The 72,089-nt window shown below is 39.0% G+C and overlaps 1 protein-coding gene across 4 annotated transcripts; it reads left to right on the forward strand.

Moving 5' to 3' along the window:
• Positions 1-4,690: 4,690 nt before the first annotated feature.
• gabrg2 (gamma-aminobutyric acid type A receptor subunit gamma2) lies at positions 4,691-55,431 on the forward strand. 4 transcript variants are annotated; one of them, XM_023281367.3, is made up of 10 exons: positions 4,691-5,188; positions 13,766-13,905; positions 19,660-19,727; positions 22,513-22,733; positions 24,803-24,885; positions 27,245-27,382; positions 43,689-43,841; positions 46,827-47,032; positions 48,585-48,608; positions 51,237-55,431. In XM_023281367.3, exons 1-10 carry the CDS (start codon positions 5,079-5,081, stop codon positions 51,516-51,518), a joined length of 1,425 nt encoding a protein of 474 aa, XP_023137135.1. In that variant the 5' UTR covers positions 4,691-5,078; the 3' UTR covers positions 51,519-55,431. The 4 variants fall into 4 exon arrangements, with proteins under 4 accessions (XP_023137135.1, XP_023137136.1, XP_035809290.1 ...); XM_023281368.3 differs by having other exon boundaries at positions 51,240-55,431; XM_035953397.2 differs by lacking the exon at positions 48,585-48,608.
• The last annotated feature ends 16,658 nt before the right edge of the window (positions 55,432-72,089 follow it).

Consider the following 72,089-nt stretch of genomic DNA (forward strand, 5'->3'; position numbering starts at 1 on the left):
AAGGGCAGTGTCAGTTGACCTGAATATAATTATAGGGACAAGGTGGTTTCCAGTGTGGCCGCTTTGAAGATGTGGTTTAAAACTTTTAGTAATGTCAGACCACAGAGTGCTTTCTCATGTTCATGTCCAAAAGCTCTCAGGAAGAATGTGTTTGCACATTTGGAAAGTTTAATAAAACAGGCCACCTGGACTTCTGGACTTAATAGTGGTTCTTCCCTTTTTAACTTTCAAAGTTTTTTTTTCTTTTTTTCTGTCATGGCTGCTGCATAATCTACAGTGATACCTGCATATAAACAAGCTTTAAAATTTGTCGTGTATGCTTTTCTCCTACTTTGATTTTTGTTTCTGACGTTACATCAGTTCGATCCGAGTACCAGACTGCTTCTCATATCCAATAGTGCATACAGTGGATCATTCTGCTCCCACAGCTTGATGCTAACCCAGTGGGGCTGTGACAGCATATGTGTGGGTTGTAAAACTGGAATGATAGTGAAACTGGGCATCTGTGTGTTCAGTGTTGCCATTATAGAAGGCTATACCTCCCCCAGCTCTTATCTAAAGATGACACAACACATTATCACAGCCAGACTCACACATGCCACTCTGTCTGGAGAGAGAATGGGCGGCATTAAAGATGAAATCATTATTGAAGTTTTTTAAGCAGACAAGTCACTAAACTAAGCCTTCACATGCCAGCCCTGTCAATGCCCATAATGTACCCTATCTGTTTGATTACAAAAAAAAAATATGAAAAGCCTGGATGCATTTTAACAGACTGCTGTTATTCATATTGTGCCGTCTTGTAAAAACAGTCAATAAATTTCATACTTGCACCATTTAACTACAGTCAGATGCTCATTTTTGCTCATCATAATCTTGGGATTGTGTTTTTCTAATACAGCTGTGTAACATTAATTTTCTGTGTCAGTGAGGGGCCCTATAAGAAATGTATGTCAGCAACGACAACTACCGGCATGCATATTCATAAGGGTAGAAACACACAAAGATAAATAGGTTTCTGGAGGTAGGTCAGTGCATGAGAGCTCAGGTGCCTCCATGATATGGGGGATGCGCCAATTTGGCGCAAATTTCTGCTGTGACTACTGAACCAAATGGATCCAACCTGATATCTCTGTCTGTGTGCGAGACAGTATGAAAAAGAGAGTCAAGGATATTACTGGCTGCCTTGTATCATGATAAATGCTCATCATAACAGAAAATAGATATTATGACGGAAAACCGCAAAACAACAGTTCATCCCTTTATTCTTACACCCTTTTTTTAAATTATGCATCTTATCATCAACCAAGGGTGTTTGTCTTCCATTAGTAAAATAAATCCATCTCCTTTTGAGTTAATTAGTCGGTAAACCTTAGAGGCCATTTAGCACAATAGCATTTATCTAAATGACCTCTTCCATCTTAGTTAGATCAATACCTCCGACTGCTAACTAGTACCTTTGATGTTGATGCTTGGGTCAAGGCCTGCATGACCAGAGTCTCTGGCCACCCTCATTGCAGAGAGTGATATGTGTCCCTGGGGACCAAATATTATGGGCTGTGTAAATGTGTGTGCATGCTAAACCAGCTTAATTTATAGTCTGTGACAACTTCGGCCTGCGTGACTACATTTATAAAATGATATGAAGAAAAAACTACCAAAAAGGCACTAAAACCATGAAATAAACACAGCCAATCATATTCAAGACTTTCATGTTTAACTTGTGAAATAGGTGGGACAGTGTGGCCAGGGAAGTGCACTGCAAACTGGTTTTAGGAGTGTGTATTAAACATGGCAAGAGATTTCCTCTCCAAACTTTAATCAGCGGAGGGTGCTGGTTCACTCAGCTTGGAGAGGTACTGCATGGCTGATGAAGCATCTGTCAATTTTCTTAAGATGATTAACCTACATGGAGCCTCACTTGCCACAAATAAACACATGATGGCGTTTTCAAATCAGATACACCTCATCTTCCATGCATGCCACACTTAGGTGGTACCAGCTGCAATCAGTGTTGATTGCCACAGTCAAATTTTAATAAGTGATGTTTAAGAACTGGAACCAGACAATGGATTATTATCATTCTGAATGAATGAGTTTATAAGCCACGAACATGTGAAAAATACAGCACCACAGCCCAGTATGGATAAAGCCTCGTGGGACTGTAAAAAGGATAGTGCAACATGTTCATTGCCTGTAGGTCTGTGGAATAAATGTTCAGGAGGGAATTTGGACTAATGTGCCATGACAAGACAATGACTCTGCAAGCACCTGCTTGTTTCAACTGCACCTGCCACTCTTCCTGGCACTTATTTATTTTTAAATTCAGCTTTAACATTCACTTTCATGCTGGAAGGTATTCATTTCAAATAAACTTAATTGTTTTTCTGAATTGGGACAAAAATAATGCCAAAAAGAAAACATCCTGTACATCCAGTGAGGAAGAAGAAATATACTAATATATTCTACATTGTCTTGTTTAAGCAATACTGTATCATCGTGCTGCTTTCCAACTTTCACTGCAAACAGCATACAGTAAAGAAAGAGAAATGTAAGTCAGATGAAAGATTTCTTCAGCATATGTGCAGGAGAACACTGAAACTTGCCAGATGAAAGTGTCATGTCAGTCAAAGCAGCAGACAAAACAACGCTGATGAGAACACATGACCTACTTTGATCACGTCATTTCCATCACAAACACAGCCGAAGCAGGCACCAGTTTTACCCTGTGTGCTCGTGTTTTATTTATCCATTTACCTTTCTATATCTCTGCTCCACCTGAAGGAAAATCTTACAGAAAATTGAGACTTGTCATCCAAGCAATGTGTGTGGGAGTGTCTGTGTCTGAATAGATGGGGAAAGCTTGACAAGAAGAGAACACAGAGAGAGATACTGCAAACTGTAACAGCAGTATCAAAATAATTTATGAGGCAGTTGGGGACAGGCTACCATTTGTATTTTAGCGCATGAACACTTTTTTTCCCCTCAAACTTCCGTTCAAGGAGTCCTTGAGAAGAAGTTACGCCCCACCAAAGCAGGGGCATTAGCATACTTACATAAGGATGTTGAAATGGGTACCAGTACACCTCACGAATGGCAATGAAAACCACAGAATACTTCCTGGAAAGGGTTCAAAATATGACAAAAGCCTTGGAAAACCAAATATATCATAGAAGAATTGTGTATGCTTCCTAAATATAAACATATCATCTGGCATGGGCTGAGTTCCTACTTAACCTCATTCAATCAATCAATCAATTAACATATAAAAGAAGCAGTGCAGTAAAGTATTCAGACTTCTGGGCTCCATTTTGGAAAAGACTGCATTTATTCATTTTCTTTCTCTGCTAAATCCACTGGGCCATGCGAGTCAGTATTTCTCAGAGTTAAGCAGCAAACAGCTGAGTGGAGCTGTCCTTGGTGCTGATTGGTGGTTTGTAATGCAGCTGGAACTAATGGCGCTGTCCATGGTGCTGGAAGAGTGATTGGCATAGACATGCCTGTGGCTCCTTCGAAAGAAGTAGATTTGCAGGCATCAGGGAGCTCACACACATACACACCAACACTTCACCGGTAATTATTTGTGTATTTACTTAGAAATTGACTTTTTTTCTGTCTGCTCTGTCAGTGAAGGATGATGAGAAGTTACAGTCATATAGCCTTCCTTTTGGTTAGTAACACCAGAGGATTGTGTATTTGTGCCACATTTCCTATTATCCTCTGAGGGACCCCACCTTCACCTCATTTGTTTAATGATACTTTGGGAGATAATGACAATTTTAAAAATGTAAATACTGTATATTATTTTCAAAAAATATATATAATTTGAATCCATCCATTTATCCATCCCTCCCCCTCTCTCTCCCTCTGAACAAAAAATACTAACACAGCATCCAAATGATCTTGTTTTCAGACTAATTTCTACTGCTCTAGTTAGAAAATAATGAAATTTAGCCTGTAGAGCACATAAAGTTTTTGAACTAATTACTTATTGACACATTCTCATCCAGTCAGTTATTCACACCCTGGTCAGATATGGCTTTAAAAGACAATGATCAGATAACAAAACCCAAACATAGATGATAGGTAGACCAGTAGAGACGTTGACATATTTGCTTATTCCCCCATGTTAAAGAGAATGGATACAATTTAATAATACATAAATATTATGGCATTTCTCAGACATCTATGATGTGCAAGTGAAGCAGAAATGTCCACTGACACCACCTTTTTATATAATAATAACTTTATTACAAAGAAGACATCTGATCAGGCAGCATAGATTGCCCGATGGAGAATTCTCAGCCAATATTACTCTTCTAAAATAACATTATGAGCTCACTTATATAGGTTTGTGGTTGTTTATGAAAATGTAACATATGATGTCTATTATTATTAGAGCCCCAATGATCCATCAACCCTCTAGTCATAGGGACCCCTTCTAAATCAACAGCATCAAGTTACCTTAAACATTCCAGAACTTACAAAAACAAATTCCAATCTATGGATTATATATATAAGTAACACGTGATACTGCAATTACATTTTGTGATATCAATACATGTGTACTTTTAGGGGGTAAAGCAATTTAGATATAAATGACTCTACAGAATAGTGTAGAAAGGCTCGGTGCTTCCGCTTGGTGAAACCACGCATGTGTTGATCCGTGCTGCAGCAACGTGCATCAGTTCCTCTCTGACCCCAGTGTTAATCTGCATTCAGACTGAGGCTCCGCTGCTTTTCTCGGCTGCTCGCTATTGGAGTAGCTTATTACCTGGGGCTGCGTTGTTTTGTGGCAGCTTTGTAGGCCCCTGCTAGGCTGTCGAATCGGCAGCAGGCACGCCAAAAAGACAGAGAGAGAGAAAAAACAGACGGGCGATACGAAACCGAGCTTTCTCATTCGCTTCCATTCGGCTTTTATTTTATTTTGTTGGAGCCCGATTTCGCTTCAGCGCGCGTCCGCCTCGCGTCGACATTCGCCGAACCGCTCCTGCTAACGCGCGTAATGTATCGTAGAGAGGAAACACAGTAAATAGACGGACACGTCCATCTGCAAGAAAGAGGAAACGAAGACGGTGATGACGGCTTCGCCAAAATCAGCCTTCAAATGCTCGATAGCAATGGCGAAGCCTTCCCTCCCCATGAAGCTGTTTCTCTGGGTGTTTATTGTCGTTAATCTCTCCACAAGGTAAGATTTTTACGCGTTATTTCATCGCCAAAACCGTGATTGTGTGTGTGTGGGGAGCGAATTTTTGGTTTTAGCAGCACATAATATTGCGGGGTCTCCCTTTCTGAAGCCAGCCTGCTATTAGTGGGATCCTGAGCGGTGAGAGGGGGACGTTGAAAACCTGGATAGACACATCATATGTAGAATTCTGATCAGAAGTGGGATATTATTCTATTAAAAAATCCACAGCGACACATGCATCGCTTGGATTTATCGTGCCATCACTATTATTTTTCCACAAAACGACGGTCAGCTCCGTAAATATCCCACTGTGGGTTGTGTACTGTTTATTTATTTAGTATTTTTTTGCTGATAAATATTCCCAAAACAAGACGATTTGCTCAGAATCTGTTCCAATCTGTCCCACGTTAGAAATAGCATAGGGGGCAGGCTAAGTTGAGTGAAGCTAAGGCTACATCTAGTCTCTGCTAAGCTGTCTTCAAGGATCAAGTCTATTCTAAGAAGAGTCAAAGCCTCGTTAATGAACGCGTGTGTCGGATGAGGGCCGAGCAGGAAATCTATATAAAAAAAAACAAACAAACAACAGTCGTTTGTGCTAACTTAGAGGATGCATGCGTGAGAAAATCCCACGTATTTGAAAAATATAGATAAAAAAAGCTTTTCAAAATGGCAGACAAACACAGAGGATACAAGTGTAAGGCACAATACGGATGAGGACAGCACATATGGACTCTTTTTTCATTTTTAGTGCTGAACACACACACACACACACACACACACACACACACACACACACAGAGAGAGAGAGAGAGAGAAAAAAAGGATTTCTGTTAAAAGTGAAGCGCAGATGTGTTTAAAGCTCCCCGTGAAGACTTCATTCCAGTGTGGGGAGATAAGAACAGTAGAGGACGGTTCGGGCTCCTCGCACCGTTTTGTGCTGCTGGAGGGTGAAAAATGGAGGCAGACAAATCAGCCGACGTTCAATCACCGTCATGCTGATCGCAAAAACCCTCAGGGCTCCTCTGTCCAAGCCCCTACATTGTTGTCAGGCCTTCCTAATCGTATGCACAAGCAACGTTTGCAATATGCTTGAGTAAACACTGCTCCCCCTCTTTTGCCACGCAGAAATAAAGAGATCTGCTTATGGAAGTTGTGTGTGAGGGAACATGAAGTGAGGCAAGGGGCATTTGGGCTCAATTTGAAGAAACACAACACAAACAAATGATGTAAACACACGTGTAAAGGTCACATTAAAGGCCTCCCAGTGTTTTACAAGCAAGTTTATGGTAGAATAATAAACATGCAGCCGCTGATCACTGGGAGTCCTTTACGATTCATGTATGAAAACTCTTGCGTAAGATATTCTCTCAAGGTCTCTGCATGCTTTCAGTAATCTATGCTACTTTGTGACTCATTGGAATTAAATACGTGGAGTGATGTCAAACCGCATCGCAATAAGTTAACCCCCAGTGCACAGTCAATGTACAGATCAAAGGAACCACAGCATCCAGGCTTTGGCACAAATGGAGAGAATTTTGTTGGAAATGTTTTGGCATATTTTTTCCCATCAGGTGGTAATTAGGTTGTAGGTCCTTGATCCCCCAGAAAAGCTGTGCATGATGGGAACAGGGCCTTGACAGGAGGAAGTGATGTCATAGTGAGCAAGGTGTGGTGGATTGGTGCTGTTCCAGCATTTTAGATGGTGGATGGAATTTATTACCACTATGCTACGACATTTTAACACTAATTTATTCTTATAACTATTCCAGAATACTTTCATATTGGTTTGATAAACATGGAGTAAGATTTTTCCTTCATTTAACCATAATTTAGACCTCAAAGAATTATTGAAGGCATTTACAGTGGTGTTGAGAGTGCAGTCAACAGAATAATTAGCCATCAATCAACGAAAAAACTAAACAGTATAACACTGTTAGAAACAGTTTAAATTCAAAGCAGTGTAGTCTGTGGCCACAGATTTACACTGACCAGTTGTGGCAAGCTTTGATTTTTGGTGCAAAATGTTCCAATTGTGTGCAGCAGAAAAGCTGAAAGCAGTTTTCCTAAGTTTAAGGATGTGCAAGATGTAATTTGAGCATTAGCCAATTGCTTTAATGAGTTGAGTTACAATTTCGTGACCAGTTGCTATCCAGGTCCTCATAAATGAATAGAAACCAATGTATGGACTCTGGATGTTACAATAAATTACATTTGAATATTGCTGTCAAGTTTTTCCCACTAATTTGTATTATTTTTAAAATCAAAATCACTAAAAGCTTCAAATCTGATGATATCAAACAATGAATAGATTTCTCTTGCTATGTCAGCCGAATAACAACATATTTCTTACTTTCTTACAGAATAAATTGAAACCACACCACTTTTAGGTGCAGCGGGGTAGTAGAAAGTCCTCAGTGCAGGGTGTTTTCTTTAAATCTTTCAGAGTCTTGAGACCTCACACCTTGGAATTGCTGGAGATTTGGAATTGTAAATATATGGGGCTTGAACATGAAAAAAGCTAATGCTATGTATTCAGCAGTGCAGGATTTTTCAGATAACAAAAGCAATACAATGCTACCTGTAGCTGCGGCTTAAGAGAAATACAATACAACAGCTACAGGAGCAAATAAACAAGTAACAAACAAGCAGGATACCTTGCCAACAGTAAATACTCCTACACAGTTATCTGCAGTTGTCATGTAAATATTTGACATGAAACAGATGATACCAAAGTGACTGAAGTTACTTATGAAAACAGTTTCCATTTGATGTTATTGGTGGATTTTCTGACTTAAACTATCCAGATATGCTATGGGCACGACAAAACGGTTTTATAAATTAGCTATGGGGTCTAACCTGCCATTTTTTGCATTCCAGTTTTCCCCAAACATCGTTTCTCATCAGTTTGCTAATTTGAACAAGTGCAGTAAATCTCCAGCACATTTGACTCCATCAAGCTGTCACACACTATCTGCCTCTTGTCAACTGGAACAAGCTGTGACTTTTGACAAACTGTCATGTATCCTATAATGACAATCATATGTATTTGTATGTCAGAATTCTTAAAAATGCAGTGGATAGCATACAGAGCGTCCTTTTCCCTCTGGTGAAGACGGTTTGACAAGGACATGACAGACAAAGCTCAACGCTCCCTCTTGCTTTTAACTGAGATGCTCTGTCATATTCATCACCCAGGGAGTATTAAGGTCAGAGCAGTTTCCAATAGGAGAGTTTAAATTAACAACAGCAGTGATTATTCCCATTTACTCAGCCGAGGAAGTATCACAATGAACCTGTCATGGCGACTGGAACGCAGCATGCCTTGTTTCTCAGCTCGTTCTTTTCATGATGGTCATTCCTGCTGTCTCTCCAAGAGTTCTGTCTTTATTCTAAGGGATTCTGTGGGTGAATATAGATCTTTTGGGCTGTTCTAAATCCAGAAGGGTTTGTGCATTTCTATTTTAAGGATAGAAATATACCCTAATAAACAGAGGATATTTCTAAAAGTAGTGTGCAGTAGTAGTGTGTTCATTCCATCCGTGGTAATATTTATGACCTGCTTTTAGAGATGCATGGAGTAATTTATTACTAGACAATTAATGTGTTCAATTTGGACTGACAGCCACATCCCTGTTGACATACAGCTTCAAAGAGTTTAAAAAAATACTAATTTTAGACCCTGGTATCGCTCTCTTACTCACTGACATGCCTTGTAATCCACAAATTTCAGTATTCATTAATAATGTATTTTGCATTTAAGGGTTTGTTTACACCACATATAAGGCAGTATTTCAGTTGTGATATATGTCATTACAAGCTCACTCTTAAGTTGTAGAAAAAGCCTCCGACTGAGTGTTTAACTAGGTACTGGCACTATTACACACTGGCCTGATGTCTCATTGTATTTACCTGCTGACAGAACCAAGTCAGCCTTGCATGCCAATAGGAGCTAATCTATGTGATCTGGTTTTCACTGGACTGAGTTAAGCTTGCAAATGGACTGGTTTGCCTGTGCTAGAAGTCTGTTAAGTAGAGCAGGCTGACAGAGTCCTACTAATTGGCTGTTAACATCCCTGTATGCGACTACCATAACTTGCATTCATTTTGTGCAAATTGGCAGCCTGACTAATTAAGCAGAAGTACAATTTAGGTTCACTTCAAATAATCGCATTTTTGCTCATTAGTACAAAGGGCGACATTGTATTGTGTTATTTGCTTTTATGAAAAGTGGAGTTGAAGGAAGGAGGATTGGAGCAACAACGTGATGTGCAAAAGTGGTTTGTTGTGTTGTTGCCAAAGGTGCAAGACCAATCTAATACTGAGCAATAATGAGCATGAAGGTTCATTAGATTTGGCTCCTTTATTAGCTACAGTTTGAAACAGACAAAAATCATAGCTCAAAGGAACTCCATGCGGTGGGCTCATGGCTGTTTCCATAGCTGATATTGCAATCATCACCCTCCTCAGACCTTCTTATGAATTTGTGAAACTGCAGAGGCCAAAGAGGGCAGTTCTCTGGTGCCCAAACCTGAGATTTTAATTGAGATCCAACTCCAGTATTCTCATTATTACCATCGCTCCATGCGCAGCCACAGACTTCCATATGCATACATCTAAACACAAATACACACACATTCAGAACACATGTGCACGCACTGGCGCAGGACTCTCTGTGGACCTTCAGGTACCGAATTAGTAGGCAAACCCTCAGATCTGCCTGCAGTGGAGAACACATGGCTCTTCCTTTGATCTGCTCGTGTTTGGAACATTTCCATATACACAGAGATACTCTGCGAGATGAATATAGATGATAAAATTGCAGCAAAATGAAAAACTGCAGATTTTCAGCCTTGTTATCTCTCTATGTATCTCTCTATGTATCTATCTATCTATCTTAATAAGGCCTATCTAAAAGGTCTCCCCTAAGTAGAATAATTAAGAGTTAATGCTTTAGGTACCAGTGTTAGGGCAGAGATGGATGGCACTTAATGGCAGTCTAAAGAAGACTGCTGGTCAAAACATTATTTGTCACACCCAGCATAAGAACAAGAGAAAGCTATCAGGGCTTCTATCCTTGAGTTTTACCATGGAAACAGTGTTTTTTTCCTCCTCCATCTCTGATGCTTTATTATTTCATTCAGAAGTGTCTTTTCTTCTCTTTGCTCTAAAGCCTTGCTGAAAGCCCACAACTATTTCAAGGTTGCTCTTTTGTGCTGCTGGCTCGGTTGTTGGCCGGGTCTCCGATGGCTTGAGGATTAAACACAACTGAAACTCCAAACACTTATTTGTTGGAATCTGTCACCCTATCTGCATCTATCTATTCATCTACTTTCCAAATCTATCACTATCTGCAAATACAAATGGGTATTTTATTCTTATTTTTTTAACCAAACAGCCAAAAGTGCAAGCTCTCTGTCATCTCAGGCACAGCTTGCATGTGGTTCTTAGAAAATGCCTTGTGTTAAAGGTGAAGTATTCTAATCCAAGACACTTTTTTGTCACATTCAGTGAATATCTCCTCGTGGTGTGCTAGCTGTCCGTTCACTGTGTGCAAAATCTGGTGTTTATACACAGTTCTGGCTCTGTAATTGGGAAACAAAGTGGCTCGGACTGATTCCAGCATGTCCTGTACACGTTTGTGCACAATGTATCAACAATCTCTCTCTAGAACTGCAGACTTCATCTTTAATTCATATGCATGTAAGAGACCTAATAGATAAAAGCAGATATGGATTATAGGGTTGATTTCACATTGGTTATTACTCTGCCCTTTTCTTTTTCACAAATCCTAATAACTTGCTCTAAAACAAGAAGTATTTTTAAAACACGAAAATGCACAAATCAAATTTTCAACTTCAATTGCAATTAACAATGCACTGCCAGTTTCACTTAAAATGTTATGAAAAGGACTCAAACCAAAATGTGAAGAATATACTGAATAAACTGAAGGTTTAAATTCAATTAAATGCATTTACACTGTAGTGGAAGGTATACATGAAGAATTCCACATTTATTTTAATACAATTTGATGTGTATATGCATATGTGATGTACAGTTGTTACATCAAGATAAATTTGTAGAAAATTCTCTCTTGAATCATTATTATCACCCCATAAGTTTTCCAATTCTTTAGGCATTTGTATGGTTGTTTTGCAGTAATTCCACAAACCTTCTTTAACCTTCTTACAAGGTCGCTAATCTCAGGAATATCCAGTCACTAAACCATACTTTTCTAAACTCTCCCCTTGTGCACAAAACATCTGGAGGGCAGTAGGAGACGCTGACTGCATAATAAATGGCTGCTTTACTGACTCACACACTATTTATGTACAGATTATATGAGCACAAACTTAATAAAAAGATTGAGCATGCAGGTTAATGTGGCCCACAGTACTTTTCACTACCATAAATACTTCATGTGTGTGCTTTCGTCATGTTCTTCTACTTCTGTCACGCACACACCACCCTGCCCGCGAGCAGTACAGACCCAGTCTTTCATTGCAGACAGCTTTATGTTGTCTTCTGACAAAGTCCTGCTCCACTGCAGGAAGTTGTCAACATATTAATTGCCCAAAATACATTATTACTGGAGATCACATGCTTCCATCTGCTATTCATGTGTCAAAACTGAGAAAAAAAACTAATATAACAATGAATAAGCCTTCCTTTTAGACAGATAATTTACCAATATCATACTTTTCTGTGGGAGAGCAGAAGAAAAATTTACAGCTTGGCGGTGGTGGTAGTTGTGGTCGGGGGGCTCCTGAGATATCATTATCCTTTCAGTTTGAGACATCTGAGGCGAGGAAGTAAACTGAAAATTGGCTTGTCTTCTCCTGTTTTCACAGAAGCTTGAGGGCCATAAAACCCTCTTTTTTTAATACAACAAACATGTCTGCCATCAAGTTCCTTAACTCTGCCATCTTGGATTTTATTCATTATTTTCGTAAAGTCGCCGAATTGAAAATTGAAGGAGAGCTTTAGCGTTTTTATTAAATGTGATTGCTGGGGCTGTATTTCAAACTCTGGGTCTGGCAGTGAGAATGGATGCGTTTCTTACACTTGCTTATTTGATTATTATGTGGTTGGAGTTGGGGTTGGGGGTGTGGGAAGGAAGGGAAGAGTCTGAAATTTCATTTGTGTGTCCCTCTGATAGTTAACTATTACTTTTTGCAGTATTGAAAGCTGGTACTTTGAGTTCAGGTCTTATTTTGTTATTGAGAAAACCAGTGTGCTCAATCAGCACTTAGTCACGAAGAAAGTGGCATGTGGCTTTTGAGTGACGTAGGTGCTGGGACAAAGCTGTGAAATGAACAAAGAGTTTGTCAGAATTTTTAATGAAATGTAAATTTGTGATTGTGTATCCATTGTTTTGATATACCTCACATTAAACAGGTTTATTGGAGGTTACTGTGATTGACTTGATGGCATTTTGTCAGATTTTCACTTTCTCTCCCCCGAGAAGCTCCATCGCACAGATTTTTGGGCAAGCTGGCAAGCTGGCCATCTGGACGGAAGAAAACAAAAGACTAAACATCACCTCACTTTGAATGAGTGGTCATGACTTAACTTATTTTTATCCTCATTAAAGGAGAAATTCATGTGTTCTTAGGATTAATTATTACAGCTGTCTAAGCTACGGTGAGTTTACATTTACTGGTGAGGTTGCTGACTTTCTAACCACATTACTTCAAACATTAGCATCATCTCTCAATGGTTAGACCATGTGTACAAGGCTTCCAGGAGGAGAAAATTAATGATTAAAGCCATGTGCCACATGAATGATACTATCTGTCATATACTATACACTTTCATGTTAGATGTGTGTATGCGTGGGAGCCTTGTGTCATTCTGAGGCTGTGATTGCTTTGTGCTATTGTTGGTTTTGAATCAAGTGGCACCAGCATGACTGAGAACCGCAGGATTCTGAATAAAAAAAACCTAGACATCATCTTCATAAAGGGAATGCAAAGATCTGAAGCAAATAAGTTCAGCCCTTTCATCTAATTTTCACATCAAACATCAGAAAACATGCAGTTTGTTTGTACTCTGATGTGACCTCAATGCATGGTGGTCTTGAAATGCTGGTGTTTTTTTTTTTGTTTTTTTTAAAATCAAAACACTGTGCCCTTCAATATCCAAGATGTGGATTAAGTTCAAAATATGTGATTAGAATATGAATCTAACTCAAACAAGGAAGATATGTTTTGTGAATTACAATATAGCTCTGCACAATGCCTTTCTCTGTGAAGTTAGACATCTCACAGTAAAAATTACAATTTCTGCACTGAATGTGTACCACAGTTGATTTCACTCTTTTCTGTCTCTCACATTAGCATTTTTCTGGTGATGCAACAGCATTGTTCCGCAAGAAATAACCGAAATGACACAGAAAAGGAAGATTTCAATCCTAACCTTGGATTGAGATCTTAAAAAGCCTTTTCCCCTGCTGTCTCTCTCATCTCCAAATATTTCTGTGTAAAAAACACAGAGCACACTGGGGAAGAAACTGCTTGCTCTCCTTTCAAGAGAAATTATTGATTGCATGCCTTTTTTTCTCCTCTCTGCTCCCTGCAGCTCCCTCCAGACTGATGATGATGACGAGGCGTCTAACAAGACGTGGGTGCTGACTCCCAAAGTGTACGAGAGTGACGTCACGCACATCTTAAACAGCCTACTAGATGGATATGACAACAAACTCAGGCCTGACATCGGAGGTGGGCACTGTTTTTTTTCTCCAAAGATGATCTGTTTAGTCACAGAAATGCATACACACCAGTGAGCCAAAACATTATGACTACTCACAGATGATTGGTTATCTCATAACAATGGCACCTATCAAGGTCTGGGATATGTCAGACGGTAAGAGAACAGTTGGCTGCCTTACTTAACATGTTGAAAGTGGCAGAAAAAGGCAGGTGTGAAGACCAAAGCGATTTCGATGAAGGCAAAACTGCTGGATATAGAAATGGCTCTGAAAATTATGACTAAGAAACACATTAGTTGAAGTGAATAGTCCTTTTCTGTACAGCTCTGGCTCCTTTTTGGGATACAAAAACATGCGGCAGTTTGACAGATTGCATTGTAAGGCACTTGTGCAAACAGAGAGGAGACACTTTGAGTACATACTTCAAAAATACATCCACTGATATCTTTATGTGCTCATACTTAGCGGAACCATTTTTTAAAATGCCTAAAAAACCCATCAGTTTTTCAAGAGCTGACAACAGAGCCTTGTGTTTAGTTGATGACATAGCTCTATAGTCAATATACTGGTCAATTTTTATTTTTTATACTTTATTCAATCAGCTGATTGAGAATAAAATCTTTCTTGTCTCTCTTTCTCAAGAAAGTCTTGACCAAAAAAGGCAGCAAAAATGATAAATACAAATCACCAAGTCAGATGTGTCCTTCAACAACTAAAGAGATGCAAGTCTGCAGTTTCGGTGAATAAAAGTCAAAATTACCATTATTGGAGTACATTTTCATACAACAACAGTGTTATACTGCAGCAACCAGACGTAGAAATCAAGTAAAGTTTCTGTCATGCAATAGATGACTTGCTTTGAATCCTTCGATATTGTTCCCAAGTACAAACATAAAGCAAAAAAAAAAAATCTATTGAAGTCATAACTTTCCTGACAATAGACTTCAAATCAAACGTCAGTTACATCCCACAAAAAACAAAAAAATGGATTGCTAAGGTTCTCATATCCCATTAGCAGACAGTGACTGTTTCTTTCTTCATGTTAAACAACACACACTGTAGCAGAACACCTCTTTAGCTAGTTAACATTGATGATGTTTGCTTCTTGCTGAAAGATTAGAATGAAACTTGGCTATTGGGAGGTTAATGTGTCCATTGAGACTTAATAAAATGCTGCCAAACCCCAATCCTAATCAAAGGAATGACATACCAATGAAGACATTTTCAGTTAGTTTGCTTTTAAAATATGAAAAAGTTATTTGGAAGTAACAAATCCATGCTTTGAAAAGCTTATGTTATTTCACTGAATCCACTATAATACTAATAAAATTATTCTAAATGGGCACCGAACAGTTCCGTTCTTGGACTTGACTTGGGATTGAACATCTAAGATGAAAGAGCAGCTTGTGATTTGTTTTACCAGTGGTGGTAGCTCGTATTAATACTTATGTCACCTGATGCATATTTGAATGTGTCTCTTGCATAGTTTATGATGATGATGAAAATAATGACTTTTTAATGGCATGAGATGATAAAGTAGGCCAGCTGAAACCAAATGACATGGCATAACAAAAAGAGTATATAAAATACACAGCATACAGGGTATAAGAGGCTGAGGGTGAAGTATGTGTGCCTGTGTATATGCACATGCATGTATTTTGGTCAGGGGAGCCGTCTGTCACGGTTCCATAAACCTGCAGACAAGTAGCTTGCTCCCATCACTTTGACAGACAGCTGGGCAGCACTCTCTTGTCTGCATAAGCCTATCACGTCAATCTGTAAGAGCAGAGCAGGGAGATGCTCAGCACCCTTAAATATTTGATTCATGGGTCAGCATTTTTAGGAAACTGGCTAAAGTCAGAATCTGTCACACACTGTCACATAATGATAAAACTGTATAGGCTAGCAGTGGACTGCTTGCCAACCCACTATAGCACTCGTGCTTGTCAATTCATGTAGCAGGGATCTGGCCAAAGAATCAAGTATGATGATCTTTTGGAGAGGACTCACTATCATCGATGTACATCACAATTCTTCCCACAGATGTAGGTGAACTTGTCAGTTGATAAGTTATGCATATGACTGCCTAGAGACAAAGACCATCATTTCAGCTTGAGGCCCAACTCACAAATCTCCGCATCCTGTTATTGCTGTGATTTTTTTTTTTTCAGAGAGTCAGACCAGAAGTGATGATTCGCATCTGTGCTGCTTTGACGCGTTTTTAGGTTGCTGGTCGGCTCACCACAATTCCTGGTCTGCCACACTGTATTCCGTTTCCAAAATGGGTTATACCTCCAAGATATGTGGTGTGTCCAGTGAGCGTTGTCCTAATTGTGTCACTACTGTTCACACTTTTGCTTAGTTCATGCAGAATACGGCATTTTGACAGCCCTGGTTTTTATTTAATGGTGTGATCCGTACACTTCCTTCGAAAAACAGATCATATGTCATATTCAAATCATCCTTGTTTTTAGATTACCCAACACTGTGGTGTGGGAGAGAGTAAGAGAGCGCACTGGTTACATGCCTGGTCATTTTTGGTATCTGGTGGTAGCTAGCTAGCTGAAGGCTATGGATTTAAGAAGTATTTTCAAAAAGAAAGAAGGATGAAGGCAGCGAGGTGCAGGCGAGACTAGAGGAGGTGGATGAAGAGTTAGCTCCTGCTGCTGTAGAAGCAGATGAGTCAGGACGTGAGAATGCCATTGTCTCATCTACAAGCTCAGGTTGGGGAAAGAGAGGAATGTATCGGATAGACAGATAGGATACAGTGTTAACACAGTTTTTCACAGTTCGTATTTGTCACACAACAGGAATAAAATCTATGAGATGAGGATTGGTCAGTTTTGAAAGAAAATCTAGCATACGACTGCTTCATCAATGTTGGGGCTCATTTTGATTTCATGTTGTGAAAGCTAGTCTACGTACCTGAGCAGGATCTTTGGTAAAGCTCAGCATCCCATATTATACATTCATTTAACTCTGAAATAACTTGACAGTTCTGCAATGATCAAGGGAAAATCTACAGATTTCTGGGCTGGGCTAAGCCCTCAAAGATCCTGCCTCTGATGCCATTCGTCCTTAATTCTATCCCCTCTCTTGCAGGAGCTCAGACAACCATTTGATGATGACAGTGCTAAAAAAAAAAAAAAAAAAAAAAAAAAAAAGGACACAACTGGCCTCCTAACTGAAAACATGGTCAAGTGTGCTAGCTGGGAAGATGATTTGATGCACAACTCAAAGCTTTTAAACATGACTAATGAATTCACTGAAATGGTGGCACAAGATAAAAGCAGATGATGTATAGCAAATCCTTGACACTAGTCAGGATTCATGGCTTTTCCATATACTGCACAATGAGCACTCTGCCGCATATGATGAGACACATTTCACGAAGGGCATCATCTATATTCTTGAGACGATGGAAGTGGGTCTGTGTGAGAAAATTGAAGAGCAGCTCAGATCTGCTTTGAGTTGCAGCTTCAGCCAAGGGAGCAGCTCCGTAGCCGGGCGGCTGGCTGCCACTGTCTCAACCATCATCTTCAAATGCGCTATGATCTCGCTCTCTCAGTGTTGGTCTCCCAGCTGCTACCAAGCTACACATCTACACGGGGGTTATAATTAGCTGGATATACTGTCATGTGAGCCACCAACCAACCAACCATGCCAAAGCAAAGCGAAGTTTCTCCTCCACTCCTCAGAGCGCTGCAATGCTGTGGATTTAGATTAATCGCTGATTGTGCCACAGCTTCCCTTTGAAGTGCATTGTGCTGCTCATTTAATTTTAATGGGCCCGGAGTCTAGTGTACATATGAAAACTGAAGCAAATTGGACAGAGAAACGCTGAGAAAAGATACATCCACGGCACTGATCAAGCTCATTTTTTAGTTTAAAAAAAATCAATGCATTCACAAACATGGAGAGCAGGAGCACATGCATGGTGATGATCAGAATCTGTGAGCTAATTTGATCAGCCTTTTACCACAATGCCTGTAGTGGGTGTATTGGCATGTATTATGTTGTTTCAAACAGCAAGTTTGAAATTTTTGCGTAGTCACTTTATGTTTACTGGCATGTTGGAATAAGGTTTCTTTGGCACCTTGTTTTGTATCTATGAGAGAGATCCACTCTCCAGCTGGCTGCATGAAATAAGAAAATTAAATTTGCTATTAGATTGTATTCATGCAAGTCCCACAACTTCATGGTTTTGCTTATAATCTAGTCCAGGATTCTATTTGTCTTGCAAATTTTCAACAAATTGTCATCTACCACAGTTACTTGCTGAGAACAATATGTGAGCCCGACTATTAAGAGCATTGCATCGGTGTGCACCACCCTGCATGTGTGAGTGCTGTCTGGAGGGATGGGAGTGGAATGCACATTCATGTTTGCCTGTCGGTGACATGAAAAATGGATGCAAACCTGCACTCACTCCCTCAGTCTATCTCTCACACTCACTACAGCTCCCGCATCAAGCCTTGGGGCCAGCTGAGTCTTAACCTGACTCTCCTCTCAGACGTAGTGTCCAGCCATCCATAAACATTAGATAGCAAAGTGTAGAAGCTGATCCAGGCTAACTCAAGAAGCTCCGACAGAGCATGGATGTCCATTTGACACCAAGCTGTCGAATTTCCTCAGCTACGCTTTGTCTGATGCCTCCCTCTCTATCTCACTAGAGCAGCCAAGGCAGTAGACAGCGAGCGGTGTATTGCACAGTGGTGGACAGATGGCGCACAAGCAGGTGCACAAACAACCATAATTTATTTACTTACTTATTTACATACATGAAAAGCGTATAGTACATGCAATTAATTGTGCATGCACTAGTTTCCTTAGAAAAAGAATTATCCTCAATTAAAGATCAGGCATTTAACAGTTGCTCTAGTGCAATGTGGCATATTTGTTTGTTGAAAAATGACCACTTATAGAGGGGAGCAGAGTCAAAAGGATAGATGGGATTTTTTCAGAGGGCAAAAAGACATTGTGGCAGGAGTTTAGCTGTGGCATTGGCAGGAAACCTGTTTGGCAAGGAAGTTAGGCCTGTAGGCTCTGATGTAGCCTCCTCAACAGCAAAGGTACATTTGACCCAGAGTTTCTATTTCAGTAGTACTATCTGGTATATCTTAGAACTAGTAAAATACTGGTAATTTGTTATTGTGGTCAAAAATGGTGGGATTACTTAATGCCACAAAATTACTGTGTGGTTGAATGGAGTGAATTGAATGCCGTATTAGGTAACATCTCTTTTACTTAGAATTTCCTCAACAGTGACTGAGTCTGTCTCCTCTAAAACATTGAATTCTTCAAAGATTTTTTTTGTTCTGTTTTCTCTGTTTAAGATTTTGAAAAAAAATCCAGTTGATAGGAGACTTGGGTTGCTCATTGCCAGGTCTTTCTCCACAGCCACTTTCTATTTGCATTTTTGTGTTCCAAATAAATTATTTTTTAAAATGAATTGTTACAGCCTACGACTTCATTTTAAAGAGAATATTGCAAATTTGATACATGACAAGCATCTATGGCAAAATTAGCATGAATCTGTTTACACGGTATGCATTGGACAACATGCACTGCAAGTTAACTGAACAGTGATGTGTTCCATCAGCTTTATAGTCACACATTCACTTACATTCACTACAGGGTGCTTATTTTCGATCTTTTTCTTCAGTTACTTGTGCTACAACTACACCTGCCTGAAAATTGTCATGCAAGTGCAAAGACAATTATTTCTTCTCTTTAAAATGTATTTTTCTGTGCTCCTTTGCAGTCAAGCCAACAGTGATCCACACAGACATGTTTGTCAACAGCATCGGTCCAGTAAATGCCATCAATATGGTAAGTGACATTAAAATATAATGTCAATGTGTCAACAGTGTTATTAATAATAGACTGAAACTGAATACTTGACGAAGAGCGAGAGGCAAATTTGTGTTTGTCTTTATCCAGAGAGTGGCTTTGGCCAGGATTTAGTGACTTGCTAAAGAAAGTAGAGGCATAGTGTATGTTTGATGCCAGGCACGGTTGGTTGGTTCAATCACGACTCTGTTCCACTGCCCCTGTACTGTAGCAACACAATGCCACTGTCAGTCAGCTTCTTAACAACTGCTCTGGCCTTTGGATAAATGGATGAATGTGCTCCATTTAGTTCAGCTCATATTCTTGAATAAGGAATACTGACTAACAGGTACCCATGTTGTGTTTCAACACACAGGCCAGAACTCAAAACAGCATATTTGCAAATGGCTGCGTGCACTGGCAAATCCTAAGATCTTCTCACTTTATATTTGCCAAGAAATGCATCAGCAACAATCTGAGGTGTCACCTGTTCCAGCTTTTTGTGGTTTGTTCAAATAAATAGAACAATTTGTGATTTTCCTTGGGTCTGGTTTGAAGGCAAGATTTTCTTTGGGCTTTAGATCATCTGTCTGTCATTATAGTAGGAGGCAAACATTGTGCTGGTGAAAGCACAGAACTGGCTGCATGAAATGTATTTCTTCTCACCGTCTGCAGCACTGTTGTTTTTCTATGAATGTTACTTTAATGCAAGTTTATTTATTTTGTTTTTTTTTTCCCCATAATCTCTACGAGGCTCTTGTATTTCTGAGACAGCGCAGTTGGTGGCAACATAGAATAAACACAACAAAATCATGTTATTTTTTAACCACCTTGTTATTTGCCAAGTCAAGTCAGTCCAACATTACACAACTGCACATTTCTGTTTGCCAATATGTGTGGGAGAGCTGGTTATTTGTATCATCTTCCAAAAATCCTGTCAGTGTATTCCTATTAGTGAGTCACAGCTTTAGAATTGAAAATGTTGGAAGTGCAACATTTTGGCTGATTCATCTGGGAAGACCCTACTCCATGTCCTGATTACCTCTTGTAATGTGAAATTAGGAAATATACAGCTGTAATGCACAAGTGACAACCAAAATAGGGTAGAACGGGTATGGGTAGAGGAGAGAAAATAGAAATAAAAAGGGGAGGAAAGAACTGGAAATTGAGAGTCTCTTGCCGATTTTAAATCAGCATTGTTTTGGTGTCATTGTCAGTGTTGCATGTCCTTGCTGAGAGCCAACCTCTATTGTAATTCTGCAGAGCAGTCTGTTCTACATGGCGATGGCGTTCCATTTCACTCAGTCTTAGCTAAAACACCCACTCTCAATAACTGCAGTCACAGTGATGCTGGGAGAGAAGCTTTGATGGAATCAGTTCGAAAGTCTGTGTTTGTGCTCACATTAGCGAGTCTGCGTGCATGCACGGCTGCGTGTGTGATGAGGGCATTCTGCTGACATGAAAGGTTGACTGATTGCCTCACATTCATATGTAATACGTGTGGTCGGGCCAGTGCATTCACACTCTGACATGACAAATGTGGTGAGGTTGGCCGTTTTTTTTCTGGAGAGTAGAGAATAGACTGATGGTGCGGGGGCGTGCATCTTAGCATGAGCACAATTTTGATTTCTCAATTATGTGTTGGAAATCTTTGATATATGGCAAAGTTGCAACTCGTGTGAGAGAGAGGGAGGAGTGGGACAGACAAACAGAGAGAAAGGTCAAAATTTGAAGAAGAAAAGGAATCAGAAATTTATGCCTTGTAGCCATGAGAGCTGAACAGTTACTTAGCTGCTCTTAGATATGTGCAGCAGTTTGAACTGGAAGTGCGATTCATCCGAGACTATATGTAGGTTAACACAAAAAAGTAAATGCTTCTCAGTGGGGCCCAGATGAAGATCCTAAGGCATTCAACTTTTCTCTCCTTATTGGATTTGAACTGTCTATCTGCCTCTTGCAGGGGTGGGAAAAAAAGGATAGGAATGTTGCCTGGTGGAAATATTTTTCAAATCTCGTTTAGAACTCTTTGGCATGGATTTAGACTTTATTGTCGAGCTAAGCTTTGTCAGGAAGTTAATGCTTCTATGCCCTCTTGCACACAAATCCCCATTTTTTGCCCTATCCTGCTGTACTTCACTTTGAACCTGAAGGCTCACCAATCCAAATAACAAAATAAATAACACTGAGAGCTCCCTCTCTTTGACTGCCTCACTTTTCCCTTTCACATCAGATCACATCTCACCTTTGCTCTTAGCTCTTCAACCCTGGCCATGTCTCCATTTCCTAGGTTTCCCTCCTTCATATATATGTTCTAACACCGTTCTTACAAGGCCTGAATAGGAGACGCAAGTTTTGTCAAAGCTCAGGACAAACTGCTGCCAAGGCAGCAAGTTATGAGGTTGGGTAATACTTCAGTCTAACAATGGGAGTTATTAATTGCCCCGGTGAACATTTAATTTTCAGGTTGAGGGCGTCAAGATGGTCTTTTACAACAGTGCTCTTTAGTAGGGACAAAAGGACTTCTTGGCCTGAATTATACACCGTCTTGTCGAAAGAAAAAGTGCTTGCAAATCTAAATTCCAGCATTAAGTTTCTGTAGAAAAGTTCCCCTCAAGCAGAGAAACAGACGAGTGCTTTTTGAGCTGACATTGTCGACAGTGCTGGATACAAGCGATACAGTTTGCAGGGTTTTCTTTCCCTGACAGAGATTTTTATCTCATGTGTAGAGTATGTTCAGCTTTTAAACTGAGGTTAATTCACATAAAACTGTGCTTTGTGCCATCAGGAATACACCATCGACATATTCTTTGCTCAGACCTGGTACGACAGAAGGTTAAAATTCAACAGCACAATGAAGGTCCTGCGTCTCAACAGCAACATGGTCGGGAAGATCTGGATCCCAGACACTTTCTTTCGCAACTCTAAGAAGGCCGATGCCCACTGGATTACCACACCCAATCGCATGCTGAGGATCTGGAATGATGGACGAATACTCTACACCCTCAGGTAAAACGGTGTCTGAGATGAGATATGAGTAATGGATCTTCTGCTTCACCTATTTCACCTGCAACTGTGTGACAGTTTGATTCAAGAGACAATTGAAGGCTTAGAATTACTTGACTTACCAGCTATTGCTACCATTTTTCATAGTGAAAAATTACATTGTCAGTTATTATTGTGTACATAGATTGTGGCTAAATGATAAGAGAAAGTTCTTCTAATTACAGCTCAAATCTAACATGCAGGATTTGTACATATGAATGAACATCTGTTACTTTCAAGCCTTGGAGTTTATACTATGTAGAATAAGCCTATCAGTGCCAGTTAAATCTGTCTGTCTTGTGCAATATAACAAAGTTTTAAACCTGGTTTATGCGGTGATGTTTCCATGTATTGTCGATCTGGCTGGTTATTGGATCCAATATTCAGCATTTTTCTGATCATCAGTATTGTTGTTCTTTTTTTTTTTTAACCAGTTCCCAGTAAAATGATTTTACATGATTAGTAGTCATCAATTTATGGTCTCAAACGATGCCTTACCTGCAGCACTATTTCACTGGTTACACATCTCACAAACACTAAAAGTTAAGTCAACATATTTCTTCCAATTATTGTTTATCTGACTCCTTGACAGCTAATGTTCCTTTTTTATACATCGGCAGTGAAAAACCAGGAGGAAGGCGTTTTACGTTGACTGGCAGTGATTGGTTTTGTTGCTCCAGATAAACAAGAAACTCTGCATTCAGATGAGGATTTTAGTCTAAAAAAGAAAACGCATGAGGGTGAGGCACACATGGTAACATATCAACAGTGCCTGCGTAGTTAGTCTCATTTCCAGTAGGGGGAGACAAAAGTTCCACACAGCAGGTTTAAACTAAATTTTTTTTTTTTTCCTATCTTGGAAAGAAAGCTGAACAATTAATTCTAGTTTTGTCAGAAAGAAAGAAAAACTTACACATAACAGTGAAAAAATATGGCAACTCACCCCGTTTAATTCCAAGTTTGAATAAGAAACAACTGTAGCTTTTTTTTTTTTTTCCAACATTTTTATTATTTCTTATATTTTGACATTCATTTATGGCCAATAAGGGGCTTCCTACTCTTCCAAGAGTCCATCACAAGCAACAAATAATACTGTAGAAGTACTCTGAAGTACCCAACCATTTAAAGCCAGAACAGGCTGTGTAAAATATTAATTTTAGCATTTTAAGTTTGACGTTAATTTGCATGCAAGAAAAACTATGTGTTTGGGTGCTGTGGAATGAAGTATATAGTTTATAGTTTGTTCTAAGGTATTATTTCAGTAGTAAACTTGAAATTAACAGTGTGGTTAGTGTTAGCGAAGAAAACCTGCATATACCTGTATCCTACATGTCGGGAGTCAGAGTACTAGTTGCCTAGCGATAAGTCTGACCACATGCCTGCCAATAGACCGTTATTGACTGTAATACCCTTGGAACTAACAAAGAACGATGTGACGCATGTAAAACAGGTTGGTTGGTTGATTAAAAGGGAGATATTAATTGTGCTTATTACTATGTTTGTGTGCCATCATAAATAAAGCAGACATTTGCACTGACACCGCAATATATCATTTGTGATAATAGGAGAGAAAGTGAAGTCTTCTGGACTCAATCAAGCTGTGATGGATGTTCTCCTATGCAGAACACTACCCCTCCACTTCATTAATTTGTTAAGGAACTCGGAACTTAACCATTGGTTAATTAGGATGACCGCTGTGATTCAGAGCACAATGATACATGACAATAGCAAGTGCAAGGATGGGTAAAGTCATTTAAGGTCATTCTCTCATTAAGAGGAAGTTTAATGACTTTGCCTTCAAACTCCCTCAAGTGTGAAAAAAAAAGAGACAAGTGTGTTGCTGTGAAAAACATCAATTTTGTTTTTAAAAAAATTTTAATGAATAATCCCTCGTGTCATTAGTGATAAGGTTTGGTCGTTAATTCTGAGTTTTTCACCACGCAGTGTTTTGTGACAGGCTGGTAAATATGTAATGCGAGTGTGTCCAAATATACATATAATTAATGCTTTTTTTTTTTTTTTTGTCTCTGCAGGTTGACCATCGATGCTGAGTGCCAGCTTAAACTGAACAACTTCCCAATGGATGAGCACTCATGTCCCCTGGAGTTTTCAAGCTGTAAGTTTGGCCATATGCTGATATCGTACTGTTTACTCCTCCCTGACTTCCTCCGTCTCATCTAAAATGCACACACACATGGAATGTGGCCATAAACAAGCGACATATGAGCACTGTTTAAGGAATAATTATCCAATAGGCCAAAGGAAATGAATTTAAGCTGCAGCAATTTCATGACTTCTTTCGGAGCACTCTAACCACTTGAAAAATAGTGAAATGAGTCACATGTGAATTTATGCACTGATGAAAATAGGTTTGCATGTGCAGTAGATACAATGTATGGTATTAGTAAAACACAATACTTCTGAAAAAAACTATCCAAATCAAAGCTTAAACTCTTCATATTTCATCAAAAACATTTGAATCCGTCTTTAAAATGTCAAATTTAAAATTGGCCACAACGAAACTGTAATCAGATTCTGTTAAAAAATATATAAATAAATAAATCTATGCTCCTCAGCTCAACTGTGAAGTCCTTAGTGACTCAGCTGTGACAGTCACAGGGACTTTTTGGCTAATCATTTATCAAAGAAATTCAGGTTCCCTTTTCTCATTTTTTATGATTCATGACAACTGTGTCATACTACACAAAAGACAATTCTGAATTCTTCCACCCATGGTTATGTCGTGTCCATACAACCAGCATGACTTTGGCTCTATACCGCAGTGAAAAATGAATCCACAGTGAGTAACAATTTGACAGAAGCAAAAAAAAAAAAAGCACCCAGAAACTGCCTGGAGTTCAGAGGGTTATATAGTTCATTCATTCGTTCTTTCATTCACAGTATGTGCTGGCATTCAGGAAAGGGATTTAATGATGGATTTATCATTGCCAACTCGACCAAAGGCACTTCTGAGTGATTTTTCTGCACTTTGTCAATACTGTTCTACAAGGCATTTCAAAAAATGACACAAGTCCAGATGAGTCAGTCCCTCTATGCGAGGAGTGGATGGGGGGTAAGTTATGCTAATGAGGCCGCTATGGATCTACAGAGAGAGGCACCATGGGATATTCTCCAGAGAAAAGGCTTCCTAAATAGCTGCAGAGCACAAGAAAGAGAAAGCGAGGGGGTAGCAGGCCTAAAAATGGAACAGAGGCATTCATTTAAATTTGATGAAAGCCATGGATGTTTTGAGAACTTTGAAAATTGCTTGATGTACAGTACATGAGCTCGATCTCAGAAGTAGCGGGCAGAGCAGTGTGCAGCAATTTATCACGCGGCATATTTTCACACAACACGTGCCACAAAGCAACAAAGCATGGTAGATGTTTCAGTGAAGCCACTGTAGCAGTGGTTTTGAATACAATTAGATCAGATCTGACCACATTATATTTGATTGGATAATTTACAGAAACACAGGATACACTTTTTTTTTTTACAACAATACTATTAGGTTCAAGGTAAATTCATGGCATACAGCTGGAGCAGCATTGTTCTAGTTTCCAAAAAAAGATGCTGAATCAATGATGTCTCGTGAATGCATTACCAGTGAAGGAGCCTTTCATCCCCTGCTCCTTTGAGGTCGAGCATTCCTGGATGTCTGAGAGCACTTTAGTCATAAAAATCATTTAAAGTTTAGACTGAGGAAAGTTTTATGTGCATTATTCAAGATACTCCTCCATCAGCTGCTCTGAAGACTGCACTAGATTGAAATCTAAAGAGGATTGGCTGAAGATGGCGACAGGCAGATTTTGACACCTGCACTGAGGAAGTTGTTTAGTCAAGTTGTTGCAATTAGATTAAAACATGATCAGCTATGCCTTTTTTATTCTAAATTCGGATGCCAGACAAACATTCAATACTCATAAACATGATTGGATTATGACATTGCATCTGCTCGTCTAAGCGAACCACTTGTAGAAAAGATTGCTATCGTGCAGCCGTAGTATGCAGTGGAGGTAATAAAATTACTGCATTCCCACTCATCTGTGGCCATAGATCAATGGTGTAATTTTTGTTTTTAAGTCAGCTCAGTATTCAAGTGAGAAAGAAGCCTTCTCCTTACAGATGGAAATAGTATATCATCAACAGGTTGTGCAGGAGTCCGTTACATAATGGTTCTTTCATGAAAAGGTTTATTTGCAAGCTGACTTTGTGGGTATGGATTACTCTAAAATAAAACAGACTGTGTTGTGTTTTTGTTTTCTATTGAACAGTGTTGCACCGCATTGTTTTTTCCTTCTTGTTCTTTTTTGTAACAGCGAGCATATCTAAGCAGTCAAGTCTTAAGATATTTTCCTTAAAGGGATGTATGTTAAAGTCTTTGAAAAACATTTTGTTGTTTTTGCACTGAGCTTTACTCTTCTCAGAGTTTCAAACTAAGCTCTGCATCATTTGTACTGTTCTGTCTTCTTCAGATGGCTACCCCAGGGAGGAGATTGTGTATAAGTGGAAGAGGAGCTCAGTGGAGGTTGGGGACATTCGCTCCTGGAGGCTCTACCAGTTCTCCTTCGTGGGCCTGAGGAACACTTCTGAGATCGTCAGGACTGTCTCCGGTAAGAAAACAATTCGTTCTTTTTTTCTAACACCAGCAAACTAGTGTTATTTAGTAAGGAAAGGCTTGTTCTCTGACACCCTGCATTTGTCACTGGACAGTTGTAATTTCTACAGCATGTGAGAGCTGCAACAAAATAAGGCTCCCTGTTCCTGCTGCTTTATCCAACATCCAAGTTGGGCATGATATATTTAATCTGAAGAAAAAGCAAGCAGTAAAGGAATTTCATGCATACAAATTCTAAATGCATCACATCAGGTTTATCTATACATGAACATGGATGCAACACATTGATTAATAAAGTTAATTTCTCTGTGATTGCATCAACCCTGCCACACCTCTTCCAAGTCTATGTACAGCTACCCACTGCTGATCTGTATACCGATCCAGTTTCTATTTGTGAGTTACAACATAAACCTTTAGAGAAACTGAGACGCGATCCATCATTTTTTTTATCCACTTTTAGCTTCCACTGCCTCAGGTAAAATCTATAAGGACTACCTATATCTCACTTCTCCCACAGGACAGACAGCTAGATTTTCATTAGAACTATTTTCTGGTAGAGTGGGATGGCGCATTTGAAGAAGCGATGGGTGTACTGAAGGAAATGGATTGGAACAGTGTTTCACAATGGCATCCCATTCATGCCAATGGATATTGCCCACTTGAGTTATTTACAGTCCTCTGCATTATGACCCATACAATTTTCACAATGTTCCTCTATTAACATCTTACTTCAACAGATGAATTATAAGATTATTAGACTCTTGGTGCCTCTAATCATATTTGTAATTTTTCAAACAGTTTCTTGGTGTTTTTCTTTTTCTTCTGTCACATTCTTACTTGCTGTGGGTTTCAAGCCCTGCACCTCTATAGAAACAGTATAACCAGGGCTAGAAGTAGAGATAAATGTATTCATTTTTACTATTTGCCCACACGTGTTGCTAACACTGCAAAATAGGTCACGCTACATGCTATACATATTTTACTACCACATGTTTTGTTGTTTTCCATACTTGACCCAGTCTGCTCTGTGTAAGCACAGCCTGCAGTTCAGCCCAGTTCAGCCGTGACTGTTGGCCGCAGCTGAGTCACTAATGGCTTCACAGTTCTGCTGAGGACAACTGAATTTTTAAAATTTGATGAAATGTCACGATTTTAAGCTCAGATCTTAGAATTTTTTTTGACAGAATGTCATGTCTAGTCACAGAGGATTTTGTGAAGGATTGCTATTTTTACAGTTTTCGACCAATTATGGAAAACGTGTCATTGGAATGTTATTTTATGGTATACTAGCTGGATTCTATTCAGAAATGAAGCAGGAATATTGGTGTTTGCTGGAAGCTACTTTCCCTTGATAGTGCTTATGTTTAAGAAAAGGACCAAAATGTGTTTGCATGTACATCCTTATTTGTTTGTATTTGTATTCATGATATGTTGGTGAGTAATGTATGTAATGCCCTGCATGAAAATGTATACATTCTTTACACTGATGTGAATTGAAAAAGGCCAGCCAGAGATTAACTCTGGCCAGAGGAGTGTTCATTCCCATGAGATCAGCTACATTATCCAGATGGACTGAACATTTAAATAAATGTATATTATTCATAAAAGCCCCTTTTATTGAAAAAAAAACATCTGTCATATAACAACATCATGAAGCAGTGTTTTCTGTTTTCCCTCAGTGTCCTTTTATAAGAGATTCAATTCATTCATGTGTATCTGCACATCTATCAAATTTGTATTTTTATTCTTGCCACCATCTGCACATTAGGATGTCTAGTCATTTGGCACACTACACCCTTTTTAAGATAACAACCCTGCCTGTGTTTTTGAGATGCAGCTGGCAGGTTCAATAATAAAGTAAAATCACTACTGTATAGTTTTAATGCCTTTAAAACTGACTTTGCTCTATGTAAGTGTGCTGTATCTATATTGTAGACACGTCCAATGGTAGTTTTTTAGTATTGCGGTTGTATTTTTGTAGTGATCTATCTATGGACATGCACATGAATATACAGCTAACTTTACAGCAGTTTATCATGCCAGGTGGAAGAGGTGAAGCACTCTCCTCTGATGAACAGTTAACTCAGAGGTTATATATTGTTTTGTTTATTTGAAGTGTTTTCTGGGGGTGTAGAAGCTGTTTTTCCTGTTAGATAATGCATTCTTCTCTGAATGTGACAGATAACAACTGACAAACCACCACTAACTGTCTGCTTTCACTGCTTTGCTTTCGGTCACATTTCAACTCTGATTTAGATACATACAGTAAAACAAATTTACAGACCTCTTACAATATTGTTTCTTATTTTATATATTTAAGTGCTTATTTTAAAAATGGCATCAGATACACACAATCCAATTTCTGTCAGGGTGAAATACTAATTTTTCAGTTCAAGGGCTGTAAAAAACACACAGAGACATGCATGCATGCACTCCTACACCAAGCAGTCATAGGAGTATCTGAATTCACTGAGCCGTTCTGTAATTTGCCACAGTTCAACAGAGGGTCACACAAAGTGCCAGACAGAGTATTTTGGTGTGTATACAGCATGCCAGTTACAAGATCATCTGCTCGAAATGCAGTAGTGCAAGTTGATTAAAAAAAGGTTTGCAAAATTTTTCTTTTTCCTGTTTTGATCGAAACATTTTTCAAGTGACAACACGAAAAGGAGATCTGCGTGAGAGGATGAGCTGCAGTCCTCTGACTCTTTCTCCCTTTGATCTGGTTTGTTATTTCCACAAACGGCCATCTGCTCTCTTGTCAGAGCAGAGAACCTTGACTGTGGCTGAGAGACCTCTTGTCTCATTTTGCAGTCAGTTTGAGTATCTGACCTGCTTAAAGATTCGTGAACACAACATCTGTCTCAAAAAGCAGCCAGTTTGGGCATTATAATTACCCAGTCATCTCAAATACTCGCCACACAGTGAAAATCTAGGACAGTTTTTTAATATGCTGTTTCATTGTCAGCTCCATTTATGCATTTTGAGTTTCACAAACACAACAATAATGATAAGAAGAAGCAGCAACATCTAATTGAAGGGTTTAGATTGTTCTGCCTTACTCCCTTGTTCACTGAAGTGATAAATTCACTCTTTGACAGTAGATCTCAGCTATGACTGCTGTATTTTTTTTATTTTTTGCAGAAAATTCAATATACATTCTGTTTGACCTACAAGACAGAAGCTTTAGGATGAATTTATAAGTGGTACATTGACTAGATTTGGTGCAATAACCCTTTAAAACTGCACCAGTTCTCTTTGATACATTTACACAGTTTTTTTCAGGTATGACAGGTAGGACAGAGATACCATCTGTTGCAGGACTCATTGTTCTTCTTGTCACTGAAAATAGATATTTGTGACTCTGGCTGCATGTTTTATGATCATTGAAATGCTGCAGAATGAACTGGGAACCCATAGGACACCTCTGAAATCGTGATGTTTGACAGATACGAATCAAAACATTTGCACAGTACTGCATTTTTGTAGTTTATTCATGATTTCGTCCCCTGGTATTGCAATAATTCTTTATTTCATCCCCACATGACAAGTTTGTTTCATTCTGTTAATATGATGCTATTACAGATGCACCTTTGTATAAAATGTGCCATACAAGTAACTCAACATTTTTGCAATTTAAATAGTACAGCTACTTTTATTGCTGCTGTTTTTTGGGTCCTTGACTGTTGTACTGCAATTTCTAATCTGGACTGAAGGAGCTCTGTTAGCCGTGGATGTGGTGTAAAGAACAGGGTGGTTGTCCTTCAACTGGATCCCTGCCAGCTAAACGATTGTGGGTCATTGCCCTGTTTGGGAGGTTATAGTTAGTTACAGTTACTCTCCAAAAAAATAATAAAAAAACACCCTTTTTATTCCACTTGAACCATTGAACCACTATGCCAGATCAGTTAAACTGCGTTAAAATAGGTCAGGTGAAGCAACAGAGGGACACATAACGGTAAGCCAAGCAGACAGGCATTCAGGTGAATTGGCCCGATCCAGACTATGATGACTGGAGCAAACAGCCAGAGGAAGAGATTGCCTCTCATTTTTTGAGACAAGCCAATCTCTCCCAGGCTCAACACTGTCACAGTACTCCTCTTTCACATTCATGTATCTGTGCTTGTATTCTCAGAGTATGTTATTTAAAAAAAAAAAAAAAAAAAACATGATAGAAAGTGGTGCATGATTAAAGATAGATTGAGTGATATTGTAATGAAAGGGGCTTAGGGGGCATGCCATCTGCTGCTCTGATGCGGTGTTGTGTTGTAGCTTTTTATAAAGGCTGTGTCTGCTTTTATTTGGCTTCTGTTCCCTCCCTCAGCCAGTGTCCAAAGGCTTGGTCTCTCAACATGTCACTTCACATCAGGGCTGCCTGCACTGCCTGGAAGCTTATACCTGCATTTACAAACACAGACACACATTTGCATACACACACACACACACACTTGCGGGCCTAGAATAAAAAGAAATAAATTAATAAATAAAGCTGCTGCTTATGACAAGCAAGGACCCTTGAAAGGACACCAGTGGCGAGTCTAAAGCAAAGCTACAAGATACAGAGGACTGGAGTGTCAGACAGCTGAGGCACTAGGTACGCTGCTAATGCTGTTAACCTCAAAGTTAACCCGTCAGTGACTGGGTTAATCTAGACGCTAGGAGCTCTGTTGTCACCCTTCTGCTGGGCTTGAGGACAGGGAAGATCACTGATATCAGAGGACCGACCAAGACAGTGAAAACAAATCGAAAGCAGTAAAAAGAGGAGATGCAGACGAGTGGTAGGGAGGAGTGAAGGGATTGAATTGGATGCTGGTTGTGGCATTTTGTCCGTCCAGCAAAGAGGCACTGGATGACAGAATCCATGTTACAGACATCGACAAAGGTCAAGTGTATGAGGATGTGTATAGTAGTTGACACATCAGTAGTGACCAGTTTGCACAAACAGCAGTAGCTAGCATGGTCGCATTAAAACATTATAGAATGCTAACAGATTAAATGGAGTTAAACAATTATGTTTTAGGAGAGAAGAACCAGGATTAAAATAGTTTTTACCAAGAAATAGGTGATTATTTTTTCTTTATCCAGTTCCACTGAATAATGTAGCCAGTGTGGTGCATTTACATTAACATCCGAATATCACTGCAGGGCTCTCTCAACAGCCGGCAACCATCTTCTGCATTACTCAAATAAATAAGCGTAAAAAAGTATCGCTTAGTTGGCCAAGATGCTCATCCTTCCAAGCATAAAAGGAATTGATGCCATTTGCTGTCTTTCTTTCTTGCTTTACAGCTAACCTCAGTTTGCTCTGCAGTGAATAATGAGACGGTTTGAGCGAGACACGAGGTGGTTAATTTCCTATCCTTTTGTCTGAGCACAAATGCACCCCATGTGCATCAGCCAGTGGTACATATCTGTGTGATGTTAGCAAGTACGAGTGCTTCGGTCTGTGCCCGTCCATGAATTATTGCATGTTTTCATTTGCTTGCATGCACATTTCACTGTGTGCTCTCCACTGCATATGAGGCCTTTTTTTTATGTATTGGAAGCTATTCTTAGAGTGACCTTCCAAAAGCTGTGCCGTGCAGGCCCTGTTGTCTGTGTGCACCCGCCTGTGTGATTCAGTTTGAGTGGAGAAAGCCGAGGGACACATCAGTGGCCTTCTTGAGATTACGGAGCTCCACAGTTTCCAGATGATTCTTTGATGGGGCAAATCTGGAGGCATTATGCTTGAAAGGAAGTGGCTTGGCAAGACGAAACAGTCAGCAAAACAAATACACGAAGAGCCATGCGCACAGTCTCTATATATAAACACAATCATGTAAGCACAGTCACCCTTTAAGATGCTTAAGGATTCCCCTTATAGGATGGCAGAGTGCACCGCTGTTCTATCTTTAGACCCTTGGTGCTGTGAATGGGGACCAAAGCAATAATTTCTCGACTATACAAGCCTGCTCTCACCCACACAACTGGACGGCCAGAATAGGTAATGATAATACAGTTCTGCTGCAATAAAATAGTACAGCCCTGATAAATGTAAAATACCCTCTACTATGGTCATCCACTCCCTGTTGTTTTTATTCATCTTTCTTTTTCTTCATAAATCTTGCAAACATTTAAGCTTCTTGTCAGAAATACCCAACATTTAATTAGGTTTTTTCAAGGCTATGTTGTGTTTTTGTTGCACTACCAAACCAAAAAAGCTGTTCTTTTAAGGAAATCCACTAAAAAAAGAGACAAGACAGAAATGTCATAATACTGTCTTGGCATCAGGACGTGTGTGAAATCTCCCAGTGGTGGTGTGGCGACGGTTACGGCACATATGGGTTTAACAGCACAAATCCAAAGCAAATTAAAGGGAGAATGTTATCCAATTCCTTTTAAAAAATGACGCCACTGAGACAAGAATGCTTGTCACTCCCTGCCTGGTTTAATCAAGAAATGATAGGGGGAGGCAAAAAGCAATAAAACCTAAATGCCAATAGGTTTTTATTGTTGCTGAGACATTGAATCCCTGATCAAATAAAACACCTGTGAAAGCCCCAGCATACTGTGTGAAATTATTCCACTTTCCAATGCATAAATTGCTTTGATGAGTAACACTTGGTCCTCACAGAAGAAGTTACACAACATGAGATAAGAGAGAATGCAGATATAGACATAATAAGACAGTGTTTAAATATTGCTTTATGGTTGAACTGCAGGTTTCTTGTCATATTTATAGGTCTGAGTTCATTTTATTACGCCTCACCAGCAACCAAAAAAGAAAATATTATACAATGGGTGCACAATAAGTTATCCTTGACTTCATGCTGCGTATGAAAACAGTCATTTAATCACCGTAATAGTATGTTGCAAGTTTTTACCAGATGACAGCCGCTCCATCTTAGACGTTTAGCACTTCTTAAAGGTTAAGAAGCGCTGAAACAATCCATTAGCCGTGGTGTGACTCTGTTGCTCTACTAGCTGCTCCCTCTAATCTCTCGCTCCCTTCATCCCCCCACTCTTTCTCTCTCTCTCTGTCTCTCCCTGTGAGTTCTCCCTCTTGCTTCTGGGTGATAGTTGTGATGGGCAGGAGTGGGAGGAAAAATGCTCTGACTCAGCCAGAATCCTCCTTTTGTGAAGTTAAATACCAATTTACACTCCTCCCCATCCCGTCTCCCATGCTCCATGCGCACATCCTAACCCACCCCATACACTAACGGTATTCACATTTACAAGTGTTTGCTCTATACAGCGCCCCCCCCCTCCCCCTCTCCCCTGCTCACTCTTACAAAGAGATGATTTTTTATTTTGTGCCCGGTGTATTCCTGTGTCCTACTTTTTTTTAGGCACCCTCCCTTCCCCCTGCTGGTTTCACTCTCGCTTCCTCTCTCTCCTTCTCTCTGCCGTTCTCCGTTGACAGTCTAATAAGCCAGTAATTAACACCTGAAAACAGGGAATGGTGATAGGCCATAGGAAAAGAGATTGCTTTGGGAAAATAAGGCTCTTGTTTTCCTCCCCATCGACCACCACCTGCATATAAAAGAGTGCCTGTGGTGCACAGCGAACGGAGCACAGATTTAGAGGAACGTGGCATGGTAGATTGTCAGTGTTCTCGGTGTTCTGTGCAGGCATTTGTTATTTCATGGTGGACAGACCATGAAGCACAAAGGGATATGGATTGAAGAGAGTGAGTAAAGACCTAGAAATAGAATAATATTATCAAGGTCGGAATCAAAGGCAGCCTCCGTTTCTGCAACTTACTGAAGTCCTAACCTCTTTCCTTTCTTGTCTTTAATGACACCAAACCTTTCTGCAGCACGACTGCAGTCGCAACACAAGTCTCAGAGTGATAAACTAGGACACTGGAAAACATAGACTACAAAATTAAAGTCATCTAATTTGCAAGAGAGAAGGGGAAAGCAAGAGGATGTAAATAAGTGACGCTGTTAGTTCCTGTTTTTTTGGATGAGATGCTGCGAGGCAAAGATGGAGGTCATGAGGCGGAGAGATGCATAAAGGATAAAAGAGGATATAAAAAAGTGAGAGAGGATGGGAAAAAAGAAGAGAAAAGGATGTGCAGCCAATACCAAAACAGGTCAAAGCTGCTGGAGAAGCTGTTTTTTGAAGGCTTGTGTCCTTCTTGACTTCTACTGGTGCAGATATCATTCAAGCACATAATTCTCAGTAAAGTACTGGAAGGTCAGTGCTGACTTGATGTGGTCGGTCTTAAGAGTTTGACAAGGAGAGATTTCATAAACCTGAAGGTGCAGGAGGGGAGATAGTTGCACATATACTGCAATTTATGATGACATCTTTTATTAGATGCTTGGAACAATATGATTGTTCTGCAGGTACCACAGCTTACTTTACTGTTACTGCTGTTGCTACTGCTAATACTTGCACTGCTTCATATTAAATTCTTAATAGGCCTAGTTATATATTTCACTGTATATTCTCATATTCCTGCATCTGTGGTGTAGTACTAGTGGGTGAAATTAACAGTCATGTGTATTGCTATGTGCTTACTATGTGCTTATTGCAATGGTACCTAAGACCAGTGTAATAAAGTGACTTTTTAGTAATAATAATAATAATTTAATAGTAAGTAGGTTTAATAACAATAACAATAATAGAATTAGAAATACTACAATGTATAAATATATTCCTTAAATTAAGTAAAGTACCCAACTACATCCCTCAAGTACATGTAGTACAGTGGAAGTTAAGTAAAAAGCAACACAAGTAACTAAAAACTGCAATCTGGTACAGTATTTAGTTTAATATGTTCAGTTATAGCACATCCCATGTCCTTAAACGAACATAATACAAGTTTAATAGCAGCACTAATAACACACTACACAGTTTTGGGGGGATTTTTAGAATTTTGTTTTACCTTTTTATCTATTACTCCAGCCTAAATGGACATTCTCATATCTGCATGCACTTCCAAGTGGACTTCACCGCTACTTTCTTGCTACCTCGTTGACATGGTTAGAACTGGTTCGGAGGCGAAAAGCAGCTCAGGGTTGATGCCCCTCTGAAGGGCAATTGTTCTAAGGCCAAGTCCTCATTGCTCAATAAACTGTTATAAAGTTCCATGCCAGGGTGCTAGTTATTCCTCTCAGTCAGCTTATTAGTGCCGGGTAATATGTTGCAACCCAGGGTTTCAAAGTAATTACCCACAAGGATAGAGTTTTTGTGGAATATTCTGTGTCTGCTTGGTTAATACATGGCATATGAGGATAAATCTCCGAATAGCCACAAAAAACAAAATGAGCAGTCTCCCTTGAATCTTAATTATGACACTGTGCAGCACAACGCCTGAATTCCAGGGAGGCAGTTACCCCAGATAAGTGCTTTTTTTCTGGTATTCTGATATCAGAATGTCTTGGTATCAGTATTTACATGTCAGTGGTATATACAATATTACCACAGTAAGCCTTAAATAGAGCACAGTATATATTATCTCTGCATTATGCTAATACATGACACTGATACTGTAATGTATCAGAGGCCTTTTACTGGAAAGTTTAGCATAGGCTGCAGTGAAATTTAATTTCAAGTCATCTAAGCTTGGACTCTGTTTACTAAGAGGATTAACCTGCCTTGACACAAATGTGTTACCTTCACTGAAACGGTCCATAAATCTGAAAGAGGAGATGCATTGTTAACATGCATTCTGGGTAACTGGAATCATGTACGAACCCAAGTGCAAGGAGCATCACTGAAAACAGCATTTCCTTCATGTGTTTTTCAGGGCAACGCTGGGTTTTTTTTTGGATCTTACTTAAAAATACTACTTAGTCTGACTATGCACGGACCTAAATCGGTGCCGTAGTTCTGAGAAATACAGTTGAATATAATTAATTATATTTCAAAGCTTAACACCAGCGATCCTAAACTGTAGTCTGTAATAGCACAAAGCCACTGGCATTGAAATGGGGGCCGATTGTTTTGTCTCATACAATCTTTGTCTGAGCTTATCCATCCAATTTAGATCTAAATAACATTATTGCGATTGTAAAGACTAGCGTATTGCGCCATTATGGCAGAAAAATCATCCTGAATATATGCTGCAATAGTGTATTTTCTCAAACAAGTGCTGATGATTCATGGAAGTGGAACATAACAATAAAGACGAAGCAAATGTTGACAGATTTTTCGTAGTATTTTTAGTGCAAAACTCAAATTCATGTGATTTTGACAATGCAGCAAGGAGCTTTAATCTGCACAGCTCACTGAGTCTAGCCTGGGAAGCAGACGATTCTGAAAACTCATGTTTCATTAGTTCTGGCAGAATGCGTCTGGCCCCCCTCCCGTTCAAACAGATTTCCACCCGGCATTGCCCACGCCGGGCCAATCTCAACCATTTATCCAGTTTGGGGCGGGTTTGATACGATGACAGGGGACGCTTTCGTACTGCGGTGCTACGTCACACGTTTTGTTGCTCTGCTTGGTCCAGAAGAAATTGAAATTGAACAAGAAAACCAATAATTCATATTTCCACATTATCTTACAGTGCCAGACTACAGTGAGTAGGAATAACTTGTGTAATAAAACATACAATTTTTAAACATGTCATTTTATGACGGGATAAGAAAAGTTTAGGTTCTGTTACTGTTAGTCCTAAAGGTGGGTGGTACTTGTAGGTTTTTTAACATGAATCTTTGACACTAAACTTCTACTGCATTCATGTTTTTACACAGAGTCGTATCTCAGTCATTAAAAACACATGTTCTGTGCTTTGACGTCCTTGCCCTTAGATTTTCTGTTTGAGGCTCTCAAGGCTCTTTGGTCTTCTGAGTTTTTATTACTGCTACAGTTAACTACTCAAGGCTTCTTTTATTTATTGCAAACAAGCTCCTGTTTCTGCTGGAACACATTTTTTTTGCAGAGATTTTTTTTTTCTGAAACCAGGTGTATAGAACAAAACAATTATAAAAGTACAAAGATAAAGATATAGTGTTATATCACTCACAAATCTATTTACATCATCGAATATATTACTGAAAACACTTGCAAATAATGTACATCAAACTTCTTCTGAATACTTGTGTTAAAATATCAACTCACCTTGACAAAACTAACCCAAAAAGATCTATTCAGAAGACGGCTCTAGAAAGCTCCAGTAGTTTTCTATCACTGTCAACTGCTTTAAATCCTCTCCTCGTCTCCTTGCTTTTACCTTTCCCAAATTAGTTGTGTTTATTTTTAATTGCTGCTCATCTGTCCCTTATAAAGAAGCCCAAATAGGACAAATAAGTCTAGCTATCAGTGTCGTGACTGTTGAGTGAGGATAAGTCCTGTCACCCGGCCAAAATGATTAGAACAGAAAGTAAGAACAGGGGAAAAAAAGAGGTGATATATTAAACATGGGCAGAAAGGAGCGTGAGAGCTGAATTGTAGAACTTCAGGCTTATGTAATGAGTGTGAATCGCAATTCTCGTCAGCGTGTGAATAAGAACTAATGAAGCCATTTTTAGACAAGGTAAGCTGGAAAGCAGATAAAATGAAAACAGACTGGGAGAGAAGTGCCTCGTGAATGTTTTGCCCTTGTTTTTTTTAAGTACATGTGATTGAAATAAACTTGCTATTGGAGTTTTGGGTGCCGAAATTCTGGAGAGAGATAAAACTTTCTGTTTATTTGTGGCCTGAGATGTAACAGTTTGCTAGAGAAAAACTGGTCCTTTTTTAAGATGGCTGGATTGCCAAGTTGGCAGAACAAGCAATTGTTGCATGGGCTGTGTGATAGTTACTTGTGGATGATTTGATTAATTATAAGGTGTTTGGTAATACTGACCACAAAAACACAATTAAAATAGAGACAACATGTAGCAACTGCACTTTTTATGGGCTTTAGGTCTTTACTATCCACTATTCTGACTTGGTATAATCTGGAATGTACCACTACTGCACACCTGGAGCAGTATTTTCCAGCATAGAAATACTTGTATTCTTCTCATCTAGAAGAAAAAAAAATGTAAAAAGCCGTCAAACTTTTCCGCTTTCTACTAAATTCTTCACATAATGGCGAGGAAAACTGTTTTGGCAGCTTCTTACTACCTGTCATAAATCCCATAAACAGCCTTGCTCTCAATAATTTGAGAGCTATTAGTGTGTCTGAGAGAGGGATAATCATCTGTCCCTGTCACAGTAAACACAATGTTAACAACAAGGCAATCAAACTCTGTAGACTCCTGTCTGGTGTTTAATCATGCCGCCGTGTTGCCGTAGTTACTCACCATGACAATGCTGTGCCGCCCCCCCCCCCCCCCCCCCCCCCCCCCCCCCCCCCCCCCCCCGCCGCCATGACATCATCCTGCCACTGACTGCTGCAGCCGTAGTGGCCTGTGGAATGAAAATGCAAAGCTGCTTTAACTAGTTAATCACTCATATAGCCCCGAGTCATGTCACAGAAAGTGGTGAGTGAACATTCTCTGGAAGTATTGTTGACCCAGCCAACCAGCGATGGCATAACCCTGGTCATTAGCGAAGCTCCTTTTCTTTCTCATAAACTCACACACACACACACACACACACTGTCACCTCTGATATATATGACCCTTGACAGGAGAGGAGCTCAGTGAGATGGCCTGTCAGCAGCTCTGCAGTGTTTCTGGCTTGTCTCCCTTCATTGGATGGCCAGCATGTGCCTCAGGTCTCCCCTGCCCATCTATATCCACACCAATTTACAGACTGGCTGCCAGCAGAATGATACTCTCATCTGACAGTTTTTTTTTCCTCCTGGTCAGCAATCCTGAATTACCATGTTTCATTCTTATGAACTCCCCTGTGGCTATTCTGCAATAATGTACAGCCGCGCTGAAATCAACATCTCCCCTTGCAGGTTCAACACTCTTATCAAATGCATTCTGTTATAGCAATTACAGTATTCTAATAATAATAAACATCCATCTTTGTATTTCCACACACAGTAGAAAGCTCATACTGGAAGAATGATTTTTTTCCCCCCCTCTGCTGTGTGTGTGGCTAATTCTGTTGAGCGCGTTGTCTCTGCGGCTTTTAACAATAAAGCAACGCTGTTTTCTGATGAATGATCGTGCCTGGGAAGTTTTTATTGCTTTCTGTAGATTACATCAGCTCATAGTAGTAAATCGTTTTTGCCAAGAAAATGTGTGATCCTAATAAAAATACTTCAAACCATATCTTAATACAAACAATAGTTTTGAGCCGCCGTCTGCTTCGTAGATTTTTCACACAGCTGTCATCAGCATTCCCTTATTCATGAATTGTAAACAGAAAGGACTGGATTGAACTGATAGCGATGTAATTATGGCAATAAGATAGATCGGATTGGCAAAATTTAAACTTTTAGGAATTTTCACAGCAGAGAAGCAAAGACAACAACGAGAGCCAAACAACTTCCCTCCACTGGGATTCATGCGTTCTTGTAACTGGGGAAATTAGCACATGAAATGGAGTGGCTTGTCATAAAAGGAGCAAGGACCTGTAAGATCACTAGAAATGTGGGCGTTGTTGGATACACATGAGGGCTGCGAGATCACAGCATCACGTATGACAGCTTCTTTTTATTCACTGTTGATCCAGGGAAGGTAAATTCAACCTTTGTGTTAACTGCTTTGAAAAAAAGAACCTTTCTATAGGAGCTGTGAAGGTAGAGTGTGAACAGGCTTGCGAACGCACCCGACGAGTTCTAAGTAAGGTTAGTTTGAGGGCTCCAATTAGTAGGAACGCCAGCATGAAGGCTCAGATGTTTGATATCGCAGCTGCAGTCTTAGAAGAAATTAACTGACTTTTCAACCCACATACATAAGAGTGCACGTGTATGCAGGTGGAAAAAAAAATCATCTAATTTCCCTGTATAATACATTAAAGTGTGCAATAACGTCTGCAAAACTAAACTACTCCTTCCAACCTGGATGAGTACAAATTTTGCAAATGTCAAAAGGGAATAATTTGAAGTTGAATTTGAAACACTGACGATTATAATTCACTTTCTATTTATATTTTCTTACATAATATTTATAAGACAAGATGAAAAACAGTTTGATTGTATGTTTGGGAGTTTCAAGCCGCTTAGCAACACTGATGCCTATAATAATGAATGCAATATAAATAGTTCTGTTCTGAAAAACGTGACTTAAACAACTTCTAGTAATAGTAAAGGCACTAAAATACACTCCCCAACTCCACACATACAACAGCTTTCACATGGGTTGTATACTTTATTACAAATAAAACTTGATTTCAGCATAATTTGACAGCTCATACAATCACATCAAGAAGTATCGCCTCTGTGTAAAACAAATGTGTGTTCGTGCAGTCTACTGATTGTGTTGGGACTGTTTATCTGAAGCACAAAACTATTTGCTCCGTAAATGGCTATGTTGTGAAATCCCTGCCAAACACTTAAGCTAGTGAGGGAACTGGAAACCATTTTGTTTTGAGTGGAATCAGGAAGTCATTAACAAAGCGATGCATTACTACAGGGCTGTAATGGCAGACGTTTTGAAACTGATACATCATCTTGCCAGAGAGGAGGGCATCAGTCGATAGCACCTTCTCAAAGTGTCTTCTTGGCAAGTGCTGTGGCCCATAATGAAACTAGCCAACAGATGAAGAGGAGCGTATGGCAGGAGGGTCATGCACCAACCGACCTCACCCCTGTGGTGGAAAGTCCATTATCGTTAAGAGTCTGAGGAAATGTGAAGAAGGCTTTGCGCTGCTGACCAAGCTGGAATAAGTGTATTAACCAGCAGTTCCTCAGCTGTCAGGGGTCCCGGTTTTGGGCCCCTGCTAATGTAATGTTAATAAACACAAAATAGTGGGCAGCGGGACCCCTGAGAACAGCCTTCATGTGTCTCCCGTACTCCTACAAATCCAGGCAGTGCTCTGTAATATCCCGTGCACCTGCCTGCATCAGCAGAAAACACACATGGTGATATGAACAGTTATGGTTGTGCTGCAGGGGTTATTGCACCCGGTTTATTTAATGATGCTACCAATGGCCGAGTGAACGAAAGAAGTACATGCTGAGATAAATCACAAAGACGGGGTCCCTGTCCGGACACTATGAGGACTCTCTAACACAGAATGCACATGCTCGCAGACATAATAAACACTGACAGTCTCCTCTCTTTCTCTCTCTGTCTCTCATTAACACACAAACACACAGATGTTGGCTGTTTTTCAGTAAACTGCAGTATGTGCTGTGCGCCCTATCTCATGAGGGAAATTATTAGCCAGCTGTTCGCTCCCCAGCTGCAGAGACTATTTCACGTGCCATGGGTGCTTAAACACACGCTCTCTCACACACACACACACACACACACACACACATACACATACACAGATACATATCTGAGAGAGCGTATGTTTTTGCCCTGCAGGTTACAAGCCATAGCGCGAGGCCAGGGGAGGTTCCCGACACTGTTAATTGTCTGATGTTAATCAATTAGCAGACATCTGACTGAGCTGGAGGCCAGCAGTGAACTGTCATTAAACTCACAGAGACAGACAGGTACAGTGGTAGACAGCAGAAGAGGACAGTAACTATTGGCAAGCACCGCTGCATTGTCAAGCTGGCAGGGACGCCATTGGAATGTGTGTGTGTGTGTGTGTGTGTGTGTGTGTGTGATGTCACTGCTTCCTTTACACATGTCTGTCTCTCGGTTTAGTCCTGGTTCAATTCACCCTCATTGCAACGGTGTTAGGAGCACATTTGCAAGAGAGTGGACGTGTGTGAGCGCCCGAACGTTTGGCATGCGTGCTTAGCATGCAGTTTAAGCAGGCGGGCCAGATGATCCATATTGTCAGGGTCAGGTCTATCTGGGCTCAGCTAACCTCAACCTCTTAACACCCAACATCTGCTTGGGTCAGCCAGCCAGCCAGGGATGGCTCATCATCAGCTGGATGCTGATGTTCATGTTCCAGCTAACTACTGGCAGGAGACGAGGGTTTGTGTGTGCATCCAAGCAAGTCCAGCGCCGGCTCTCTGAATCACTCCGTTTCATTTTAGATCTCAGGGTGCCTTGGGCAAACATGCAGTGAACATTTTGGTTACACAACATTATGTACTGAAGACATAACAGTTTGTTTAATCTTTGCTTGGTGTTTCTTTGATCTTCTTAGATCATAGCAGATCATGTGAAATGATTTATTAACTGGGTATACTTTCCTATTGTACGTTTTTAGAGTAATTGCTGGGAATCAATACTGAATATTCATAATTTTTCTGATTTTTACACTAAATATTCCATGTCTCATATATGCTTTATATCCCTGATGTTTTACTATACATTCTACAATGTCCTCTCTCTGTTTCTATCTCTGTACAGGAGACTACGTGGTGCTGACTGTCTTCTTTGACCTGAGCAGGAGAATGGGCTACTTTACCATCCAGACCTACATCCCATGCACACTAATTGTTGTCCTCTCCTGGGTCTCATTCTGGATCAACAAGGATGCAGTACCTGCTAGGACATCATTAGGTAACAAAAACAAAATATAAAATCACAGTTTTTCTACCACTGTTCATATTTATTACACCCTAACATCAAGTAAAACGGTGAAAAGTCCATTAGCAGAAACAATTAGATCTCCATGTGATTACAAATAAACCGTATTTACATGAAAAATAAGTCACACTTTTCTTCTAGGCTACATATCTCTGTATTCTGTTAGACTTCTTGAAGTTTGAATTCAATTAATTGATCTATTCACTGAGCAAAACACACATAGCTGCATTTGTGAGGTTCATTAAGGCCATCCTGACCTTAATTAATCCCTGCTGTGAAACACATCAAGAAGCCCGTGGTGGTCGCACACACACGCAACATTGTGTTGTAAATCAGTCTGCTCAAGCTTCCTTTTTCCTGCTCTTCTCTTTTTTTTCCCCTTTTGTCTTCTTCTTCAACATCCCCTTTCTCCTCCTCCTTTTCCCCTCTGAGACAGGGCAGCTGCTTATGAATCTAGTGCATCTTGATTAGAACAGCCTATCCTGGCACATATGTTTACGCGCATGCCTTAATGAGGCATTAATTATGCAATACAGCAGGGAAGATGCAGAGATGCAGCCTCAGCACAATAATAATGCAGGTGTCCTCTCCTCAGAATGTAAAAAAGGGACACAGAATGAAAAAAGAGGGCAAAAACGAGGATTTCAAGGAAATTTGTGAGCTTTTGAACTTGCCCTTAGCGTCCGGTGGACATCCTCAGAAGTTCACTTGTGATGCAGTTACATACATATTCCTTAGTCAGCTTTCCTTTTGGCCCCTTAAGGCTCTGAAGGCCTGACCTCAAGTCCATATGATTATTAACGAGCAAAAACGAGCAGATCTAAATGTAAAACAATCCCTGCAGGCACAAACCCTCACTCTACCTTACTATCATCACTAAGTTGTCTGTTATTAATCTCTCTAAAAATAGGTTGTTTTTCTTTTTTTTCCCCTCTTGCAACTCCAGACATGATTTGCAGTTGAAGTAATAACACAATTAATTCCCAGCTAAAATTGTACCAGGAGTCAAATGTCTTAATTTCCTCTTTGAAAGATGATGCGGGAGGTACACGCAGCCGAGTGGTTAGGAAGCGGATTAATGCAGATGACATAATTCTTAATCCTTCAATGCCATCCAGAAATATATCAATTCACTCACAATACTACAATGTTAATCTTGACGCAGACTGATGTCAGTCAGTCCACATTAAATTTAGACATAAATCATCCTCTATGCACAAAACAATTCCTCTTACATGTACGATACAGTTAAAGGAAGCAGGCGGTCATGTCGGTTGCTTGTTTGTTGGTGTTTTGGGGGATGTGATGCTGCTGTTGGTAATCTTCTGTATCTGTGTACTTAGTGAAAACACATTCCCTCATCATGTGCCATCACTCCGCCTCCATCTACATCATCATTAGAGACAGACAGTGAGTAAAAGGGTTACCAGAGAGGGATACCAGATGGTGCGTATAGGAATGTAGCATGTCGGTGTTGTGGTCAATTGCAGATGAACTGTAAACGACTAAGTATGTGGATCAACGGGACAGTAAAACAAATGCTCACTATCCCCTCTTGGCTGTTAAGAGCTTGCAGTTAAAGAGCCAGCGTCAGTTGTTTTTGTATGACTCACACAACTTAATACTTCTACATTGTTACCTACAAAATCCAAATGATTGTCTTTTTTTGTTTGTTTTACTGCTACGACAGTTTTAAACAATATTACATTTTTTTTGTAACAGCTTTGCAAGGGTATTTTGATTGCTAAAGTAAAAGTTTGCCATGTTACCTTTAATTCCACACACCAATCATGATTCACATATACATAAACAATACAGCAACACACACACCAAAAAACACAGCCTCACTCTCCCTCTTGTAAACACTTTGCATTGTCTTGATGTCATGTAAATTTTGTTGTGTCTTTATGTACGTTTTGTCCCGTCAATGATCATTTGTCAGCTCATATATCCTTGTTTGTTATGTCGCACTGCAGTAAATACATAAATGTTTAAATTAATGAATTAATGCAACCGAATTCATTATTATGCAGATCTGTAATTCTCTGGTGATTTATTTCATCCCCCAGGCAGTGCTTGATGTTTCCATTTTGAAAAATGTACCTCCTATACTGAGAAATGTAGGAGCACATGAGTTTAAAAAATGTATGAGTGCATGGTTATAGCAATTATCACACTAAGAATGTGGAGAGCAGTCTGTGAAAATTATTAAAAAAGGTCCACTCCAATTTTGAATCTCACTTGGGTTTCAGCTCATTTATACCTTCTTCCAACAGTGAAAGTATTTTGGAGATGATAGTACTGGCAATCCATGTAATCCTTTTATTTATTTATTCTTCTAATGCATTACATCATTAAATGTGTGGATAAAGCTGTGAGCATCGTGCTCATCACATTTAACTTAATGACAAGTTTAACTACGCATTACGTACTGCAAGATGCTTTTATCAGGAGTTCCTAAATTTCCATCTCAGATTCCCAGAGATAACAATCCAGAGACTTGTGACCTCCACTGTGATCTGAGATGGTTGGAGCATACACACTACTACTATCCAAACACAACAACACTTAAGAACACAGCAGCCTAATGACCAAAATATTATTTTATAGTAATTTGATATAGGCTATTAGCAGAATACATTAGTCAAAGTAAAAACGATGGCGAAAAAAATGCTATATTTGATTCCTGGAAATCTTCTCGAGACACCGATTTTCAAACCACTGTCCTATATTGTTATAACTTCACTACATTATAGTCAACAATAAACCCACTACAAGACAGTCAGAAGAAGGTTTTGATGCAGGGAACAGACTTATGATATAATAAGAACTTATTTATGTATAAGGAATTCATAATGTTCAAAAGATGCATACTGCTGAATTCCATGGAAAAGCAGAATTAAAATTCTATTTTGTCATTATTTAATTTGATCTATTTTTCATTGTTTTTATTACTAGGTATCACCACTGTGCTGACCATGACCACTCTGAGTACCATCGCCAGGAAATCTCTTCCAAAAGTTTCCTATGTGACCGCCATGGACCTGTTCGTGTCCGTCTGCTTCATCTTCGTCTTTGCCGCACTTATAGAGTACGGTACACTGCACTATTTTGTCAGCAACAGGAAGCCGAGTGCCAAAAAGGACAAGAAGAAGAAAAACCCGGTAAGCGTTGCTCCAAAGCCAACTAAACTGAGCTTTTCAAAAATTTATTCCTTGAGGTTTCAGGTATTTTAACAGTATTTTAAAAGAAAGGTACTACATCAGGATGCATAATCAGTGTTGACGTATTCTTCTTTTAGGCGCAGGGATGGGTTCTCCCTACACACTCTGTCCCTCCCCCACTGTGCTACAGGACTGGGTTAAGCTGTAGGGAAAAAAAAAAAGGAGCATCTTCCCACGGGCCACCACCTTAAATTGCTCAATGAGCGAGGCGTGCAGCTTGAACCTTTTCATAATCCACCACACGTCTGTTTCAGCTGTAATTTAGATTCAGGTCACGTGACAGTAGTAGTAGTGGCCTCATATGAGCCTTAAATCCCTCAAGAGATCATGGCAGCTCGGTTTAAGGGCCACCGAATATCCTAACACCTAATGCTGAGGGTATGTTTACCTCTGACTTAGAGTTCTCGCTAATCAGCTAAAGTTGGCTAGTGGTTGTAGAAAATGGAGTTTTTTAATAGAAATTTATTGAGATCTACCACTTGTTGGAATCTGTTTATGTTTATCATGCATTACTTTTTGGATAACTTAACCAAGTTGAGGTGCTTTTAAAAAATAGTGGGTGTAGGTAACTAAAATCCATCTTTGAAGCATTTTTTTGTACATGAAGGATATTAAATCTTAACCCTGTAAGTATGCTGTGCTCGGGTGAAGAGGAGTATCGAACTGGAACTTGGAGGAAAGTGGGGCGATCTAGTTTTAGCCCCTGTAACGGAGGTTTGGTCTGTCTTGTGGACGAATGAATGAATAATGAAGCGGAAGGTGTAATGCCAGTTTGCCATCTCAGAGGGGCTTTTCTGGGTTCTCTGATTGACTTGCCAAGATGTGGGGAGGAGGAACCATGCGAGGAAAGGAGGTCTTCAACTGAAATTACTCTTATGTTCATTAGTAATTGAAAGTGTGGAAGTAATAGGAAATTGAGGAAACATAAATAAAAAATGTAAAAGAAATCTATTTCACAACTTGTTCCTAGTTCCTGCGGTTCTATGTGATGTAAATCTCATGGGATTTCATTTTTTTTCCTTTAAAATACTGTCATGAATTACCACATCAGCTATGCATAGTAGAGCTGATAAAGATGCTTCAAATGCTTGAAATGCTGTGTAAGGAAAGAACATACGTGAAAATGTAATGATGTCACTATCGAGGAGTATGTGAAGTCTGAATTATGGATGTGTATATTTAACCTTTGTAGTTTTCTAGTAATATTTTCCTTAAGGCGATGCTGCATAAGAAGCATGTGAGATACATATATCGCACCATGCATCTCCCCCTGTGTCTGTTCGTAACATGTATGTCTCTCTACAGTATATTACCTCTTTCCATTTTGAGTTAGACAGTACAGTACTTGTAAATTTCACACATTTACTTTATGTTTATTTTTCTAGTTATTGATTTTTTTGTTCTCTGTTTTCATGTATTCTTTTTTTTTTTCCTTTTTGTTTTTTACTCTCTTTCAATTCCACAATTTCTTTTTCTCCTGTCTGGACAAAAGCTCCTCCGGCTCTTTTCCTCAAAGGTATATTGCCTGTGTCTGACTGCATGTGTCTGCTGCATTTTGGCTCTTTGAGCCCCCAGCACCTCACTGCTTTTCTGTCTGTTCTACAGCAGATACGCCTCTCTCTCTTTTCCCTCTTTATCTACCTGCATTCTTACTGTGCTCCTCCTCAGTTACTAAATAGGTATCAGAGATAACATTAAAAAGGGGCGCTCTGCAGTGCACAGTGCGGAGGCAGCCAGCCAGACATACTTGTGCAGTTTTTAAAATTCAAATAAGCATCCCACACATCCCGTGTCCAGAAGAATGTAATAGTCCAGGCCCAGTGTGGACTCATTCTGGCTCCCTCTGTCCTGTTTCACTCGTCATTGTTGTTACCACAGTGAACTAGCAGCTGCTACAATAGCTTCCTCTTCTTTCCCTTCTCCTGCCAGTAAATCTATACCTGTGTGTTTGTTGGGCTTCTCAACCTGACGCTTCCTACAGAGTCAGCAGAGCCTTAACAGACTGAAACAGACAACCCTTGCACTGTGTTAAGGCTAATTAGAATTGGAGGTTCATTCAGAAGATTAACACATGGTAATATATAAACACCCACAAAGCATCCAGGGTGGGTGAAAGCGAGTAAAGATCTAAATTTAACCCAGCGCACAAGCTGTTTTTGCACATAAAGGTCCCACATCTATATTTTAATAGGACAGATAAGGTGGATTTTCAGAGATAGTCTGAATGCACTGTTGAAAAATCAACCTGCATTATGGAAACACTCACATCAAATATCCAGCTTGAGCCAGATAACATTGAAATTCTCCAGTAATGAACCCAAAGTGTTTCCACATTTTGTCTCCTCTGAGCGGTTGTCTACTTTCAATCAGTTAAAGCTGCCAATGCCACTGTGTTGGTTCCTTGTTTTTATTTATTCATTTATTTATTTTGTTGCTAACACCGATTCAGCATAGCCCAGCTTGACTAGGCCATGCGGCGGGATGCTATTAACGCTCCTTCTGCTTGAGCTTTCCACTGCGCTTCCTTTCAGTGCAACCGATCCCCTTTGAGAACCGAGCCATAACCTGCTCTGCTAATCCCCTCATAAACTTAACATACGGTCCATTAATAAGGACAAAAAAAAATGAAAAAAAAAATGCTGAAACTAACCCGTATGTTGTTTTTGTTGTGGTTATGTATCGTTTTCAAAGGGACAGCAGGTTTGTGCACTAGTGCTGGGCAAGATGAGAAGTCGTAGGGAATGAAGATTACTTTGGCAGTACTTTAAGCTTGTTCGAGGATGCATGTTTACAGCAGATAATGACATGTTCTAAACTAAAACTGCAATGACCCCATTTTTATTTTTTTGCAGCAAGCATGCTTTTCTAGATATAATAAAAGGGGGTTAAAAACAATCATGTGGCAGATGAAAAAGAGTATCTATTTTTTGTGATGATAATACTCCCACAACACAGATTATAAATACATGTTGGAAATCATATTTAGAGTTTGACTATAGTCACTTATAGATTATTGTCTCTCTGTTATGAATACAAAACAACCTAAATGTCAATGCTTGGAGGGAAAGCAGTGAGATGAAATTCTTAGAAGCTGAGCTTTGGACTACACTCAACTCAGTGTTTCTTTTTAAATGATGAGCTTGACATCCTAGTTTATCAGCAAGGTCAAGGAATCTTCCACTTCTGCCAAAGAGGGGAGAAAAGCATTTAATCTGCCAAACAGCCCCAATTCCAATTTGTGCAAAGGTGCTGTGGCATTTCCAGATAAAAGCTGATGAAAACGGTCCATCTGAATACTAATTGTCTCCCCTTTAAAAACGACAGGGCCACAGAATCACTGATGTCACTGTCCTATTTTAAGCATCTTCACAAATGAAAGGCATGTGCCCTCCAGTGGTGAGCACAGATTGGAAGGAAAAAAAAGGAGGTTTATTTTAACCCGTTTAGTGACAGAAAGAGTGGGCTGGAGAAATACTGAGCCGTGAGCTGCACATCTGCCAACACATGCTCCTCCCTAAGCTTAGCTTTATGATGTATCATAAGCTAGTTACAACATAGCTCATAAATGTATTTCAGAAAAACCACTTACATTCTGGTTCAAATTGGGACATTTTGTTGAATCACTGGGCATTAAAACATTGTGAAACAGACCTTACAACAAATTGCTTAGTCACCCATTTTCTATAGTTTTTTTTGACTGCATTTTTAAATGCCCTGCAGCAGCAGCAGGAGCATAATCGTAAGAAATGGAGGGGCATTGCCCAGCACTAGCTTTATATAGCTGCTAAATAAAGCAATATGGACTACTGCACTAAAAATATTATGATTGCCTCAGCTGCCAGCAATACCCAGCCCAAAGGTGTAATTTGCCTCATGGGTTCCACAAGGACTGACCCTTTGTTACTATAAGCCTCGCTAATTACAACCACAGGTGGTAGTTGTGGGTTTACTCGTATTTCTTGACATTAAAAGGGTCTATTGGCAAGTTGAAGGTGCAAATTACATTTTGCTGACTAATGACCTAAAATGAAGTGGGAGAGAGAAAATGGTAGCTCAAATTAGTTCCCCTGGTATGTCAGTGATATGTTAATGATGCCGCTCTGTGACTCCGCTGGCTGACTGTGTCTTTCTGTCCTGTCAAAAGCAGACACCCACAGTGGACATCCGTCCACGCTCGGCCACAGCCATTCAGATGAACAACGCCACGCACATGCAAGAGCGAGACGAGGAGTACGGTTATGAGTGTCTGGACGGAAAGGACTGCACCAGCTTCTTCTGCTGTTTCGAAGACTGCCGCTCCGGAGCCTGGCGGCATGGCAGGTTGCACATCCGCATCGCCAAGATAGACTCATATGCACGCATCTTTTTCCCCACTGCATTCGGTCTCTTCAACCTGGTCTACTGGGTCTCCTATCTCTATCTCTAGGCGCGGGTGTGATTCCAGCCTTATCATACAGTCAATTACATTCTACATATGCTCTGCGCCAGCAAGTGACATTTTAAAGAAAGGGACCCACTGAAATACCCAGAGATTTGATTTAGAGTGTTTCTTCTATTTCCATTGTTTTAATCCCTTTAAATTTGAGTTGTTTTATCAGATAACTTGGACAGACACTGCAAATGTTGTAGCATTACATTAAACTGGTGTGAAGAGGTTTATAGATGTGCTGTGAAAACGTCGATTGTGTGAGAGATCAACAATAGTTTTGTTTCATTTTTTTTATATATATTTTGGAATTTATATTGAACATTTAAAGCTCTTCTAAATATGAGGTAAACTTTTTTTTTAGTTTTAAACAAATTAAATAAAGTATAATCACAATAAACATCTAAAATAAGTAGTAATTTGGACAATTGATCTTTGTAATTGAATTATAAAGATCATTCAAAAACAAACACTGACTAAAGTGCTTTTAAAAAAAGTTGCAATTAAGACATTTTTGATTGATGATTACAGTAAAGTCAAGTAAAAACAGACAAAAAAATTATGTAAATTAATAAAAACAAAGAATAGAATTGCAGACAGAATAATTAAATAGGTTACAAAGTGTGACCAGTTGTCTTCTCATGATGGCTTTTAAACCTAATTTAATAATCTAAACTGCGTTAACTATGTCTTTTATTTATTTTCACGTTTTGTTTTTCACTTAGTAAAACACAAAATCTGAAGCACTTTAACAGAGCTATGTTAGACAGTGACAAATTCATTTTGATGACACAAAATTATTGTATTATTATTTTTTTGTTGCTAACATGTTAGCACAATTATACATTGCATTTTTTCATGTGTGGTCAGAGTGCGATATGATGCTATTTATGGACAATGCTCTACTGTACAGACACTGTATATATTTTACTATTACATAGTGGTTTACATTTATTGCATGCACCTTTCAGGCCAAAAATCAGCATATTTTATGGTCTTCTACTGTTGGCTATGGAAACTAAAAGAAAAAAAAACAAGCAATTGTTGATTATCAGTCAGGATTTAATTCTACTTTCTTTTTCTAGGAAAATTGGAAAATCAACAGATAAAAAAAGGGTCCAGTTTATCTTTTTAAGTTGAGAAATCATCTTTAAACACAGGTGGGAGGATCAGCCCAGTATTTCAGGCCAGACAGCTGGTTTAATGGTTTTCTTCACAACTATTAGCTTGCAGCATAGACAACACTGACCCTTCATCCCTTCTTCCATTTGCTGTTAAAAGCACATATTTACATAATGACACACCACTACTGTATATTGGTTACGCAAGCTGGTACAAGAGAAACTATATTAAAACAAGTTAAGTGTTGATATAAAAACCAATCATCACTCGCTCTTTATGTTATCAGAGTGATACCTGCAGCTGTAACACCACAAGTGAGTTTCACCTTCAAGTAGCGGCACTGAGACTAATCTACACCTCAGTGCAAATGTCAGTGAAGACAGCTGGAGGGCACTTCGCAGTCAAGCAGAGTTCGAGTTATTCTCCTAAGATGACAAAAATAATCTTAACAATGAATAAACCCGAGCATTTCAAACAAGTACAAAAAAATCAAAGCATCTGCTTGTGTTACGAACAGATGTGGAAGCCTTATTATCAAGCATCTCACTTCCAGAATCACATTTAGATTGTAAATCATTACATAGTGAGGAAGCTGATTCGCAGGGCTGTGCAGAAATTCATCATTTGTTTTTACTTTTTTCTCATGAAAAATTTGCTTGAATGTGTGACGAGAGCAGACAACACAGCAAACGCATCTGAATTGTAAATGTCATGTATGATAACGTATAATGCACATGAATTAGAACCCCTCCCAGATCAGTTTTGATAGACACCAGTATGCAATCAGTGGAGACAGTGCTGCAGGATGATTTGTAAACTCACAAAGAAATGGGTGTAAATCACAGTTTATGTACATAAATTATAAATGGAAGAAAACACTTGTCAAGCCCTTGGGATTTTGAAAAAGGGTATATATTTTGTAATTTCAGCATTGTTACAGTATATCATCACAGTATATTATACTTATTGTATTATGCTGGACTGACCATCTAGAATACTTGGAGAATGATGGGGGTATTTATTTATTTATTCATTGATGGTACTTATTTATTTATTTTAGCGAAAGAAGAATGCATTTTATGCTCATATAGCCCCTGAAAAAAAGAAACACAGAATGCTGTCATTTATATCAAAGATACATTTTTGTTCAATGTGTCGATGGAGCTTGAGCTTATTTATCTTGTGTTTTTCTATGTTGTGATCAATGTACACTACTCTCACAAAGAACTGTCAAACTGTTCTATTTGTTGAATTCGTGACTTGCAACATTACCTGTTGTGCAGCTTCTGAGTAGGTGACTTTATTTAAATAATAGTATTAATAATAATAATAATAATAATGAAGAAGAAAAAAAAAAAGAAAACACACACAAAACATTTCCCAAGCCACCAGAAGAAGAACATCTGCTTGTCTAGCTTATTATGAATAATTTTCACTTTTCCCACCACCACAAGGGTTTGCTTTGGTCTTGACAGTCGCCATAAATAAAGCATCAGTGATGATCCGAAACATATGCATTTACCAGATTATCTTATACTTCCTAGAGTTCTTTCCATTTTGTATTTAATGGTGGTCCTGTTGTGTTCCGAAGCTGCAGCTTTAGTAGTCTGAACCTGTCTTCAGTGTACACATAATGCTATTTCTCACATCTTTAGGGGCGTTAGCGTGTCAGTAGCAATGTCATCATCAGTGTCCAGTAGTTGAAAGAAGTACAAAAGAGTGAATACATCCTATAAAGTGCCAAACTGACACCCATGCAATAGAAAATATCAAAACCGTCATATTATTTGTGAATTCACTTATGCAGAAAGAGAGGACATATGCTAAAAGTGAAGTTTTTCAAAGTAAATGTGATACACACCACACCTCATAATCCTCTGGATTTGCAGGTGCTCTGGATTGCATTTTTTGTTGTTGTTGTTTCTGTTGGGGTTTATTTGTTGTTTGTTTGTTTTATTTTAGTTCAAATTTAATATGGTACAGAACCAAAAGCATCCGGATAATGAGGATAATTGCTAAAATGAACAACAAACTGATAAAAACTAATTCCTGTATCAGGGTGAACTGACATTTCTGACTTTATTTTGAAAATCCATCATACTAATGATGACTGAAGCATGTCTTGTGTTTTAACAGTGGTGCAGAAAAACTAATGTTATTGTATTTTTATTTTTCCATGATGGTAGAAGCTTGTGATTTATTTATTTTTATTTGTGCACTCAACTTAAAATGCAGAGATATAAAGGTGTGTCGGGAAGTACTGAGGCACTTGTTTGTGTCTGTACTCAGTAGCGTGCATGTTAAGTATGTTTTCAGTCAAACAGGGATGATCTGAAGAATTGGGACTCCCTCATCTGGTCTTAATCCCTTTTTCTTGCATTGACATGGACGTTTATTATACTGTACTTATTTTTTTTTGACAATGTGGTTTTATTTAATTTTATTTTTGGGACCCACAAATGAGACATATATGTGAACAGCACATGTAGATATTTTTTATTGTTTATGTATTTTGTCAAACTGCAGGAAAAAAACAAAACAAAAGAACAAGCACTGGAACTACAGAGCTCAGCAAAAGGCATCCGACAACAAAATAAATTTCATATGATTCTCATTCATACAGTATGTTAGTTGTTTGCCATCTATGTATATTTGATTATTGCATAAAAAAAGGGGCACTGATCAATTCTGTTAGGGTCTGCATAATCTATTATACATGTCATGGAAAAAGTCCTTTTCATAAGGGAATTGCACATAGCTGTGGAATTTTACAATAAAATGGTCGCATTTGTCAGTGTGTATAGGTTCATTATTATTATTTATGATCATCAGCACTAATAGTAATTGTAGAAATAGTATTTCTGTGGCATTTATGGCTACATTTATTACATTTACTAATTATTGTTTTGTGCCAGAAATTTATTAGCAAAGGAAACTGGCTGATGTAGAAGGGATTTGTGTGATATTTCAATGGTATGTGAATCAAGTGTGTCCATTTTGGGTGCTCAGAGCAGCAGTTATCTAGTGCACAATTACAATTATAATTTCAGAGCATATGAGGACAATCCTGCTTGCATGACTATAAATAAAGCGCCGCATTTTACAGCTCTTCTTTTAGCTAATGAAAACAATGCAGCAGATTCTAATAGAAGACTCTGGCAGAAATTCTAATATTGAGATTACAGAAACTGTGATTTTTGAGGTATGACACTGTAAGCACCAAAATACAGTAATAAATAGCATAGAGTAGTATAGATAAGTATTCACTGACTATCTAAATTCATGTCATGCAGGTTTATGATGGATTAAATGGGGATCAATTCTGTGGGTAATTAGAAAGGTGGCAAATAATAGCTGAGTTTACCCTCCACTGCAGGCAGAGCTGCATATAAAGAGCTGGTATGAAAAAAAGAAGATATTTTGATCCATTCAGGGAAAAGTTCACCCACATCAAATACGAGGCCACTTTAAAACTCTATTGTTTTTATTACCGCATTCTGGCGAAGAGTGGTTCAAATTAAGGGAGACAGTAGAAATCCTGTTTTTTCCTTGTCTTTCAAGTAAGTGATCAAATGTAAAGGACATTAATTACAAGTTATAAACATCGCAGTCTTGCCATTTTAAAGAAGATGATGCAGATCCCCAGTCAAATCTCATAAAATTTTCTTTCAACCATGCTCCACCACTCCATCAAGTTTCATGAAATTCGGCCAGCTACTTTTTGTGTAATCTTGCAGAAAGACAAACAAACAAACACTGTGCACTTGGGATTACTGACTTGCTAGAGAGTCCTACAATTGCCAAGCTTCAATTTAGGCACTGGAGGCATCACATTCTTTTTCAAAATTGGTCTGGTATTTCAAATAATGCAAAATTCCAGTCACATAGTCAAGTTTCCCAGTTCCTTCAGCAAACACCCTGCATCAAACACGCCTTATACAAGACGTACTGCATACCAACATTTCTTTCTTATATTCAAGTCAACTTTTGTGTGCTTTCTGGTCAAGAATGGAACCGGCTGGCTTTCTGAGTATTCATTCCCTGCTTTCTTAGTGTTCCTCTTATAGTCCATGAAGGCAGTTTCATTTCTGCCTTCACCAAGTCCTCTTACAAGTCTCTGGCACTATCATCCCCCTTAGAAAAAACTCTGCTCTTTCTTCTACACCCAGAACGATTTGCATTTGTACCACGGAATGTAAACCTGCATATGCTACTGCCAGAGTCTCTTGGAACTTGAAGTGTCTTGGAAATCTTTTTAAGCCATTGCCTTTTAGGTGCAATAAAATCATTTATTCTCTTAGCTTAGCTTCTGTTAGGGATTTACATCTGACAGCATAGAAAAAGTCTGTTCATTTAAAGTTCCCGAAAGCTTTCATTGTGTTTTGCAACAATGTTGTAGCTTTAAATAGCTGTATTCCAAGGCAATTCAACAAGTTAGAAAACGTGTACTGCTATTACATTATTACTTTGAATATGTTACTCAACTCATAAATATGTAAAATCATCAGAAAACACGTGTAAAACCTCAAACTCAGCAAGATCACAGTAAGTAATTTTGAGCCAGACATTTTGATTGCAACTGTAAGTCTACAAATTGCTCATAAAAAAAGGCTTTCAGTCCTATTTAATAGTCTTGCCTTCCCCTGTAAAAACAGGGGAAAAATCTACTCTCTGGCACTTATGCTAATGACCATCCAGGTAACCATGTCTTTTGTTAGAAAGTCAATATGGAAAAAATGGCAAGCTATTTGAAGATGCACAATTTAACGAAGTGTAGCACAAACATGCTTTTAGGTAAACAGCTACAAATATTGGTCTAGCCATTATATAACCCTACCAGAAGCATATTTTCATTTAATGGGACATTTTTTTTTATATAGAACAGTACAGTCTGGTTTGGTCCAGTGACTCTCTTCCTTCCAGGAAAGTGCACTTGAAACAGTGGCGCAGTTGGCTGATGGACCCCTGCACTGGCACCTCTCCCTCCACTGGGCAGGGTAGCAGCTGCAGAGGACAGCAAGTGAATCCCTCTGATTATTACACAACCGTCTGCAGTGTACCACGGCACCGTGCCGTCATAGCTGGCCCTTTCATCAGCTGAGGTACAAGCTCTTCAGCGAGTGCAGAGCTGGGAGTGCAGGGAGTCCTGCATGAATAATGGAGTCTGCACATGGCTCAGTTTTTAGGACGTCAACCTCACGCTTAGATAACTGTGAGATGTCCGTAATAAGAAAATATTAATACACTATTTTTTTCCAACATACAAGAGGAATTAACAGTAATACCTTCTGCTGATTATTGACAACTATCAGCAAACTAAACCAGCTAAACTACACCAGTTTTCTGGAAATACATCACCATGATCATCCATCCATCCATCATCTATACATCGTTTAATAGTCATTAGGGTCGCAGGGAAGCTGGAATCTATCCCAGCTGACTTAGGGGGAAGGTAGGGACAGGTCGCCAGTCTATTACAGGACTACATATGGAGACAAACAGCCCTCTCGCATTCACACCTATGAACAATTTAGTATTACCAGTTAACCTGAGCATGTTTTTGGACTGTAAGAGGGAGCCAGAGTCACCATGATCATGATGACTAATATTTTTAATAGTTACTTTCCCAAAACGTGCTCAAAATAGTCTGACAATATTGTTTGCTTTGACTGTCACCAATAAATTTGTTGACAAAACCAACACCTACAATGAATTGATTCTTCTAACAAGTATTATCTTTGTATCCACTACAGCCTCTGTGACATATATCACCATTTCTAACCAAAAAATACTAAAATCATGTCAGTTAGCCGCACAGCAGTAGAGGGTAACATGTTCTCTCATTACAGTGAACATAACCACTGTGGTTTCTTTGACTCAATCCCACATTTATCATCCTGCTCCAATAAATCCTCTAGCACACAAAATGTGCCTAAATTCAATTGAATTCTTGTTAGGATTCCCATAGGATTGTACCACAGTATACTGTGTAATCAACCAGCAGACTGTGGTCACATAAATTAATAACTGACAAACTATATTTTAATAATTTACAGCTTAATTTTCCAACTTGCAGCTGCACACATTTTGAACTCAGCAGCACAGTGGTCTTTCTAATTACTGTTTGTACTTAATTGCTCCTTTTCAGAGTAAACGATTACGAGGAATCATTTTCTCACGTTATTTTAAACAGATAAAGAGAGTAAATGTGATATATGCACATACATGACAAGTAAGGGTGACATGTTATTAACCTGCACTGTTGGGTCGGTATGGAGATTATGGAAATATGATGTGACAAAATATGGTTGAACAGAACACTGTCACTGACACATATAGAAAAATTAAAAGGAAGTGACAGTAAACTGACAAAAACTGTTTAGTCAATTAATACTATCAGGGAGCTACATGACTTCACTACTAATCTTCTTTAAACTGCACATTCTTAAAAAATCTCCTCATTTATTATTACTGATCCCTTTACACATATCACATTAAAAGTAGCCACGAAGAAATTTGATGTCTGTAATATCTATGATTGTGACCACTTTTGAAACCAGTGTTTAAAAAGTCATGAAAGATACCATCCTGCTCTCTCATCATACCACAGACTTCATTAGAGATGACATTTAATGACTTATGAACTATTTAATCAATGATGCACATTGGGATGTAAAATGTCAGCCAGAAAATGATTCGACCTTTCACATTAATTTAGACTATGCCTCCTGTGTTAGCACCAAGACCTGGTGGGAACGACCACCAGTGTCTATTTATGCCAGTTTTTCTTCTGTTTTCTGACTGTGTGTATTATTTGTACGTTTTAACTGTGCATGCATGTTTCTGCCTGCTTCTCGGCGCCCCTCATTAACAGCTCAAATGTAATCTGCTCGGGCTCAGTAACTCTGTGTGCAGTGTAACAGAGGGATGTTGCGTAACTTCTTCCTTTAGCCAAAACACTCAGTATAAACTGGGATTAATTACCAAGCCTGACAATCAAGATACACCAATCCATCTTCATCACAGGCGGATGATGAATAGAATCCTAAATACACCAGAACTATTGCACATACACACACACACACACACACACACACACACACACACACACACACACACACACACACACACACACACACACACACACACACGTACATAAACAACCACCCTCGCCAGCTGTGACACAAATGAAAGATGTAAAATGCTGATTTCCTTTGTTTACTTCTCAAGTCCCATATGTAAAAATTTCTCATCATGAAATTTAGCAAACCGTTGTTGAATCACTGCTCCACTGTAAGGTCCCTCACCACATAATGATGTTCAATATCTCCAACTTTAAAAGGCCAAAGAGGACAAACTGGGAGAGGATAAGTAAAAGACAAATAAGAGGAGATTTAACTTTTTTCACTTCAGTAATTAGCAGAGACTTTAATGTCTACAGAGACCTCTGACATTCTTGCTTTTTAAATTACTACCCAGCTTTACTCTTTGCCGCCACAACTGCCTGCAGTCTCCTCCATTACAGCACATATTTAGTTTGGATTTTTTCACACTGATTACTTATTCATGTCATACCCCAGACTATATCTCAAAAAAATGTGATGTATATGTAACTATTTAGGTTTGCCAGCATCTTATTTTACCATATTAGGATTTCATTTTAGAGCAGTAAGTTCACACAGCACATAAAGTATCACCACAGTAATGTACAATCCATATTCTCCTCAGCGCTGGTGGTATGTGGTGAAAATGTACCAACAATGTACTGCTATGTAGTTAAGGTTACTTGAGGTCAACATTATATGAATATTATAATAAGGTTATTAAAATGTTACATTAACTGGTATTTGATCCATAGGAAAATATATTTAGCATGTCTCTAAACAACTATTTTCAAAAAACAGGTTGTTACTGGAGAAAGTATAAACACAACCCTCTAAATAGCAACAAAAAAGTATTTGTGCAAGTTCTGATTGTCAAACTTAGTGCAACACGTCCTTTGGTATGTGGTGAAGTACAACTTTGGTTACTCTTCTTCTATTCTGTGTGAACATGGGGTCATTAATTTTATATGTCTCTAATAAATTATAAACGACGTGTTTAGCTAAATGCACCTGCAAAACTATTTATTGTTAATGAAGTTCAAAAATTAAGCTGACTGAGGACCAACAGTGCACAGGAAAACCCTGAAAAACCAGAGGGGTACAAGCAATAAATAACAGCAAGGATTGCTTTCAGAGATCAACGAGAATCACCAGATACAACTCAGTTCACAATCTATTCAAAATCAGATCAGCCAATATTGGCACAGACGTAGAGTGAAACAGTACAAACCATTTCTAAGACATTCACAATTGATTTTGCAAAATGGCATACACAGAAATAACTTTTAGAGGTGTGCTAAAGAATGGCAAATTTAACTTCTGAAGCTCTGACTGGAATTCATGGCTCACAAAGTGATTTTCCCAAGAAATGAACTGAAATCAGAATCCCGTGAAATGGGAGGAGAAATAAACATGTGTTGGGAGTAAGGGGCAACTAACATTGAGTTTGATATGCTGAAAAAGCCATCAGTCACGCAATAATGCCCCCAAACATACTCATTTAGGTGTTCTAAGTTCAAGGATAATCCCTGTTGTGTTTTCAGGTGGAAAAGCCCTTTATTTTTAGCTGCTAATTGAGCCTCTAGTGACTCAGAGTGAAGAAAAACAAGCCATATTGGAGGCACTTGCCACTGAAATTATCTGAAGTGTACAGCAGTTGATGTATCAAAAGAGCATTACAAATGTAATGCAACTGAGAGTTGAGAGTTATAGTGCTTGATTAACAGCCACCATAGAAGCTGGTATTTATTCACCTTGTGCGTTTGTGTGTGTTTGTGTGACATCTTGGCAAAATGCCATCATGGAAACACCTATTGTAGCAGAAACACGGTGTCTAGTTTCCAAATTTCTCCATCTGTTGAACACAAATCTGACCCAAATAAAAAAGTGTTATAGCCCTCTCTCTGCAATGTAAGAGCTAAGCTCCAACACAGTATGACAACCTTGCACAATGTCTTTTTGTAGACAAGGTACATTTACCAGGAATTGAAAGCACCATAAAGCACAAGCTTTATGGGCAACTAAAGTGCAACGATGCTTGATGCTTGGAGCTGCACACTCCAGGCTTCCGGTAGCCCTTCAGCAAACTCATCTCTTGCTTTCAGTCTGACCTTCTGAAAGCTCTGAGAATGTTTTGAAGTTTGGATTTAATTTAAAGCCTCATGGTAATTCAGCTAAAGAATAATAGTAAAAGTGCATAGTGAAATCTGAAGAAAAAGTGAAAACACACAACTGGTAATACTAGACTAAATTACACAAAATATTATGAAAAGCATTGTTAAACATAAAAGATGATGTATAAAAGGACAGATATATGTTCTCTCTGATCAGAAATTAGATTACCGTGTGTAAATATTGAAACATACCCTTTACACTTACAGCATTTGTGAAAAACACCCTGAAGAACCTGCAATCATGCAGATAAATCTGGACTGATGTTCCACTAGCAATTGAAATTGGTTATAACGAAACCGCTTTTTGACAGACAAGCAGAAAGGAGAAGGTGGGATAACTGAAAATATCAAGACCATGCACATGATAATATAATTCATATGGCATCAATACATGGCCGGTTATTGTGCAAAGTCTTGCTATACTGTACCAGATGGCACACTGGTGTTTTGTCGAGCCCAGAGTGTGAAACATATCTGCAACACAGCAAGCTTTTATTAACATACATTTGTTCTAATTTATTTTCAATTTATTTTTAGTCTTATTATTAGATATGATGAGTTTCGTGAAATCTGTCTCTACTGCCAACAGGAGGCAAGAGGCCATGTGTTCTGCCAATTTGCAGTCTGGATCTGTTGCCGGGATGACCTTGGAATCCTGTAAGCACCAGCAGAGTTGAGAACAAGGACAGTACTCCATCCTGAGCAGAAATCTATACAGCTCCCACACCCTCTAAAGTTATCACCTCCACCATTTTTCTCATTCATCCAAGGTGCAACTTGCAGCTGACACTTTTTCCAGCAGTAAACTGTACCACTATTAAATAAAGAAACTGCTTTGCATTCTATTTTTCTATGGCACATTTTTGTACATAAAGTACTGGTATTGTTCCCCTAAAGTGAGATTAAATATTCTTCTGTAGCGTCTTTATTTCTTCATGTAGCAACTCCCCATTTCCATTCTATTTTTCTTTTCTGTATCCTGTTGCTATTTTTTGAGGCCGATAAGCGAGTCTCCCCCTCGAGACTCATTAAAGATTCATCACATCTGAAGTGTGAGGTGGACTTCAAGTTGTTAAGTTGGTACTTGGGCTGAAGTCTGAACCCTTTCACAATAGAAGATGAGGCCGTTGAAGGTATTAGCTCTGTCAAGCCTCAGGTGTTTCTCTCAACACAGAGACACACTAGGGAGCAGGAGGCAGGGAAATATGCACATTTTACATTACAAGGTATATATTATAGATGCATGGTTTGCTGGCTTTGACCAACTTCAAATGAGAGTATTTGCCCATGTGTATTTATATCACTACAGTAGTGTCAGCTCAGTAGCAGGTGGATTTCTTAGATTCCATCAGTTCATGTTTTCAGAGAACATAAACAGAAGGCAGATTTATATTTGATGTCAAATGGGTAATTGTGGCTAATTGGGATTTTATGACTCATTTGCAATCTAAATTTTGAAGACACCAAGTTAAGATTTGTATTGTGTCAGGCACTAATCTTGTTTATGCATGAAAAATAATCAGATAAAACGATGCAGCTACTTGTTATCGCCCAATGATATTTTTAAAAAAAATTCTTTATCCTGAGATTAGGATCGGGGTCGTTCAAGGTAATCTGTACCAGCATGAACCTGAACCCAATCCTTTGGTTACATTCACTGTCACACAGGTTTTTAAAAAAAATAAAATAAAATAAAATAAATAAAAAAAATAAAAAAAATCTTCATAAATGCAGCATTGTCAATCAACATTTTGGATGATTTGTATCATAATTTGAGTGCTCAGACATTTTTATTTGCTGATATTTCCATGTGATGTCACAGACACATAACACAGGCTGCAAAGAGAGCTGTCACATGTGCTACTGGGATATATGAACAGTATCTATGTTGAACATGTGTGTACTGGCTGGAGGTCATTAAGCATTACACAAGACTTAGTCATGGTGTCCCTTTACTAGTTAACCCCACGCAATGCTCTCTGCTTGCCAACACTGAATTGCCTCCTCTGGTCACTAGAATATTAATTAGGAAGAGGCTCTACCTGGTGGCACAATCAGGTACCACAGTGAATGTACAAGACCTGAAGAGTGTATTATCTAGGAAAATGGTATTAGATTGGGACTCTAAATATTACATGACTTGGATGAGGGGCAAAAAGCATACCTATTTAAAACACGGCAATGTGTTTACAATTTTAAGTGTTTAAAATCCATTCACAATCTGCTAGCTGTCAGTAAAGTAAACAAGATACGAGTGGCTTACTTGACAATGATGTGATTTGTCCAGCCAGGTCATTTAGTATCAAGAAAAAGACTCTTTTCAAAGATCTGTCATTGTTTCAAACACTCAAAATGAAACTGACTGGTGTTTCTTTTGTCAAATCCATCTTAGCCTGGGTCTAAATAGAAGAGACATGAGCCAGGTTTGCTTTATATGCCCGGCTAAACTGAGTAGTGACTCTTGTGATCACAGTACAGACAAGTGCCTAATCATTCATTGACCTTAATCTGAGAGATATTTACCATTTGAGCAAACAACTAATTTGCCGTGGAGTAGTTTTGGGTTGAAGAGCTTTGCCCGTTGAGCTGTTTGACAGCAAGGGATTTTGAAATAATTACTGGAAAATAATGTGGCATCAGCAAGTTGACTTGTATTTCACAAGAAGAGTAAAATCAAACTTTCATCAAAACTTCAGAACCACTTGCAATGTTGAGAGGCAGAAGTCATTAAAAAGACATCAGAAACTGCATTGAGCATTAAAAAAGTTTTAAAGTGGCATTGTGACCTACAACAGTCCTGTTAGAAGTCATTTATGCCTCCACTCTGCCATCACTAAAAGATTAGAAGCCATGTACTTGGAAACCAAGTCATTCATCTCCCTTTGTAGTGAATAATCCCACTTTCCTACAAACCCCCAGAACTTCATGGACCATGTGCATTTACTCTGTTCCTTATTAGCATGCTGGCCCTGCAGGGAGAGAAAGCTGCAGGTGTAGACATGTTTAAATCTCTAATCTCTCACACTGACTGACTTATTCACTGTGACTAAATCTGTGAAATTAGAACACTCTGTTGCTTTGGGTTACTCTGCAGATAAAAGTACAGTCTGACTGATGTTGATTAAAAAAACAGCCCAGAAAAGTTTACAGACATTCCTTATTTAGAAACTACTTTGCATTCCATATAAAATGTGATTTTTAAGCTACGATAAAACATTTAAGAGTTCTCTGGGTTTCAAATTATCTACACCTTACTTGCAGCACATACACAGTAGCTCTCAGTGTCCCTGTGGGGAAGCCACCTGTTCTGCTGTTTCATTTCATCTTCACTTTTTCGTCTTGCAGGTATCCTCACATCTTATTTCCCTGTGACGCAGCATCATGTTTTTGCGTCTTTACAGTCCTTATGGTTCATGTCTCATTGATATGAGTAATGAAGTAAGACTAAGGGGAATTATGACGCCTACTAACCTCACATCAAGTCAATACCATTGCAAGCCTTGTTTCACAGTTTGGTTTCGAGATGAACTGTGGCAATGCGCATTGACAGGATTGATAGAGCATGCAGACAGGAGTGACACGATGTTATACACGCCCCTCTCCCCACAACACAACTGCATCACCTTGTACTAGGATATAAATTATTAGAGAAAGTCAAACACGATGTGACAGTGAGACACTTGAGAACTGTTTGTATATCCTACTACTACACACACACACACACACACACACACACACACACACACACACACACACACACACACACACACACACACACACACACACACACACACACACACACACACACACACACACACACACACATAAAAACATACACAGGCTTAAGATAAAAGTATTTTTAGAGATACAACAAGGAATATAGAGCACTGACCCTATCCACATATTCTCTTAGATCTGTGGCTTTGAAGATAGTTTAGAGAAAATCTGATACTTGGATGAGTCGTCTGTAAATCTTTTGCATTTTGTTTTTTTTAAATTTCTACTTATACCCATTTTAACAATCAAATTCACTAAAGAGAGTTAAAAAAAACAGAGTGTTAAACTAAAGCAGACAAATGCTCTGTGCAGCAAATAGAAATGATAGACACAATATTGTATCTCTTTTGCTTTCATTTTCAGACAAGAGTACTCAGAAATCACAATATTGTATATAGATAATATATCAATACTGTACATTTCCATTCCTGTTCCAAATCTGAACCTTTCCCTTATCATAATTACATGTTTAAGTTGCCCAATTCTATCTAGGGCTGCAACAATGAATCGATAAAATCGCTAAAAATCGATTATTAAAAGCGTTGGCAACAAATTTCATTATCGATTCGTTGTGTCGTACGACTCATGCGTCACTTGCCATGTCGCGGAGCCGTCTACTCCATGGTCTACTCCACCTGCAGAGCTTCGTCAATGCTGGCTGACTGAAATAAAGTTTTGTTTAAAAAAAAAAAAAAAACTCCACCTGCAGAGCGAGTTGAACAGAGCGAGGTGGATGCAGAGCAGAGGCGGTATTTTCAAAGGAAAAGTAAATTCAACAAATGAAACAAGACCGACATGGAGAAAACAGTTTGACCGAAGTCCTCAAAAGTGTGGGAGCATTTCACGCTTCAAAAAACAAAAAACATGCGTAACATGCAAGCTTTGCAGAAGTAATATGAGATGACACAGGAGCAGCACCTGAAACGGAAACACGTTGGAGTCGCCGATGAGGATGAAGGAGTTAAAGTAACTTCTAACATCTCAATTTATGTCATGAAGCATTTTTTATGGTGCTTGTATATATATATATATATATATATATATATATATATATATATATATATATATATATATATATATATATATATATATATATATATATATATACGTGCGTGCGCTTTGTGTTTTGCTCTTTGGACTACTTATTTGCCTTAACCTAATAAAACAAGATAACTACTGAGTTGTTGTAAATTGTGCTGTAATACATACTCATACTATACTATCTGTCTCATTTCATGAACAGCAAAAAATGACAGGCTTCATGATGAGAAAGACATCATGTCCACCACAGCAAGCAGCTGTCCTGACTGAGAGCATCCTCAACATGATGGTCACTGACATGAGGCTTCTGTCGATGGTTGAAGACGAAGGCTTCGCTACAGTGATATTATTTGCTCTGTCAGTCCAAATCTTCTCTTTCTGAATAAAGCGGCGGAAATTAAAAATGTCTTGTTTTTTTATCCAATTCATCGATTAATCGAAAAAATAATCGGCCGATTAATCGATTATTAAAATAATCGTTAGTTGCAACCCTAATTCTATCCATATTATAATTATAGTTTATTCATGTCAGCCACCAATAATCTGTGCCATATGTATTTTTGCCTTGCAAAGATATTGCAGTAAGCTACAAATTGAAAACAGCACGGCAATAACATTCGTTTCCCACTGAGTGATAACAAACTGGCTAAGCTGGGAAAAACGTGCACCTGCTGAAGATGAGGGTGAGATATATTCTACTCTTACTGATTAAATTTATGACTCATCCAAAGCTCTGCGGAGAGCAGTAGAATGTAAGAGCAGTGGAGACATATTGACATGGCACAAAATCTAGCCCTGAAGGTTCACATTTCATCAGATGAGTTTTTCAGCCATCTTGACAACGGGTTCATTTTTCTTTTCGAGTTGCCAGTGGCAAATGCACAGGTCCTCATTTAGAGAGTCAGATTAATATTGCACATACCGTCTGCAGATGCAGTGACGGAATCATATGGAGTTCCTCAAAAACAGATTAATGCAAATAAATCTTGGAGCATATGTGAATACAAACAATGGCATGTTGTGAGGATGAAACATGCTGTGACAGAAGGGGCATGGAAGATATGTATAACCACCATATACAGGGCGAACAAACACAGAAACGCAAACAGTCTACTCGTCTACTGCTCGTCTTACAGTGCCTTCAGCAACTCCATTTTCTGATCTATCAACCGCGTAGATGAACTAATCTGTCAGGTCCAGCCTTGCAGGGAATGGTCACATAAAAGGCTTCCGGGTATTTTTTGAAGCAGGGACAAAATGTATTAAGTTTCGTAGTGTTTACACAATAATATAGTCATACATTTGCTAAGCATGGAGGGAAAAAATGTGTTTTGGTATTAAAGTTATTTTAGAGGCAGGATGTAAATTTTTAATCCACCAAAATATGAACCAATGAGGGTTAGTCTATGTTTCAACATGTGAGCAATCAGTTCTTCATAGGAGAATATTTGTCAAGCACTGCCTCAAAACTCTGTCACTACAGAGCAACAGCTAAGACGGACAAATCAGTTCCCTGCATGGGAAGAAATCCAATGTGACATAGGTGCTGAATTCAATTTGATGTGTTTTTCCTGCGCATGCATGTCTATATTCTTAAATGCTTTACATGGCTGGTGGAGCCCACTTCTCGACCGTACTGTCCTTGAAACTACCTTTCTCTACGCGACTGCCCCGCCTGGGTTCCCTGAGGTCACGTCGTTCCAGTGTCAGACCTGTCTAGTCGAGAAAACTGGCTCTCTCTCCCCCACAGGGCTGAAGGCCCATGGTTGTGTGCCTTGGATATCTCCTCCAGTGGCAGTCTACTCCCCCCAGGTCACAGTGACTCACCCAAGCACACAGCTGACTCACCCCCATAGGGTGAACACAGTCAGGACACAGACACAAACGTACAACTGAAATGCATTACATACATATTCTGAGATATATTCAGTGGGTTTGAACACATAAAATGGCTTGGACTGAAATTTATGAAAATAGATGAGATTATATTGTGATTCGCTCCAGTGGGTACAGGTCATAGTAGCAAAAGGCTAAGCCAAGATGGCCACCCCAGACATATCCTGAGGCATTCCCAAGGCAGACAGATAATCCATCCAGCATGTTGTGCTCCCTAAGCTGCCTCCCCAGGAATCCATCCCGGAGGTATCCTAATCAGATGCCACAAACATCCCAGCTGACCCCTTTAAATTTAATAGACCACAAGTTCTATCCCAAGCTCCTTTAAGACTATCTGAGCTTCTTAGATTCTATAAGTGACTCCAGTCTTTTCATGGCACAGGACTACTCAAGTGTACTTGTAAGAACAAAAACTTTATCCATTGTTTTCCATGACAGGATGCAAAAGTGTGAAAATGGGTTGAGCTTTCTGTTCAGCTTCTTGGCATTACGTTTGTTGAGGAAGCTGAGCACAAAAAAACCCCAAACAATATCCAAAACCTTCTGCTGCCACATTGTGAGTTGCAGTAAGGGTGTATCAACTGGATTCAGGAATTCCTTAAGAGTTTTTTCCCTACTTCCCCACAGTGTCTCCTGTGGAGGTAAGTCAATTGAGGCTAAATGTGTTCACCAGCAGGGTTCTGGGTTGCCAGCACAATGACCCTCTGGGAACATCACCGAGCAGCTGCCATTTGGTCACAAATGATATTGCAGAAGCCGCTAATCGGTCTTGGCCTTAAATTTTCTTTGCTGGCACAAAGAACCAATAACAAAACAAAATCTCTGTTCGGATCAAGCAAGCCCTCTGTCCCTAATCATCCCCTCCGGGTGTTCCTGTCTCTACCCGCATGAGTGCCCCAGCAGAGTGGCACTTTAGAACTCCATCTCAAGGCTTCTAAACAGGAAATTGCTGTTCAACACACCGGCACACGGACCTGTCCAGAGAAACACCAAGCAAGCAGTGTTCACCTGGGGGCTCATAACCATCCTTGCAAAATCACACCTTCGGAGGCACAACGAAGGACAGAGTGCAGCTAAAGATATGGCAAGTTTGTACTAATTTGTGCTCACACTCACTTGGCAATCACATGAATTTATGAGTAATGCATACAACATGATAATTCATTGATTTCCTAATGATCATAACATATATTTAACCATTCATCCTATAGAATTTGCATAGATATATATGTATTATATAGCAATTACAATAATAATATCTATATTTAATCATACTGTAGACAAACACCTCCTTGTACACATATATGCAAACAGCAGAAAAAACAATAATGCATGCCAAGATGCGTTATCCAAGTGATGTTTGAATGTTGACTTAGCATCTTCCAGGAATTTCTTGTCCTGCAATGTGGCCTGGCAGGGACAGAGATTGGGATGGGGGTGGGGGGTATTTATGGGATATGGGTTGCTTATATAACAGCTGGATGGTCCATCTCATATCAAGTCTGCTTTTTTGTAAGAGTATTTATATGCAGAGGTGTGAATTTGCTTGTGCGTGAGTTATATTCGGAGAGACGTGGAAACATTTTTTCCTTGAAGTGACCTACAGTAACACTATGCGTATTTGTGTTCTTATTTGTACGTGGTTTACCTGTGTTGTTACAACTATATGACTTTTGAGTCTGTCTAGACAAACTAAAATCTAAATCACAAGACACCACCAAGGTCATCGAGTCACTTGCGATTTCCCCTCTCATTCTAACAATATTATCTTGAAGCCGGTGTCACAGCCACAAGTGAAAAATGTTATTTGCTGTCTGATACAATCATTTATAAATATAAATGTCAAAGTAGATGTTGGGATGAGTGCGGTAATTGAATTCAAATGACTGTGTCAAGTCAAAGGATAAACCATGGGCATTGACAAAAGGTCAGGGGTTTAAGGAGCCCTTTATTTAATTATTTACTTGCAACCTAAAAATAAATCCATCGAGTCCTTGGGCATTGAATGGCCTTTAGGAGTATGCTCAGGGAGGCAGCATTGATTGATGAGATTCCTCTAGATGCTAATGCGAGTTTAATCAGATTTGCTTCGATTCCAGTCTTGTTTTGTTTTTTTTATTCCACCTCTTTTTTCTTTTTTTTTTACTGTATGCTTGCCACTCAGTGTCAAAAAGCACAACCTTCTACTGAATTTTTAAATGACCCAAGTGGGGGAAAAAATAGACAAAGGAACAATGATAAAAAATTACAAACTGTGGGTTTATTTATAGGTAGACCTTAGCTGCTTTGCACCTGATGAATCTTTTAAAGTAAGTCTGGAGAGCAGCTGAGAGATGGAAAAGCCAAATCTTATATCAAAATATATCAAACTGTGAAAAACAAGTATTACACTACTCTAAGAACAATCAGCTGTAGCTCAAGCATGACTTAGTTTAATGGAATAACATTTGTGTTGCACAGTTTACCCTTGGAATAGAGGACAAACTAAAAAAACTGAAAGCATGCAAAAAAGGTTTGGGTTACATTTTTTTGCCACAGCTGTCACCTAACACCCTGGGCTACTATTATTGTTGTATTTCTGCGCATTTAAGTAAAAATAAAACCAATTAACCAATTGTTACTAAGCATTTTCTCCACCTGAAATTAACCAAGAGAGCAAAACCATTTGAGTGACGACAAAACACAGCTTGAAAGCAGCAAAATTAAAGAGTAAAACAGAAGACAACTTAAAAAAAAAAAAAAGTTTGATGAAAATGGAATGAGCCAGCTGTTAAAGCTTGTTTTGTCATGCACGACCAACAAGCATTAAACTTCAGCTCATATTTGCGGTGCTTGAAACTACTGAAATGAATATTACAGCTCACATTATATAAGAGAGGACAAATTAGTTCTGCTCAAAGTCATGGAAAGTTGACTGAGCACGGCTGCTCTTCCACAACTCTGTTTACATTAATCCGAGTCCACATTCACACCTGGAAGCTGCGTGTACAGCCGTAGTTTTCTACTGCTGATAAGTGAGCACCTACCTCAGCTGGAGCATTCATGGATTTAGTGCCTGACTCACAAGCTAATTTACAACTCACATTTTTTCTGACAGAATAAGAATAGTTCATCAGTAGTGGTAGGTTTGCTGAATGTTAAAACATGTGGGGTCTTTTACAGCAATATAACTTCTAAAACATTATTCTTCTTATAACATTCTAATTACGATTTCCCCTTTCACCTTAAAACAATTTAGATGTAACTCTACACAGTTGCTTTCTCTAGAATGTGCAGATCTAAGTAGTCCCGCCTCTGTAGTCACTTACTCATCCACTACTTGCTGCAACTCTACGAAACCGCTCAAACACTGTAAATTACCCTGCGCTACACAATGGCAAGATGCAGTATTGGACTAATTCAGCCATATATCTTTGGTCTGGACACCACTTCTGAATAATAATGATATGGAAAGCCCC

The sequence above is a fragment of the Amphiprion ocellaris genome, chromosome 14 (genome assembly GCF_022539595.1).
Source record: "Amphiprion ocellaris isolate individual 3 ecotype Okinawa chromosome 14, ASM2253959v1, whole genome shotgun sequence".
In the NCBI taxonomy this organism is placed as follows: Eukaryota; Metazoa; Chordata; class Actinopteri; family Pomacentridae; genus Amphiprion; species Amphiprion ocellaris.

Coding starts and splice junctions, on each gene's coding strand:
- gabrg2 (XM_023281367.3), top strand. CDS start 5,079: ATGACGGCTTCGCCAAAATCAGCCTTCAAATGCTCGATAGCAATGGCG. Junction 22,734..24,802: donor CGAATACTCTACACCCTCAG/GTAAAACGGTGT, acceptor TTGTCTCTGCAG/GTTGACCATCGATGCTGAGT. Junction 27,383..43,688: donor GATCGTCAGGACTGTCTCCG/GTAAGAAAACAA, acceptor ATCTCTGTACAG/GAGACTACGTGGTGCTGACT.